Below are 72,089 nucleotides of genomic sequence, written 5' to 3' on the forward strand. Positions count from 1 at the left end.
TTTTTTTTTTTTTTATTGTTCTTTCTGTTGCTTTCTACTTTTATGGCATTATGATCAGAGAGAATGCTTTCTATTATTTCGATGTTTGGATTTTATTGATGGTTGCTTTGTGGCCTAAAATTCTGGAGAAGTGATCTATTCCGGAGAATGTTCTATGTGCATTGGAAAAAAATGTATACATTGCTATTGTTGGGTAGAGTGTTCTATATAGGTTTATGAGGTCAAGTTGAGGTTTTTTGGCCTCTAGATCTTCTGTATCTTTGTTGAGTTTCTTTCTAGATGTTCTGTCCATTACTGACAGTGGTGTGTTGAAGTCTCCTATTATTATTGTGGAGCTATCTTTTCAGTGCTGTTAGAGTTTGTTTTATGTATTTTGGAGCCCTGTTGTTGTTTGTGTAGCTATTTATTACGGTTATGTCTTGATGGATTGTCCCTTTAATCATTATATAATGTCTTTCCTTGCCTTTTATGGTTGATTTTGCCTTAAAGTCCGTTTTATCTGAGATTTGTATTGTCACTCTTGCTTTTTTCTTGGTTATTGTTTGCTTGATATATTTTTTCCATCCTTTGATTTTTAATATATTTATGATTTGTGTCTAAGCTGTGTCTCTTGTAGACAGCATATTGATGGGTCATTTTTTTTTTTTTAATCCATTCTGCAAATCTCTGTCTCTTTACAGGTGCATTTAAGCCATTTACATTCAGTGTGATTATCAATAGGTATGAGTTTACTGCTGTCATATTGTTGCATTGTGTGTGTGTGGTGTTGACCTTTTTTTGTTCTTCTTGCTTTCCTGTGCTGTTTCTTTTTTTTATGGATTTTCTTTTCTTTCCTTCATTATTATAGATTCTGTGTTTACTGAGGCTTTATGTTTTTCTTCTTTTTTATTCTGATGAGTATGTTTGTTAGCTTTCTTTATGGTTATCTTGAAATTTACCCTTATCTTCCTAAGTTTGAACAAGTCTTTTATTACTTGATATCACCTTGACTTCCTTTCCATTTGAAAGTTCTATACCTACATTGTCTAATCCCCTTTTCATTGTTTTGATGCTGTCGTCACTTACAGATTGACTTCTCCGTTGCCTTGTTTTAAGTCTTTTAGCTTTGTTTTATTATTGAGAGTTCTTTACCTAGGTTGGTATCTGGCTGATGCTGTCCTGTGTCCTAGGCTCTGGCTGTTGTGTGATGTTGTTGGTTCTCTCACTGAAGGGCTCTCTTTAATATTTGTTGTAAGTTTGGTTTGGTTTTTCACAAATTCCCTTAATTTCTGTTTATCTGGAAATGTCCTAATTTCACCATCAGAATATATTATTTTCAGTTGGCACTTTTTTTCTTTCAAGGTTTTATATACGTCATCCCATTGTCTTCTTGCCTCTATAGTTTCTGCCAAGTAATCAGAGCTTAGTCTTATTGCTTCCCCTTTTAAGTGACTTTTCATTTTTCTTGAGCTGCTTTCAGGATTTTTTCTTCATCTTTGGTTTTGGCAAGCGTGATTGTGACACATCTTGGTGACTTGCTTTTGGGGTCTATCCTATAAGGGGCTCCTGAATGGTCAGCTTTTTGTATTTCATGGTATTTGAGAAGTTTTCTGCCAGCAAATCTTAACAATCTTCTCTGTGTTTTCCATTTTCTCCCCCTGTTCTGGGACTCCAATCACGTGCAATTTTTTGCTCTTGATTGTGTCTCACATAATTCTTGGGTTTTCTTCATTCTTTCCTCTGATTTTTCCTCCAACAAAGCGGTGTTCATGGATTTGTCTTCAATCTCGCTAATTCTGTCTTCCATTGTCATATTTGCTCCTAAGACCTTCTATTGAGTTCCATTTGTGAAATTTTGCTGTTTATCTTTTGGATGCTAGTTGCTGCTTTTTTTGTGAGTTCTACTTGTTTATTTATTCTGACGTTTTGTTCTTGTATTATTTTCCTGAACTCCTCTATTGCTTTGTCTGTGTTTTTCTTGATTTTGGATATTTTTTTCTTGGTTTTGTCTGTGTTTTCCTTGCTCTCTTTCCTAATCTCTTGGGGGAACTCTAAGTATTAGTCTTTTGAATTCCACATCAGGTAGTTTCACTGCCTTTTCTTCTACTGAAAGGTCATTTCATTCTTTTTTTTTCAACCAAGGCAGCATGGTATGGCCCGGTGGGAAAAGGTAGAGGTGGGGTACAGGGCTACATGGGAAGAAGAAAGAAATTGAGGAAAGAGAAAAAAATGGTGTGGTGAGAGCCAGCAATTTGTGGTAGTGGTGGTGGGGGGAACATGGGCTGGCAGCAGGTAAATGGCTCTCTACCCACAGCAGTGCAACTTGGCTTGGCAGGAAGGGAGAGAGGTGGTGTATGGGGCTAGGTGGGAGGGAGAAAGAAAAGGAAGAAAGGGGGGAAAATGGCACAGCAGGAGCCAGCAGGTGGGGGCAGGGCAGACCCAGGGTGACGGAGGGCTGTGTCTCTCTAGCAGAGTAGTTCAGTGTGCCCTGTTGGAAAGGGGTGTGGGTGGCGTATGGGGTAGAAAGGTGAGGGGTAAGAATGCATGTTTCTCTGGTTACCTGGTGTTCTGCCTCCTGTTGGATGCTTCACAAAGTTGCCTTCATGCACTGCCTGTCCGAGGTCATTTTTGGCTGTGCTCCGAGATGGTGATGCTGTGCCGTGTTAGTTGAGAGAGTACCTCCACTTCATATCTCTCCTCTTTCTCTGTTTCCCTTCAGTTTCTTCTTCTATTGTGTGTTTGAGCTAGCTCTTTATCCCTTCACTTGATGCTTACGGTTCCAGGATAGACATTTTTATCTGTTTTACTTAGTTTTTCAGGTTTTTGCTGCAGAGGGATGACATAATGTGTCTGTCTGAGGTGCCATGTTGGCTCCACCTCCCTCATTAAGAACTTTTGAGGACAGGGTTTTCTTGTCCTCCTGAGCTAGGAAACAGCAATGCTTTCAACTCACTCTCTGTGCTTGGAAAATATCCTTTCCTCCTGGGCTTCAGTTTCTCCAGGTAGAAAACAGGTATTTGAAATAGTTGATACGTAAATCTCTTATTTTCCAGTTTCACCTGGCTGGAATTCTGTGCCATGCATAGTTAGCACATGGCATCTACTCAGTAAATCCCAGAAGGGTGGTTGAGGTTTGAGGACCAAGGTATGTCATTGCTGACATATTTCCAGCCATATTGAAGTCTAACGGAATAGACCGTGAGCTGAATCTGGTACTAGACAGTGATGAGCCCCCTCAGATAGATTTTTCTCCAGTCTCAAACTCCCTTCTGAGAGATAACACCTTGGACAGTTCCAAAATGTCTTCAGTGTCTATCGAAGGCTGCATCTGCTGGCAGAATCCTAGGAGATGCCTTTAATTAGGTAGGGAAATAATAAAGGAACATGCCACTGCTATTGAGTTCTTGTTGAAGAGTAGAGATGCAGATAAGAATTGTTACTGATTCAAGGTCAGCTCTCTGCCAGCAACTTTTTTATGAGTTACGTAAATTCTTCTATCTTGGTGAGATAAGCCAACACTCACTGGGGCTGGCTGATCAACTTTCCCAACCCTTCCACTAAGCTCTAACCCAAACTCACATACTCTGAGGTTCCATCCTCCACTTATCCTTGTCATATATTACACATTCTTCCTAAGAGATGCTGTCACGCTAGAGGGTTTATCTACCATCTATCTATAGAGAGCTCCAGAACCACTCTCTCTGGTCCACATCTCTCTCCTGTTTGCTCTTGTCCCACTTCCTTCTGGCCCCTGCATACCATCACTTGATGCTTCTTCCACAGGTGCTTCAAGTACATCTATTTTTTTTAATATAGTAGTTTCCTTTTTTTTATTATTTTTATTGTTATAACAATACAAAAAACACAACACTTGCCAATTCAACATTATTCATGCATTTGCTGTTGTTGGGTGCCACTGAGCCAATTCTGACTCATAGTGACCCCATGTAACAGAGTAGAGTTGCCCCATGGGTTTTCTTGGCTGTAATCTTTCCAGGAGTAGTTTGTGAGGTCTTTCTCCTGCAAAACTTCTCGGTGGGTTCATACCTCCATCCTTTCAGTTAGCAGCCAAACGCTTAACTGTTGTGCCTCTAGAGCCCCTTTATTCCTGTGGTCAGTTCAATAAAACTAATTACATCAATCATGTTGTACAACTATCACCAATATCCTTTGCAACATCTTCCATCACCATAAACAAAAACCTGATGCTACCTAAACTATAATTTCTTCCTTTTCCCATCCCTCCCACACCAGGTAACAAATATTAAACTCTAATCTCTATACCTCTGCCTATTCTAGGTACGTCATATTAGTGAAATCATAACACATTTGTCCTTTTGTGATTGACTAATTTCACTCTGTATAATGTTGTCAAGATTCCTTCATATTGTGGCATGTATCAGGACTTCATTTCTCTGTATGACAAAGTAGTATTCCATTGTATCAATGTACCTCATTATGTTTAGCCATTCTTCTGTTTTTGGACATTTGGGTTGTTTCCACCTTTTGGCTATTGTGAATAGTGCTGCAGTGAACATTGGTGTACATGTTTCTGTTTGTGTCATTGCCTTCAGGTTTGTTGGGTGGAACTGCTGGGTTATATGGTAGCTTTACATTTAACTTTTTGAGGAACATCCATACTGTTTTCCAGAGGGGCTATACCATTTTGCGTTTCCACCAACAATAATGGATGAGAATTCTGATCTCTCCATATCCTCACAAACACTTGTTATTTTCCATTTTTTAAATCTTAGCTATCCTAGTAGGATTGAAGTGGTATTTCACTGCGAATTTGATTCAACAGCAGTGGGCTTGGTTTTGGTTTGGTGAATGGCTAGTGACGTTAAGCATCTTTTCATGTGCTTGTTGGTCATTTGTATATGCTCCTCAATGAAAATGTCTGTTTAGGTTCTTTTCAAGCTCATTGTCTCATTCCCAGATCTGTTTCTACCTATAGGATTCCCTGTCTCAGTGGATGCTACTCCATCTCCCCAACTACCCTAAACAGAAAACTCAGGCATTATTCTTGCCCATCCTCTTACCAGTCACAAAGTCCATTGAATTGTGTCTTCCTTGTACCTCTAGAATCTCATCACTTCTCTCTGTCTCAGCTTCCACTGTCTTAGGTCAGGCCTCTGGTATTTCTCACCTGGATTAGGACGCCAAAACACTCCTAAATGGTCTTAAACAGAGATCAGATTGATCTCTCTAGAAAGCTAATCTTGATCAATTACCTCTCCTGCTAAAACTTCAATGGGTCCCTTGGGAAGTCTTTTGTTTTTATTTTAATGCCCTCAGAGATTTTCATCAGGAATCTTGGGGTGGAGCCAGGGAACTCTCTGGGTGACTCAGGAGCACATCCAGATTTAGCAGTCTGGGCTTATGTAGCCATAGCTTACTCTCTAGTTTCCAGCTTGGAGTTCCCAGGCCAGGCTGTCTAGTTCACAGACACAGAATCCCATAAGGCTTGGCTTCTCTGAGGATATCTGCGCCCCCATGCCTCAGGAACTTGTGCCTGCTGCTCTCAATGCCAGGGCACTCCCTCCCTCTTCTTTATTTCTAGACCTAGACCATGCCTCTCTTCTCTGGAGAAGACTTCCTGACCTCAAAGCTGGGCCCCTGCCTGTACCCTCAGCACTGCCTGTGATCCTCTTCAGAACGCTTAACACATGGCATTGTCTAGTTCCTTACCATGGCCCTGAGCTCCTTGTAGGTAAGGACTGTGTCTTTTGTTCTCTCTCTCTCTCTCTCTCCGAGCACCTAGCAAAGACTCAGACTGGAACAAGTATTCAGTAAATATTTGCTAAAAAATACAGCCTCTCCCAGCGTTCAGATTTTTAAGACCTTTTTATTGAAGTATAACATGCATACAGAAAGGTATACAAATCATAAGGGTATGGCTCTAGCCATTTTCACAAAGTAAACACACTGGTGGAACCAGGTCAAGAAACGACACCTTACCGGTAACGGCTAGCCCCCCTTTCCTCTCTGGCAGCCACTACCTTCCACAAAGATACCTGCTATTTTACTTCTAGAACTGTAGTTTGTTCCTATGTTTGACCCTTCTACAGATGGAATCATATAGTATGTACTCCTTTGTGCCTGTTCCTCCCGCCCAACCAATATTATATTTGTGTAATTCATCTATGTTGTGAGGTTCATCAGTGTTGTGGGTACCAATAGCAACAAATACCTTCAAATTTGTTAAAGCAAAATGGGGAAAACAAACTCCTTGCCTGGGGGGATCTTACAGTCCTGAGCTTTCTGTTCCCCACTTGGCAAGGGCCCACCCCTGTGACCACTGTAAGGTGAGCACACCCTCTCTCTGACCTCACCCCTGTGTCTGTGGGAGGGGGGCTATGAGGGAGCGCTTGGTTCTCCCCGGGCTCCAACCATGTCTGCCTTGAGCTCACCATGCTTTATGCCCAGCTCCCTCCCCGTGGAGATGACTTCATACCATGAGAATGCCAGGCTGGAGGCTGATTCGATTAAAGAGGAAAGACGAGGCTTGTGAAGCCACAGGGCAGGCGTGCCACCACACTGACCCCTCAGAGGCCAGCCATATAGGGTGGTGGTGCCGGGGTTGAGGCTGAGGCTGGCCTCAGAAAACCTGATTACAGGATCTCTGGCCTCGGCCTGCATGCGTCTCTCACAGACTGCAGGCTTTATTCCCCCAGGCAGATCCCTGGACAGGCAGGTTTAAATTGAATCAGGCCTTACTCACTGGCACAGAGTGGGCCATTCACTAGCCCTCCTGGTCCCCTAGCAAAACAGGCCTCCAGGTCACATGGTTGTGTGGGTAAATTGGGTGGAAGCATGGCTGGCAGCCAGGCTTTGCAGCAGCCTACACAGGCCAGCTTGGGAGAAAGGCCCTCTCCAGGGACCATGGTCCCAAGCTCGGTGTTATGGATTGATTCTTTTCCCCCCAAAAGATGTTGATGTTTTACCTCTAGTACCTGTGAACATGGCCTTGTTTGGAAATAGGGTCTTTGAAGATGCTATCAGTTAACAGGAGATCACACTCGAGCATGACCCATCTGAGTGGTAGCCAATAAAAGAGACACAGAGAGAGAAAGAGGAACAGTACCATGGGATGCTGCATCTACAAGCCTGGGGCTACCAGAAGCTGATAGAAACAAGGAAGGATCTTCCCCCACAGTCTTTCAGAGAACAAGGCCTTACCAACAGCCTGAATTTGGACTCCTAGCCTCCAAAACAGTGAGACAATAAATTTCTGTTCTTATAAGCCACCCAGTTGGTGGTATGTTGTTAAGCAGCCCTAGGAAGCTGATACACTGTTGCTCATCAGAGATAGCAGGCCTGAAGTCCACTGTGGACTGCCAAGCAGGGCCAACAGCAGGCTAGGAGGGAGGAGTCCTGGTTCTATAACCTGTTGGCCAACTTACAGCAGAATGTACTCTAAAACAGTAGAACTGCCCATATGGTTTCCATAATCTTTATGGAGGACGCCTGGTGGCACGCTGGTTAACAGCTTGGCTGCTAACCAAGAGGTCAGCAGTTCGAATCCACCAGCTGCTCCTTGGAAACCCTATGGGGCAGTTCTGCTCTGTCATATAGGGTTGCTATGAGCCAGAATCAACAGCAACGGGTTTGGGTTTGGTTTAATCTTTATGGGAGCAGACTGCCATATCTTTCTCCTTTGGAGCAGATGGTGAGTTCAAACTGCCAGTCTTTCGGTTAGCAACCAACCAATTAGCCACTGCACCACCAGGGCTCCTTCCCTGGATACTAGTCCCAGGCAAATCATGTCATATCAAGGGAACCTTGGAAAATTTCTCAGCCTCCCTACTCTCAGGCCTTATGTATGACATGGGCATAGTAATCCTCACCCTGATTGCCTTGCAGGGCTGCTGTGTGGATTACCTGAGGTGAGGAACATGGCTGAGAAGGACTGGGTCTCCAGAAGGGATCAATGTTAGCTGAGGGTTCCTCAGGACAGGAAAGGATCCTGAGGTCTGCCGCACAGGCACAAAGTTCCCTGGCAGAACCACCCAAGACGTGGTCCCTCCTCTTTGCCGGCCCTGGTGGGAGTCACCCTGACATATAGGCTGTCTGCATTGCTGGCCAAAGCCCTGCCAGATACCTGCTTCTGTGAGTCTGGTAGTCAGAGGAGGCAGGGCTGACGGGTCCTGACACCATTGATTTATGGGTGGAGAAACTAGCCCTCAGCGAGTTTAAGTGAGCTGCCATAGGCAGACGGGAGACTGGAATTTAGCTCTAACCCCAAATATAGCCAGCTTTTCCCTAATACTTATTTTAGAGATGAGGAACCTATGGCCAAGAGGGGACGTGACTCCCCTGAGATTGGCTGTGAGTCCCACATCTTAAGGCCTAACCCCAACTCTCGCCGCTTCGATCCAATGCACAGCAGCCTGGTTGTGGTTGAGGCGAGGCATTGAAGGCTCAGTAAAAATGCAAAACTAAATCCTTAAATATAGGCAGGCTTGGCTGCTGCAGCAAGTGGGCTGAACTCAGACATTGAGGCTCAAGCTCTCAGACATGCCCAGGTGCCTCTGGTCCTCGCCTCTCTCCCTACATGAGGTCTGGCTCCCTGCTCCACCTGCTTCCAGGTCTCTGCCCCTCAGGTGGAGCTGACTGAGGGTCCCACCAATGAGCACCCAGAAACATCAACTTCCTGCGCTTGGCTTCCCATCGGACCTGCTGCCCTACTCCTGTTGCCATGGAAACACTCCGGGACGCTGATCACGCTCACTCGAGGCTTTCATTAGCCTGAACGTTGGAATAAGTTTTGATTCAAATATGACACTTGTTAATGCAATGAAAAACTCATTTTGTGCAAAACCCCTTTACGTGGAACAGACATGCGGGTTGATGGCCAATTTAGTTAATAGAGCTTTGCAGCTGACATTGAATTAAATCTCTGGGAAGCAGCCTCCGTTTTCCTGAGAAAAGTCACCTGCAGACCTGCAGCGGCAGAGAAGCAGAAGAAGGCGGCTCCCTGCCCACGTCCTGCCCGTCCCACCCCACCCTACCACTCCCTGCTCCCTCAGAGCTGAGTGTGCAGAAACTCATTGCCCCCAAACCTCTCAGGGGTCTCTGTTGCTCAGAGATGAGGCCCCAGATCTCTAGCCTAGTTCTTGCCTCTTCCCTTAAGGGTCCTGGCCTTCCTTGCCACCCAGCCTCCCGTCACTCTGCCCTTCCTGCCCCTCACCCTTCACTTGACACTACTTGCTGTTCTTTGCATATACAGTGCTCCTTTACACCTCCCTGTGTTTGCAGGTGCTGAGTGCCAGTCCCCAATCTCACCTCCTAGTGAAATCCCCACTGACCACGAAGGATGCAGCACCCCGTCACTTTTTCTGTGGTGCTGCTTCCCATGATGCCTCTTTGAGCCTCCTTGGCACTCCCTTAAACTGGTTGCCATCGAGTCAATTCTGACTCATAGTAACCCCATGTGTTACAGAGTAGAATTGCTCCATAGTGTTGTCTTGGCTGTAGTCTTTACATAAACAGATCTCCAGGCCTTTCTTGTGTGGCACTGCTGGTGAGTTTGAACAAACAACCTTTAGGTTAGTTGTTGTTAGGTGCCATCAAGTTGGTTCCGACTCATAATGACCCTATGTACAATAGAACAAAATACTGCCTGGTCTTGCGCCATCCTCATAATTGTTGCTATATTGGAGCCCGCTGTTGGAGCCACTGTGTCAATCCATCTTGCAGAGGGTATAACTCTTTCGCTGACCCTCTACTTTACCAAACATGATGTCCTTCTCCAGGGACTGGTCCCCCTGGATAACATGTCCAAAGTAAGCAAGATGAAGTCTCACTGGCCTCGCTTCTATGGAGCATTCTGGCTGTACTTCTTCCAAGACATACTTGTTTGTTCTTCTGGAAGTCCATGGTTGTAGGGTAATGCTATTCAGCTATATGCATCCCTTCCCTAATGGAGTCAGCTTTGCTCTTCCTGAAGCATGCTGAGGATGAATTTGGGATGTGCTCAGGCTAAAGTACAACGCCAGGAGTGGCATGACTGGGCCAGTGGCCAAGGCCGAAGAATGCCTTAGCAACAAGTAGGACAACATCTGGGCCTGGATGTGAAGTCCCTGAGAACACTGACTGCCCAAGGATGTGGGACAAAACAAAGAATGGTCCCAGCTGGAATGGTATATAGGCTTGGGTCCCTTGCTAGGTGTTTGCAGAAAATACTCCAGTGTCAGTTCTTCAGATTATCTGCCAGGATGCACAGTGAGGGTCTTCCCTTGCTGGGGCTGTCCTCCCCCCACCACCACCACAATGGTATATTCAATAGTCTTCCTCAACACTATAATTCAAAGGCATCGATGCTTCTTTGATCTTCCTCATTCATTGTTCAGCTTTCACATGCATATGAGGCAATTGAAAATACAATGGCTTGGGTCAGGTGCACCTTAGTCCTCAACTTGACATCTTTGCTTTTTAATACTTTAGAGAGGTCTTTTGTAGCAGATTGCCCAATGTAATACATCATTTGATTTCTTGACTGCTGCTTCCTGGGGTGTTGATTGTGGACCCAAGTAAAATAATATTCTTAACAACTTCAATCTCGCTTATTGGTCCAGTTGTGAGGATTTCTGTTTTCTTTATGTTGAAGTGGAATCCATACCGAAGGCTGTGGTCTTTGATTATCAGTAAGTGCTTCAAGTCTTCTTAACTATCATCAAGGAAGGTTGTGTCATCTGCATATCATAGGTTGTTAATGAGTCTTCCTCCAACCTTGATGCCACGTTCTTTTTCATATAGTCCAGCTTCTCAGATTATCTGCTCAGCCTACAGATTGAATAAATATGGTGAAAGGATACAACCTTTATGCACACCTTTCCCGATTTTAAACCATGCAATATCCTCTTATTCTGTTCGAATGACTGCCTTTTCGTCTAGGTACAGGCTCCTCATGAGAACAATTAAGTGTTCTGGAATTCCCATTCTCGGCAATGTTATCCATAATTTGTTATGATCCACACAGTCAAATGCCTTTGCTCAGTCAATAAAGCACAGGTAAACATGTCTCTTTTATCCTCTGTTTTTAGCCAAGTTAGTAGTCAAGTGCAAACTGTTTGGACCACCCAGGGACCTTACCTTTCTCTATTGAAATGCTTTTCATATTATGCTAAATATCTGTGCATATATCTATCTCTTCATTTTTTACTTGTCTCAGAACATCACTAATTCTGTCTGAGCCTCAGTCTCCTTCTCTGTAAAGTGGGGGATAATAATACTATTGAAAAACTATCTAGACTGGGTTTAAGAGGCATGATACAGAACTCCACTATGTAACAGCAATTTCTTAATCTTTCTGTGTCTGCATGTTCTCATCTGTAAAGTGCAGGTAGAGAGCCCTGGCAGCACCACGGTTAAGTGCTCGGCTGCTAACCAAAAGGTTGGCAGTTGGAACCCACCAGCTGCTCCGAGGGATAAAGAAGTAGCAGTCTGCTTCCATAAAGATTACAGCCTTGGAAACCCTATGAGACAGTTCTACTCTGTTCTATTGGGTTGTTATGAGTTGGGATTGACTTGATGGCCGCAGAAAAAGTGCAGGTAACAGTACTACTGGCCTCACTGAGTTGCTGGGAGGACTACATGAGTTAATACATACAGCGTGCTTGGGGCAATCATTCCCCCGCTGTGAGCCCTTGATAGCTATTAACCATTTGCTACTTGGAATGGAGCCCTCACCCCATGCCCCTCATTCTTGATAACAAGAAGACCCTCCAAACTGTTGGCCAGAAGGCAGTGCCAGGGGCACACAGGACCTCCTGGCCTGAAGCAACTGCAGTGGCTTGGAGAAGAGTGTTCAGCATTCTTGGGAGGGGCACACCTGCACAAACCAGAGGCTCTCCCTCCCTGGTGGATGGCCTCAGGGCCAGTGGGAGAAGATGGGACCAGTCACCTCTGACCAGTGTTTCTCATAAGTGTCAGACCCAGGACCTAAGACCAGTTTCTTCAGGGAGACACCGTTCTCCGCCTGGGTGATGCTGGCATACTGGGTGATGCTGTGCACCCCAGCTCCCCTCTGCTCATGCCATGCTCTTCCGGGCCTCATCAAAGCACCTCACCATGCAATTAAAGGTCACTTGCGGTTTGTTATGGATTGAATTGTGTCCCCCCAAAACATGTGTTGTAAATCCCAACCTCTATGCCTGTAGTTATAATCCCATTTGGGAATGGGTTGTCTTTGTTATGTTAATGAGACAGGATGAGTGTAGGGTGTATCATAAGTCAATCTCTTCTAAGATGTAAAAGAGATTAAACAAGCGTGCAAAAAGCAGAGATGGGGAAGAGAAATGCCAAGCCATATGAAGACTGCTCAGGAGCAGAAGCTCAGAAGATTCAAGGACCTTCCTCCAGAGCCTGACAGAGAGAAAGAAAATCTTTTACTAGAGCCCGTGCCCTGAATTTGGACTTCTAGCCTCCTAAACTGTGAGAAAATAAATTTTTGTTTGTGATATTTCTGTTATAGCAGCACTACATAACTAAGACAGGTTACACAGCCAATTAATGTAATTGCCGTCAATAAGTTATACACCTGTAAAAAGCTGAATTGGCAAAAGGTGTGTGATAGATATATTTACAACAACAACAACAAAAAGAGTAGCTGCTGAGGCTACTTATGTACAACCAAGCACCTCATGGAATTCTGTTCCTTGGTTTGTAGATTTAGGGTTACAGTTTCATGGGATACTCCAGGTAATTTGTCTAGTAGCATGTTTAGTGCTTCTGTTCTACCTCCTAGTTCATTGCTTGTGCCTACGGTTTTAAAAACTTGCAGGTGGCAAGCGGCCCTCCAAGGCACAACAATTGGTCTCTATTCACCTGGAGCTACAAAGGAAAAGGAGAGTCAGGATAGGAGGAGGAAATGGAATGTGTGGCTAATTGCCTCCATCAACAGCTGCCTCCTTTGCTGTGAGACCAGAAGAACTGGATGGTGCCCGCTACTATTACTGAACATTTTGAGCAAAGATTCTATAAAAGAATCCTGATCAAAAGGGGGAAATTGTAGAACAAAATTTATAATTCTTCTGGAATCCAACCATTCTGGAGCCATGGAGGCTGGATGAACACCTGAAACTATTGCCTAAGATAATCTTTAAACCTTAAAACAAAAATATCTCCTGAGGTCTTCTTAAAACCAAACAGTAGTTTAGCTTAACTAGTAAAGAATGTCTCTTGAGCATTATGCTCTTTGAAGATCTATCTATACAGGATCAAATGAACAAATTGAAAATACCAACTTGAAAGATTAGATAGGAACCTTAGGGGCCAGTGAGTTAATATTAATGGAAGAGCAACAACTCAGAAAAGGAGGGTGAAAATTATTGCACAACTCAAAGAATGTAATAATGTCACTGAATTGTACTTATAGAAGCTTGAATTGGTGTATGTTTTGCTGTGTATATTCTCAACAACAGCAAAAAAAAAATCATAAATAAACAATTGTTTAGCTTAACTAGTAAAGAATGTCTGCTTTGAGCATTCTGCTCTTTTAATATGTATCTATAACCTGTCAGTTTGTCATACTGTGGGGGCTTGTGTGTTGCTGTGATGCTGGAAGCTATACCAGCAGGGTCACCCATGGTAAACAGGTTTCAGCTGAACTTCCAGACTAAGACTAGGATGAAGGACCTGGTGGTCTGCTTCTGAAAAGAATTAGCCAGTGAAAATCTTCTGAATAGCACCGGAACATTGTCTGATGAGCCCCTCAGGTTGGAAGACGCTGAAAATACGACTGGGGAACAGCTGCCTCCTAAAAGCAGAGTCAACCTTAATGACGTGGATGGAGTGAAGTTTTTGGGACCTTCATTTGCTGATGTGGCACAACTCAAAATGAGAAGAAGCTGCAGACATCCATTAATAATAGAACATGGAATATAGGAAGTATGAGTCTAGGAAAACTGGAAATCATCAAAAATGAAATGGAACACATAAACGTTGATATCCTAGGCATGAGTGAGCTGAAATGGACTGGTATTAGCCATTTTGAATCAGATAATCGTATGTCTACTCTGCTGGGAATGACAACTTGAGTAGGAACAGCTGCGTTCACTGTCAAAAGGAACATTTCAAGATCTATCCTGAAGTACAACACTGTCAGTGATAAAATAACATCCATAGGCCTACAAGGAAGACCAGTTAATAGGACTATTATTCAAATTTATGCACAAACTACTGAGGCCAAAGTTGAAGAAATTGAAGATTTTTACCAACTTCTGCAGTCTGAAATTAATTGAACATGCAATCAGGATGCATTGATAATTACTGGTGATTGGAATGAGAAAGTTGGAAACAAAGAAGGATTGGTAGTTGGAAAATACAGCCTTGGTGATAGAAACAGTGCCAGAGATTGCGTGATAGAATTCTGCAAGACCAATGACTTCTTCATTGCAAATACTTTTTCTCACCAACATAAATGGCGACTATATGCATGGCCCTTGCCAGATGGACTACACAGGAATAAGATTGACTACATCTGTGGAAAGAGACAACGGAACAGCTCAATATCATCAGTCAGAACAAGGCCAGGGGCCCACTGCAGAACAGAATATCAATTGCTCATATGCAAGTTCAAGGTGAAACTGAAGAAAATTAGAACAAGTCCCTGAGAGCCAAAGTACAACCTTAAGTATATCCCACTTGTATTTAGAAACCATCTCAAAAGTAGATTTGATGCTTTGAACACTAATGATGAAGACCACACGAATTGTGGAATGACATCAAGGACAACATACATGAAGAAAGCAAGAGGTCATCAAGAAAAGACCAAAATGGATGTCAGAAGAGACTCTGAAACTTGCTTTTGAACGTCGAGTAGCTAAGGCAAATGGAAAAAATGATGAAGTAAAAGAGCTGAACAGATTCCAATGGGCAGCTCGAGAAGACACAGTGAAGTATTATAATGACATGTTCGAAGACCTTGAGTTAGAAAACCAAAAGGGAAGAACGTTAGGCATTTCTCAAGATGAAAGAAGTGAAGAAAAAATTCAAGCCTCAAGTTGCAATACTGAAGGATTCTACAGGGAAAATACTAAACAATGGTGGAAGCATCAAAAGAAGATAGAAGGAATACACAGAGTCACTATATCAAAAAGAATTGGCCAACGTCCAACCATTTCAGGAGGTAGCATATGCTCAGGAACCGACAGTACTGAAGCAAGAGGTCCAATCTGCACTGAAGGCATTGGCGAAAAACAAGGTTCCAGGAATTAATGGAATACCAATTGAGATGTTTCAACAAACAGATACAGCACTGGAAGTGCTCACTCATCCATGCTAAGAAATTTGGAAGACAGCTCCCTGGCCAACCGACTAGATGAGATCTGTATTTATGCCTATTCCCAAAAAAGGTGATCCAACCAAATGCAGAAATTATCCGATAATATCATTAATGCCACATGCAAGTAAAATTTTGCTGAAGATCATTCAAAAGTGCCTGCAGCAGTATATTGACAGGGAACTGGCAGAAGTTCAAGCTGGATTTAGCGAGGACATGGAACAAGGAATATCATTGCTGATGTCAGATGGATCCTGGCTGAAAGCAGAGAATACCAGCAAGATATTTACCTGTGTTTTATTGACTATGCAAAAGCATTTGACTGTGTGGATCATAACAAATTACGGATAACATTGCCAAGAATGGGAATTCCAGAACACTTAATTGTGCTCATGAGGAACTGTACACAGATCAAAAGGCAGTTGTTTGACTAGAACAAGGGGATACTGCGTGGTTTAAAGTCAGGAAAAGTGTGAATCAGGGTTATATTCTTTCACCATACTTATCCAATCTATATGCTGAGCAAATAATCTGAGAAACTGAACTATATGAAGAAGAATGGGACATCAGGGTTGGAGGAAGACTCATTAACAGCCTGCGTTGCGCAGATGACACAACCCTTCTTACAGAAAGTGAAGAGGACTTGAAGCACTTACTGATGAAGATCAAAGACCACAGCCTTCAGTATGAATTACGGTTCAACATAAAGAAAACAAAAATCCTCACAACTGGACCAATAAGCAACATCATGATAAATGGGGAAGAGATTGAAGTTGTCAAGGGTTTCATATTACTTGGATCCACAATCAACACCCATGGAAGCAGCAGTCAAAAAATCAAAAGACACATTGCATTGGTCAAATCTGCTACAAAAGGCCTCTTTAAAGTGTTGAAAAGCATGATGTCACCTTGAAGACTAAGGTGCGCCTGACCCAAGTCATGGTGTTTTCAATCACCTTATATGCATGTGAAAGCTGAATGATGAATAAGGAAGACCAAAGAATTGACGCATTTGAATTGTGGTGTTGGCAAAGAATACTGCACGTACTATGGACTGTCAAAAGAATCAACAAATCTGTCTTGGAAGAAGTACAACCAGAATGCTCCTTGGAAGCAAGGATGGGGAGACTTCATCTCACATACTTTGGACGTGTTATCAAGAGGGACCATTTCCTGGAGAAGGACATCATGCTCGATAAAGTAGAGGGTCAGTGAAAAAGAGGTTGTATCCTTTCACCATACTTATTCAATCTATATACTGAGTAAATAATCCGAGAAACTGAACTCAACGAGATGGATTGACACAGTGGCTGCAACAAGGGGCCTAAGCATAAGGATTGTGAGAATGGAGCAGAACCAGGCAGTATTTCGTTCTGTTGTACATAGTGTCACTACGAGTAGGAATCCACCTGATGGCACCTAACAACAACAGAAACATATAGGATCAAATTAAAAACAGTAGTTTTAAAGACTAAACAGGAAACTTAGGGGGCAGTGAGTTTATGTTAATGGGGGGAAAACAACTCAGAAAAGGAGTGTGAAAATGGTTGCACAACTTGAAGAATGTAATCAAGGTCACTAAGTTGTACATGTAGAAATTGTTGAATTGGTACATGTTTTTGCTGAACAGAGAGAATCTCTGGGGGCGCAGTGATTAAGTGCTTGGCTGCTAACCGAAAGGTCGGTGGTTCAAACCCACCAGGCGCTCTGTGGGGTAAGATGTGGCAGTCTGCTTCTGCAAAGATTACAGCTTTGGAAACCCTTTGGGGCAGTTCTACTCTGTCTTATAGTGTCGTTATGAATCAGAATCGATTCGACGCTAACGGATTTTGCTATGTATATTCTCGACAACAAAAATAAACTAAATTATATTTAAAAAAAATAGATCACTGGGTTGTTGGTCTGGGTTCTTTCACCAATTTTTAGTGCAACTTCAGACAAGGCATTTCTCCTTTTTCAGCCTCAGTTTTTCCTCTTATAAAATTTTAGCCAGGAGGGAGACTGGGAATAGATCCAGAGGACTTACTTTAAACTTTAGCATGCATTGAAATCCCCCTGGTCATTGGTAGAGATTCCCGGACCCCACCACAGAGGTTTATGATACAAAAGACCTATAGTCCACACTGTGAGAACCATGAACTGAGTGATGACCTGAGTCCCTGAAGGGGGTGCTATGGGTGGTTTGTCCCCAGAGCCCCCTTCAGACCTGGACTACTCATACCCTAGTGGCCAAGAGTGTTGAGGTCTGGTAGCTTGCCACTGACTTCCTAACCATGGCCTCTGCCCAAGGTCACATCCCCTTCCCAGCACAGTCTTCATCCAATGACTGGTCAGTGGAGGGGTGGTGAACAAGGCCAGCCTGTCACCCCAGTTCAGAGCAGCTCTGCAGGGCCATCTCAACTCCAAACTCCCTGAGGGATGGGCTGAGGCCCTTATTGTTATTATATTTCTGCTCATACTTCTTCCACTGCCCAACCTTGGGACCATAGTGTTGGTCCCAAGAGCAGTCCTTAGGATATCTGCCGCCGTGTCAGCTTCCAGAAATCTGACTTGCAACCGTGCCTTTCCAGATCTCACACAGTATTCCTTGGGTTTAGTTGGTGCCTACAACAGAGAGGGCACGTGGCTGGTGCTGGGGATGGAGGGATGCTTGAAAAATGCTCATTCCAGGAGGATGCAGTCAACCAACCAGTGACTGCAGGACAGGGAGTCAAGGGCTCTGAGAGCTGTTTGGACAAATGCAATGGGAGCACATAAGATAGAAACTCTGACCCTGCTGGGTGCAGGCAACCTCAGTTTCCAGAAGAGGAGGCAGCCAGAGTCTGGCTTTGAAGGGTAATCAGGACTTTGCAGGTGTGTAAGGGGAAGGGGCAAGGGAGTAGTTAAAGCAGAGTCATGCTTCATTCACCCTGGAGAAGTTATGGAGAAACCAAAGGCCCAGGAAGGCAGGAGGGAGACGTAGAGTACAGAGACAGGTACCCTGTCAGCAAGGGAGTTTTTGTTACGTTTCAGCCAAGCTAAGCAAGTAGAATAGAAAATGGAGCGGTGGCAGCCAGCCAGCCCAGGCAGGAGAAGCACGCCAGATGGGCCTCACAGCATGCTTCTCCAGTGCAGCCTGGACAATAATTATCTGACAATTACCCTGCTACAAAACACTCTGGATCCAGAGGCAGTTACAGCGACAGCGTGTCTGGAAGCCCCGGGCACCACCTCACAGTAGCCAGTGGCAGATCTCACTGGGGGAGGTATCAGCCCAGCCCATGGAACCACCCACTCTCCCCTGGACCCCTGCTGTGCCCAGAGGCAGGTGCATCCCCAGCCAGCAGCCTTATGTGCAATGGTGTCCCCTGGGAGAGTCCTGCCTCTCCAAGCTGACTGAAAGCTGCTCAAGGGTAAGGACAGTAGTGTGTGCAATCAGCATTAATTAAAACTATCTCAGTACTACCATTGCTTAATGCTGTCTATCCTGGGCCAAGCTGTGTGCTAGGTCTGACAGATACAGAAGTGAGTGACTTTCCCTGAAATGGACCACGGTCTGGTGGGAGACGGAAGTGATTAGCAACAAACAGTGAAAAGCGCACTGATATTCTCAACAAAAACAGAATAAATTACATTGTTATTAAAAAAAAAAAAAAGTGTATTATGGACTTACCACAGAGATCCTAGCACATCATTGCAGCAAAAAAGAGAGGCCACCAAACCCAGGAACTGCAAGTGTTGAGGGTGAGTTGTCAGAGGAAATGGCTCAAGAGCTGAATCTTGAAGGCAGAGTAGCAGTTAGCAGGTAAAGGGAAGAGAGTCAGAGGGAGAGGAAGAGCATATGCAAAGGCCAGGAGGTGTAAGAATACCTGTTGAACGTGCAGTGAATCCAGGGCCCTAAAGAGACAGCAGAATCCAGGCAGCCAGAGCCCGTGGGTGCCAGTTTGAGGTGATTGGTCTTTATCAAGGAACTCTAGAAGTTTTGTTTGTTTGTTTTATTCTCCACAAGGGATACCATTTATTGATATATATGTGTGTGTGTGTGTGTGTGCATATATATATATTGTGCTTTAAGCGAAAGTTTACAGTTCAAGTTAGTCTCTCATACAAAAATTCATACACACATTGTTATGTGAACCTAGTTGCTCTCCCTATAATGTGATAGCACATTTCCTCCTTTCCACCCCAGATTTCCCGTGTCCATTCAACCAGCTCCTGTCCCTCTCTGCCTTCTCATCTCACCTCCAGACAGGAGCTGCCCATTTAGTCTCATTTTTTCTTATCTACTTGAGCTAAGAAGCACGCTCTTCACAAGTATCATTCTATGTCTTACAGTTCAGTCTAATCTTTGTCCAAAGAGTTTGCTTCGGGAATGGTTTTAGTTTTGGGCTAACAGAGAGACCGGGGCCATGTTTTCCAGGGTCCCTCCAGTCTCAGTCAGATCATTAAGTCTGGTCTTTGTACTAGAATTTGAGGTCTGCATCCCACTTTTCTTCTGCTCCATCAGGGATTCTCTGTTGTGTTCCCCGTCAGGACAGTCATTGGTAGTAGCTGGGCACCATATAGTTCTTCTGGTCTCAGGCTGATGGAGTCTCTGATTGATACGGCCCTTTCTGTCTCCTGGACTAATATTTTCCTTGTGTCTCTGGTCTTCTTCATTCTTCTTTGCTCCAGGTGGACTGGGACAAATGGACACATTTTAGATAGCTGCTTGCTAGCTTTTAAGACCCCAGATGTCACTCAGCAAAGAGGAATTTTCTTAATAAACTTTGTTATGCCAATTGACCTAGATGTCCCCTGAAATCATGATCCCCAGACCCCCACCCCTGCTACTCTGTCCCTTGAAGTGTTTGATTGTACTCAGGAACCTTCTTAGCTTTTTGTTTAGTCTAGTTGTGTTGACTTCCCCTGTATCGTGTGTTGTCCTTCCTTTCACCTAAGATAATTCTTGTCTACTATTTTTTTTTTTACTATCTACTTAGTGAATACCTCTCTCCCTCCCCCCTCCCCACCCTCGTAATCATCAAAGAATGTTTTCTTCTGTGTTTCAACCTTTTCTTGAGTTCTTATAACACTGGTCTCAGACAACGTTTGTCCTTTTGCGACTAATTTCACTTAGCACAATGCCTTCCAGATTCATCCATGTTATGAGATGATTCTCAGATTCATTGTTGCTCTTTATTGTTGCACAGTATTCCATTCTGCGAATATACCATAATTTCTTTATCTTAGGGGCACCTAGGTTATTTCCATCTTTTTCTATTGTGAACAGTGCTGCAGTGAACCTGGTTGTGCATATATCTATTCATGTGATGGTTCTTATTCCTCTAGGATGTATTACAAGGAGTGGGATTGCTGGATCGTATGGTACTTTTTAAGGAAGCACCATATCGATTTCCAAAGTGGCTATACCATTTTATATTCTCACCAGCAGTGTGTAAGTGTTCCAGTCTCTCCACAACCTCTCCAATATATATTATTTTGTATTTTTTTGGATTAATGCTAGCCTTTTTGGGGTGAGATGGTATCTCATTGTAGTTTTGACTTGCATGTCTCTAATGGCATTTCCTCATGTATCTGTTAGCTGCCTGAATGTCTTCTTTGGTGAAGTGCCTCTTCATATCCTTTGCTCATTTTTCAGTTGGGTTATTTTTTTTTATTGTTGAAGTTTTGCAGTATCTTGTAGATTTTAAGAGATTAGACCCTGATCAGATTTGTCGTAGCCAAAATTTTTTTCCCGTTCTATAGTTGTCTTTTTACTCTTTTGGTGCAGTCTTTGGATGAGAGTGTTTGTTTTAAGCAAGGAATAAAAATGCATTTTCATGAAGATCAGTTGGGCATCTATAGTGAAAATGGCTTCCAATCCCTGAAGCCCAACTGACAAGCTTAGATTAGTACTTAAAAGAACAAGAAATGATTCTTGATTCACCTAATGCCATATTCATGCTAAACCACAGACCTCTCTCCCCTTCAGTTGGCCTTTCCCACAGTACATGGTTGGTCAGCTACTGGGAGAGTCTGAGAAACCAGGCTCAGAAAAGTCCCTGAGGGGACCCACCATGAGTCCTCTTCTACCAGGGGAGGACTGAGAGGGAAGGGACTGCTCTGTCCGGGAGAGCATGGCATTTGATGCTCATCTGGGTTCCAGAAGGTCTTGGTGGACTCTACCAAGTGCAGCTGTGATACAGTGTCCTAATGCCAGAAGTAAGCTTCCCCTTCGTTGTCATTATCTCCTGTTAGAAGCAGGAAAAAATTCCAGAGTGGCATTCCTTGTGACGTTAGTTAGAAGTCATCAAGCTCTTCAAAAGTGGTTTATCCTTTCTCTGACCGGATGAGTAGAGCCGAAACGAGAGGTGGGTGGCGAGTGCAAGAATAATAGGATATTTATTTCTCTTAAAAGAAAATCAAGTTTGGTTCTAAACTCCTGAAGCTAACCAGGTAAGGTCTCCGCCTTTGAGAAATCCTCCTAAGACATTTCTAGGAGCTGAATGGGGGCATTTCAGGTTGGGCTGTGACACACTGCATGAGTCAGGGTCCAGTGAGGAGACAGAAACCATACCAATTGTTTGAACACAGAGAATTTAATACGAACAGTTGTTAACTAGGTATACTTAGATGCCTGAGAGGATAAAAAGAGAAAACTAAGGTATGGAATTAACAATACAGGAAGCAGCCTACCACTCACGGGGCTGAGGGAACAGAAGGCAGAGTTTGGGATACTTAAAACTTTGACCTTTAGAAGAAGGGTCTCCCAGAGATGAACCACCCCAGACCTCTGAGGAGGGGTTCTGTCCAGCTCAGAGGAGTGGCCCTGAGGGACTTGGACCTAGACCTGGAGGGGGAATTCTTTGCCTGGTGCTGGAGTTTCTGAGCTGGAGGGGGAGCGCTATGGAGCTGACACTCAGACCTCCGAGATGGGGGCAATGTTTGGCTGGTGTTGGGGTCCCTGAAGGGGAGGGCAAAACGAGGCTGGTTCTGCAAGACGGAAAACAGTATTCGGTTGCTGCAATGGGAAGGGACTGCCACTGCCAGGGTGAAGAAGCACAGCTGGCTGACAGTCACAGGAAGCGCAAGGCCCTTCAGCCTTCCTGGCTCCCTCTGTTGTTGTTGTTAACTGCCATCCAGTTGACCCCTGACTCACGGTGATCCACGCACACCTGAACAAAATGCTGACCAGTCCTGCACCATCCTAATGATCAGTTGTGATCTATTGGGTTTTCATTGGCTGATTTTTGTAAGTAGATCACCAGGCCTTTCTTCCTAGTCTGTCTTAGTCTGGAAGCTCTACTGAAACCTGTTCAGCATCAGAACAACATGCAAGACTCCACTGACAAATAGGTGGTGGCTATTTTTTTTTTTTTTTTTTTTATGCATGAGGTGGAAACCCTGGTGGCACAGTGGTTAAGTGCTATGGCTGCTATCCAAGAGGTCGGCAGTTCGAATCCACCAGGCACTCCTTGGAAACTCTATGGTGCAGTTCTACTCTGTCCTATAGGGTCACTATAGGGTCGGTACTCAACGGCAGTGGTTTTTGGCTTTATGCATGAGGTGCACTGGCAAGGAATCCTACCCAAGTTTCTCACATGAAAGGAGAAAATTCTACTACTGAACCACCAATGCCCCAAGGCTCCGTCTAATGCCCCCTATTGACAGAACCTAATAGGGAGTAAGCTGGAGAAGCAGAAATGTGAATTTGCAAAGCCCCAACTCCAGCATCACAGATTTGATTCCAGAAGTGAGTCTGGAACTGAGAGAAAATATGGATATTGTTGTTTTAGCTTAACACACAAGCCCAAGCTTTCTTTGTGTGGCAGAGGGCAGGCAAAGCTTGTGTGGGGAGGAAGATTGTTAATGAGTCTCAATATGGAAAATACAGGGAAAAAAAAAATCACTCATATTCCTTCTCCCCAAGATGACTTCTGTTAACATTTTGGCTTATTGCTTTCCAGCCGTATTCTTAAGACATGGATATCATCTTATATACAGTTTCGCATCCTAATTTTTTTAGATATAACATCACAGTTGTCGTGGATTGAATTATGTCCCCCCAAAATGTGTGTATAAATTGGGCTGGGCCATAATTCCTGGTATCGTGTGATTTTTCCTATATGTTGTAAATCCTGCCTCTATGATGTTGATGAGGGAGGATAGGCGGCAGTTGTGTTAGCGAGGCAGGATTCCATCTACAAGATTGGAGTGTGTCTTGAGGCAATCTCTCGAGATATAAAACAGAGAAGCTAGCAGAGAGACAGGGGGACCTCGTACCACAAAGAAAGCAGGGCCAGGAGCAGAGCGCGTCCTTTAGTCCCTGGGTTGAGAAGCTCCTAGTCCAGAGAAAGATTAATCAGAAGGCTGACAGAGAGAGAAAGGCTTCCCCTGGAGCTGACACTCTGAATTTGGACTGTTAGCCTACTTTACTGTGAGAAAATAAACTTCTCTTTGTTAAAGCCACTCACTTGTGGTATTTCTGCTATAGCAGCACTAGATAACTAAGACAACAGCATATCCATTATTGTAAATCTTCCTAAATAGAATTTCTATGATACATAATACTCCACGAAGCAGAGATAGCCTTATTTACCCTATTCTGGACATTGTTTGGCTGCTGCTGTACATAGCATTTTGATGATCATATTTGTTCATCATCATCTTGTCTTCTCATTTTGGATTATTTCCTTCTGATAGATTTCTTGAAGTAGCATTATTAGCTCAAGGATTTATACATTTTGAACATTTCTAACAAAACAATTTTTACCAATTATAAAGATAACGTAGCTATTGCAGATAATTTGAAAATAAAGGAAAGAATGAATATGAAAAATTAAATCACACCCGCGTGAGGTGTCCTTTACAATTTTAATTATTTTCTTGCAATTATTCTTCAGGCTCTTGATACTTACCACCAAATTGCTTTCCATAAAATTATGACAGCCAACAGTATACGAGAAAATCTTAGCGCATCTTCACCAGCGGTATTAATCCCTTTTAAAAATCTTTGAGAATTTGGTTGGTGAAAATGGCATCTTGTGGTTTTAATTTGCATTATTTCCTAGGAGACTGGATATTTTTAAATGCTTTTTAGCCATTTGTTTGCATTGTCCAGGTTTTTTTTAATTTTTGTAGTCAGAGTCTTAGTGTTTTTCTTATGTATTAGTATAATCTTCTTATATATTAGATACTAGCACTGGTTACAGGTTTTTTCTTTTTCTTTTAATATTAACCCAGAAACCCAGTGCCGTTGGTCATTTAAAATCACATTTCATGTGTTGAAATCTACTGATCTGTCCTTTTGTGGTTTCTTCCACTGCATTTAACTTTAGATGGTTCTCCTCATTCAGAATGCCAAATTACTTACATGTTCTTCTACATACCTTATGACTTTGTGTTTTTACATTTAGTTCTTTAGTCTATCTGTTATTTACTTCAGAGAATGAGTATGGAAAGTTGTTTTGCTTCATTTTTCTAATGGCTTCCAATTTGTTCCAGCAAAATCCATTGAAGACTCTTCTCCTTTGTGATGGCCACTTCAGCACATATTCAATTCTTACGTTTTCTAGTGCTACTTCTGGTTGAACTCTTACGTTTCCTTTATGCATATGTTCACATTTATGCTAGTGCCTTACCTCCTAGCATTATGTTTTGAAGACAGATAGACCTAGCTTTGCATTATTTCTGTCTAACCCTGTATCTCTGTGTCTATCTTTCTCTTCCCCTCTCAAGGGGAAAGAAGAGAGCACTGGTAGCGCAATGGTTAAGAGCTCAGCTATTAACCGAAAGGTTTGCAGTTCAAAACCCACCAGTGACTCTACAGGAGTAAAGACTCCCTGTAAAGATTACAGCCTAGGAAAGCCTATGGGGCAGTTCTACTCTATCCTATAGGGTCACTGTGAGTTGGAATCAGCTCAACAGCACATCACACATATACATATATATACACACTAGCTAGTCACATCGGTTTGTCTTCCAAGTGATGTTGGGATGATAGTGGCTTCTCTTTGAGTCTGTGTCTTCCCTTGAACCTCTGTCTCCCAAGGCAGAGTTAGTTTCTCTTCCTGTGTTTCTGACACCCCTAGAACCAGCCAAAAAGAGCAGAAGCACCAAGATTGTGAACACTGTCCCCTTGCTGGTTTCAGAAATGGAGACCTCTGAGTCACTGCAGCTTGGAAAACACTGCAATGCAAAGGGAGGGGCAGGACAAAATGCATGACTCCCCCACCATTCAGGACTGATTAGGGCACATGCCCACTGCAAAGGGCGGGCAGCATTTCCCAAGCCTGCTTGATGACAAGAATCACTGGGGTGCTTGTCTCCATTCCTGGGTCCAATCAGAATCTCCAAGGGAGGGGTCTGGGAATCTGTGTTTTTAACAGGTGCCCTCCGTGATTCTTAACAACAGACAAAGTTGAAAAATGCAGGACTAAGAGAAGAAGGCAGAGCAAAGACTAAAACCAAGAAGCCATCCTGAACTACCCTAACAACAAAATTGGCCACCATGAACCCAACAGAGAGAAATCCCTGGAATGCCTAAAAGGGGAGGGAGTTCAGGGAGCTGAAGATCTCAGAGATAGGGTAAGATGGAAGAAATGGTAACCTTCATGGCAAAAGGAGTACATAGGGTTTGTCAGCCCTGTTTGGAGTGAAGCAAAAGGAACATGTCAGGAAGAGAGAAGGATTCCAAACATCTCCAGCAAACATTTACAAAGCCTTCTGCTGAGTACAGGAAACTCAGAAACAAATAAGGTGTTGGCCTTCAAGGGGCTCAAAGACAGGTAAATAGCAGACTACGATAGAATGTACTAAATGCCCTGATAGGCAGAAATACAGCTTTCTTTGGGAAGCATACAGGAAGTAGAAATCCATTCTGCACAGAGCTGTCTAGAGAGACTGCAGGAAAAAGATGACCTTGAGTTGGGCTAGAAGGATGAGTAGTAGATGGTTAGGCAATGGTTGAGTGGGGTGGCCAGGTATAGGAAGAAATTTGGAAGAGTTCTAGGAAGCAGACACAGACTAAGAAAAGCTGGGCAGCAAGAACATTCCTGGTGTTTTGGTTCAGTCCGAGTAGTGCCTAGTGGGCTTGCGCAGAACCTAGGCTAGCTCTGAGTGCAGCAGGGAGCCGTACCAGGACCAGCTGCTGCAGAGTCGATTCCGACTCATGGCAATCCCACGTGTGTCCAGAGTCCAACTGTGCTCCACAGGGTTTTCACTGCCTGTGACCTTTCGGAAGCAGATCCCTAGGCCTTTCCTCTGAGGCACCTCTGAATGGACTCCAATCTCCAATCTTTCAGTTAGCAGTCAGCCCTAGAGGCACCACCCAGGGACCGCTAGGGAACCATGTTGTTATTGCTAGCTTCCACTAAGACACGCCAACTCATGGTGACCCCATGCACAATAAGATCAGATTGTTGTGATCCTCTGGGTTTTCACTGTCTGATTTTCAGAAGTAGATCACCAGGCCTTTCTTTCTAGTCTGTCTTATTCTGGAAGCTCCGCTGAAACTTGTTTAGCATCATGGCAGCATGCAAGCTTCCACTGACAGGCAAGTGGTAGCTGGGTTTGAGGAGCACGTAATGCAGTGAGGTAACCAGATTTGCATTTTAAAGAGATTACTCTGGCAGCTATGGCTAGATCAAATTGAAGAGGGATAAAATAAGAAATAGAAAGACTGTTTATAGCTGTTGTTGTGTGCCAGTCGATTCTGACTCTTAGCAACCCCATGTGACAGAGTAGAACTGCCCCATGGAGTCCTCTTGGCTGCTATCTTTATGGAGGCAGATAGACAAATCTTCCTCCCATGGAACAGCCGAATGGGTTAGAATCAACAACCTTTCAGTTAGCATCCAAGGCTTAACCATTGCACCACCAGGGCTCCTAGGAAGATTGTTTAGGAGGCTACAATAAGAATCCAGGCATGAAGTAAGAAAATGGGAATGGGCAGGGTGTGTAGGGATGAGTGAGAGCAAATTAGAATAGTCTGTGCCCTCACACTGGGACTTTTCTTACCAATTGCTCCTCTGTGGGATTTCTAGCTTTAGAGGTGCCCGCGCACGCTATTGCAGGTTGGAGTGACTGCCCCTTTGTTGTTGTTAGTTGCCGTTGAGTCAGTTCCCATTCGTGGTGACCCCATATGTGCAGAGTAGAACTGCTCGATAGGGTTCTCAAGGCTGTGACTTTTCAGAAGCAGATTGCCAGGCCTGTCTTCTGAGGTGCCTTTGGGTGGGTTCAAATTGCCAACCTTTCGGTTAGTAGTTGAGCGCTTAAGTGTTTGCACCACCAGATGGAGCCTCCAGTGGGCCTAGCATGGTATCTTACCTCCCCGCCAAACATGAAAGCATAAATACTCCGCTGATGACTCCATCTGGTATGCTCTAAAAATGGGACTGAACCAACATTTATTAAACCTTGTCCTGGGAGCCTCCATTTTCTTAGCACTCAAAGCAACTCTATAAAGCAGATAATTTTGTTGCCATTTTACAGATAAGAAAACTGACCCAGAGAGGCTAAAATGTTTCTCAAGATATGTAGAAAGACAATTTTTGTATAGAAACACAGATTGATCTTGTATTCTACAAAACTCACTTAATAGTTCTAGTAGCGCTTCTGTAGATTTCGCTGTTTTTTATGCGTTATCTGCAAATAAAGACAGTTTTACTATTTCCTTTCCAATTCGAATGCCTTTTTTTTTGCCTTGCCTGGTTGCACTTGCTTATAAACTTCAACATACAATGCTGAGTAGAAGTGATATGAGTGGACACTTTTTTCTTGTTTCTGATTTTAGGGGGAAAGCACTCAGGTTGTCACCATTAAGTATGATGTTAGCAATAGGGTTTTTTGTAGATGTTGTTTGTCAGGTTGAGAAAGTTCCCTTCTACTTCATTTACTGAAAGCACAGCTAAGAAGGGGCAGATGAAGGATTTGAACTCAATCTTTCTGACAATAAAGCCTGGGCTTTCAGCCCTTCCAGCAGCAAAGAATGACTGCCCTTTCTCCATATATTGCCACCTCATTTCATAAAAAGCCACTTCCTCCACCCCTGAAAATATTATTTTTTAACTAGGCGATGGGGAGGGACAGGTTTCCCAGAGGCTGTTTCATCAGAAGCTTGATGAACATTCAGTATCGCTCTAATATACAAGTTCTTATTTCTCATCAGTTAGACTCTTCATTAATTTCATCTAAGTGGCGTAATTAAAGTAACTGTTAATTGGTGTATTACTAAGGTGCCGTTACGGTATGTGACAAGCCTTAATTAGCACGTGGTCTGGCACTCAATGTTCTCAACGAATCACTCGGAAACAGGGATCGTTCTCTCAAGAGCCGCACTTGAGAGGAACAGAGAGGGAGTGCAATTTTAAGCCAATGCAAAAAAAGAGAAAAACAACCTCTGGTGTTTTTCTCAACTTGTTTCTCATGAAGTGGGACTCTCTTCTCCCCCATACAGCAGCGCCTCCATAGTAGAATGGACAGGACTAGAGACCCTGTGTTTGGCTGTACTGGATTGCAGAATGATATACAAACAACCAGCTCCCATTGTCTCACTAACCACAGACATCTATTTAATTAACCAATGTGGCTGCGAGATACAGTAGGTGACCTCACTGCTTTCTCTGCCTGGAATGCCCTAGGAAATTACCCACATCAAAATGCAGGAGTCACCTTGCTGGTTCCTTCTTGTACTCAATATAGCTGTCTTTGCACCCAATAAATATTTTTGGAGCACTCACTGAGTGCCTAAGGCTCTAAAGAGATAAGAAAAGGAATGTGACCTGGCTCTGTGCTTGAGAAGCTCACACTGACTCCTGCCCCAGCCATTGCTCCGTCAGCTGTGTTCACACAGCAGCTGCTCTTACTTCCACCAGGCACGTATCACCAGGTATACTGGCTGGCTTCTAACCTCAGTATCCCTCCTGGGATTCTGTACTCCTTAAGGGATGTCTTATTCTATTTTGACCCCAACCCTAAGGAGCCCTGGTGGCTCAACGGTTTAGCACTTGGCTGCTAACCAGAGGTTGGCAGTTGAAACTCATCTAGCGGCTCCACAGGAGAAAGACCTGGCAGATCTGCTTCCATAATAATTACAGCGTAGGAAACCCTATGAGGCAGTTCTTCTCTTGTCACATGGGGTCACTATTAGTTGAAATCCAAGTGACAGCACCCAATAACACCCCTGACCCTCAAACACCTAGTACAATATCTGAAATATTAATTAACAGGGTTGTTAATATAAATCATCCCATTTTCAATATAGTATTAAAATAGTAGAGTATAGTCAAAGAATACTACAGTCTTAGATTTTGGATACTTGCCAACTGGGTTGTTGTTATTCGTTGCTGCCATCGAAAGCAGACAGCCAGGCCTATCTTCTGAGGCACCTTTGGGTGGATTTGAACTGCCAACCTTTTGGCTAGTATTAATCATTTGTACCACCCGGGGCTCCTGGGTATATCTCCACAAATCACTTATCTTTATGAGCCTCAGTTTTTCTTAACTTCAAAATGGGGATGAAAACAAGTTACACAGTATTGAATTGATGTGAGACTCATATGGTATACTTTATGTGATGATACGCATTAAACGGAAATGTGCCATTCCAATTAGTTATTAATAAATTATTTTATTAGTTATTAATAAGATACCCTAATACCATTTAAGATAATACCCAAAACACTCAAAGAACATCATTGCCTCTCCTGTTCTGGACGTTTTCCAAAGAAGTCTATCTCCACAATTCAGATAACTCTTTCAATGTCTAACAACTTTGTGGGTCAGAAAGGAGATCATTAAGATAAAGCTTCAATTAATTTCCTAGGGCTTTCTACTAATTGCAAACTCATAGGTTGTGTTTGTTTAGTTGTCTTAGTGAACCCAGATTGAATACGTTATTCAGCATTTTGATTCAATGCACATTCATTTAGTGTTTCTACTGCAAAACCAATACAAAGAAACCACAACCTGTTTAATTACCTTGCTTACCGAATTTCAATTTTAATTCAGTTAAAAAAAATAAATAACCGAGCTTGTGTCAAGCATTGTGTTAGGTGCTCGGGATACACTAGTAAAAGAGACACGTCTGGTTTGTAAATATAATTTGGTTTGAAAACATAACTCACATATTAAATAATAAGAAACCCTGGTGACATAGTAGTTAAATGTTCGGCTGCTAACCAGAACGTCGGCAGTTGGAATCTACCAGGCGCTCCTTGGAAATCCTATGAGGCAGTTCTACTCTTTTCTGTAGGATTGCTCTGAGTCCGCATCGACTCAACGGCAAAGGGTATTAAATAGCAAAATGATTGACAGTGGCCAATAGTCAATTATAGTAAAATATTGGAAACTACCAGAAACTTAAAGGTAACTAAAAACTAGAGATGTGTCTTCCAGGGAGGACACAGTCTAGAAGATTCTTTTTCACACTTTAAACCATAGGTAATCACATAATAGAGGTAATGATGAAAAGTTCAACTATTCTTTTGCAATCCTAGCAAATCTTGGGGTGCTTACAATATCCAAAGCCAAAGAATAGGAAACAAGATTTGCTATGCCCCATTGATTGGGTAAAACACATCTTCTCTTTAAAGATTGATTTGCGAACATTTGCAAATGGGTAGTCTGAGAGCTCCCCATGTAGAGCCTGTCAGCACTAAAACTGGAAAACTCTTGGTCAGATAATGAGGAAAAAGTAGTGTCCAGAGAGAGATGACCCCCAGGGCAGCCAATTTGCACAACTCAGTTGAGCACCATTCACATTATAGGCTCCAGGGCCACCGTTCGTGTAGACAGTAATCTGACACAGTCATTCTGAATCTGGATAAGGACTTCACCGAGGCCTAATTCTGAGGGTTGGCTGTCAAAAATGGAGTAACTTTGTAGGTGTACAGATATGTTACTGCATTTGTAAGTTTTTTTTTTTTATATAGACAGATATAGTTAAGAAAATTATTAGCAAACCTGTTCATAGCTCAGTCTGTAGAAAAGCACAAATTAAACAAACCCTACAAATATCATCAAAGACAGAAACCTAAAACGGATAGACATGATCATTGAGTTGGTGAAACCATACTTGGGTCAACCAAGGTTTACCCTGTGAAACGACCAGAAAAGCAATTACAATATCCTTCCATGTAATTCATAAACACTAGTGAATTTATAAATTAAGACAGTGTATATTAGAATGCTTGACGCTTTGTCCAGTAGCTTAAAAAAAACAAGCATATAATTATGATCAAAGGGTTAATCCCTAAGAGTTTTATCCTGATACCAAATTATTCTGAAGCAAGACGAGAGAACACTATAAATAAATTTTGTTATGGCAGCCTCTCTCTGACTCTTTTAGAAACTTCTCACAATGAATGCCATTATCAAGACTGTAATTGTTAAACTGTGCATGTACAGATAATGGCTGCTCGTTCATTGTATAACTCCTGGTGAGGAAACGGTCTCAATTTCTCTTTTAAAAATCTCAACAGGCAAGAAGAAAAAGTGATTGAAGATGATAGCTTTTTAGGTTTTTCTAAAGGAGTGTGATTTTTTTCTGAAGCATCTTCCTTAGCTCTGTGAGAATCCAATGTTGCTTCTGCCCAGGTGATTCTTTCAAATTCTTTTCATTAGGCAGGTATTCCAGCATTTTATTTTGGCTATCAACTGACAAAGTTCATGCGCATATCCTCAAAATAAAATTTCAGGTTAGCTTCTATTATTCACTGAGAAAGGAAGGATTGGACTTTATCCATTCACTTAAAGAAATAGTTATTCAGTTCTCATTAGGTGCCAGACAGTGTTCTAGGTGCTGCGGTTATAGCTCTGAACAAAGAGACAAAGCTTCTGCATTTATGAAATTTATATTCTCGTAGGCAAGACAGAATTAACAAGCGAATCTATTTTAATGTGTCAGTTGATGAAAGGCCACCAGGAAAACAGAGCAGGATGAGATGATAGTGAATATTTTTTTAAAGCACATTCAGTATTTTTCAAAATGCAAGACGTGGAGAAAATATTTGCCGGTAGATATATCTAACAAAGATCTCATATCCATAATATGTAAAGAGCATAAAAACTCAATAAGAAGGCAAGCAACCTAATTTAAAAACAGGCAAAAAGTTGAATGGTAACTTTAAAAAAAAGGCGTACCGATAGCAAATAAGAAATAAAAAGATACTCAACATTTTTAATCATGGGGAAATCCAAATTAAAACTACAATGAGATACTACTATAAACCCACCAAAAACACAAACCCAATGCCATTGAGTCAGTTCTGATTCATACCGACCCTAAAGGACAGAGTAGAACTGCCCCACAGGGTTTCCAAGGAGCAGCTGGTGGATTTGAACTGCTGGCTTTTTGGTTAGCAGCCAAATGCTTAACCACTGCACCACCAAGGCTCCATAAACCCACTAAAACTAAAAAAACAAACCCATTGTCATCAAGTTGATTCCGAATCATAGTGACCCTATAATAGAAAGGGTAAAATTGTTAAAAAGATTTATAATACCAAATGTTGAAAACAGTGTGGAACAGCAAAGTTTCAATATTGCTAGTGAGTGTGTAAAATGGGGGCAGACACTTTGGGAAATAGTTTGGCTTTTTCTTGTAACGTTAATCATAAACTTACCCTATGATCTTGCAATTCCATTCCTGGGTAACTATCCAAAAGATATAAAAAGATATGACCACAAAAAAGATTGGTGCAAAATATTCAAAGGTTTATTCATAATAATAAACTAACAGAAAGCAACAGCAACATACTCACTAAGATGGCTATTATCAGAAAAATGAAAAATAACAAGTATTGGTAAAGATATGGAGAAATTGGAACCCCGGTGAATTGCTAGTGGGAATGTAAAATGGTATAGTCACTGTGGAAAACAGGTACTTCCTCAAAAATCAAACATAGAATTATCATGTGATGTAGCAAGTCCACACCTAGGTATACACCCACAAGGTTGAAAGCAGGGATTCAAACAGATATCTGTATACCAATATTCATTGCAGCATTATTCACAATAGTCAAAAGGTAGAAACAACCCAAGTGTCCATCAACAGGTGAATGGATAAACAAAATGTGGTATATCATACAATAGAATATTATTCAGCCACAGAGAGAAATAAAGTTTTGATACATGCCGCTACATGGATGAACCTTGCAAACATTATGCTGAAATGAAATAAACCAGACACAAAAGGAGAAATAGTGTATGATCCCACTTCTACGAAAATATCTAGAACAGGCAAATACATACAGACCAAAGGTGCGGGGATTGGGAGTGGCAAGTTACTGCTTATGTGGTACTGAGTTTGTATTTGGCTTGATGAAAAGCTTTTGTAAATGGATAGGGGTGATGGTGCCCAACATGGTGAATGTAATTAATGTCACTGAATTGTACACTTAAAAATGATTAAAATGGCAATTTTTTGGTTACATATAGTTTACCATAATAAATTTTTTTTAAAAAGCAAATACTCATCAATAAGTAAATGGATAAACAAATTGTGGTATATTTATACATTGAAAAGAATGATTAGTGATACAACAATGTGGATGAATCTCAAAGAAAGAAATCAGACCAAAAAATATTCATACTATATATTCCCATTTATATAAAGTTCTAGAGTAGAAAAACTAATATATAGTGATGGAAACTAGATGAGTGTAGCCTGGGAAGTGGGGTGGGGTTGGTATTGACTACAAACAGAAATGAGGGAAACTTTTGAGGTGATGGATATACTCTATATTGTATATTGATTGGGATGATGGTTACATGGTGCATACATTTGTCAAAACTCACCAAACTGTTCACTTAAAATGTATACATTTTACTGTTTGTAAATTATATTTGAATAAAATTAAGAGCATTTTTAAAAGAGAGTTAAAATTGAAGTTAAACACTTACTAAATATGCTTAAATAGACGTTAAAACCAGTAGGAAAAATTGGTAAATTGGAATATAAAGAAATGTTACACAGTGCAGCACATGGACAAAGAAAGAAAGGTTAAGAGACATAAAGAACAGAGTGAGAAGGACTAACATACTTCAAATTGGAGTTTCATTGAAAAAGATTGAGAAAATGCCCCAACTGATGTCACAAGCAGCAGAGATGAGCTGTCCTCACTGAGCCTTGTTCAAACTACAGACATATGAAGAAAATAACATGTTAAGTCTGAGGCTCTTGTTTTAAGCCACTAAGTTTGAGGTCATTTTTTTATGCAGCAGTAGGTAACTGGAACAGATTTTGCTACCAGAAATAAGGTGTTGCTGTAAAAAAAAAAAAAAAGATATATATGTATATAGCATTGGCTTTGGGACAAGATGGTGGGTGGAAACAAAAGGGTCTTTAGAAGGGTGTCAATGAGGACTTTAAGAGAGAAAGGTATTACTGGAAGCTAGAAGAAAAGAGGCCCTTATTATGGTACACAGAGTTTAACAATAGAATTGCCAGTGGTTACGTGTAAAACAGAAAATGTACCTAATGAACTGATTATCTTTCTACGGAAATTTCTAGGCAGGGTGTTGAAAGTGTTGCCTGGTTTCTTCAGCTGCTTGCAATTAAACAAGAGAACAAAGAGTTAAAGTATAAGTGACCATTTAAATATAAAGGAGCCAGGACTTACTGTTTGAGGATAAGAATGTTTCTCACTCCCAGTCTCTCTATATGGTAAATGATTCTCAAATTAAGAAACAGCTTTTTTTTTTTTTTTTTTTTCCAGGCAAAGATCAAATCCAGGGCACTGTTACGTAAATATGGTCTAAAGATGAAATCGATACCTCATATGGATTTAAGGTGGTGCCCTATGAATTCTTTCAAACACACCAAAGGCCTTCTAAGGTCCTTCACAGTGTGCTTTGCAAACTTTATCTGTTGAGTTTCTAAAAATCTTGTGATAAGCCCAAGGCTTCTATATCCAAGAAACTATGCCTCAGGGATTGGGGGAGGGGAGAATGGGAATTTATTGCCGAAGGGGTACTGAGTTTCAGCTTGGGGTGATGCAAAACCCTTGAAAATTAATAGTGGTGATGGTCGCGCAACATGGTGAAAATATTTAATGTTATTGAGTTGTACACTTAAAAATGGTTCAAGTGGCAAATTTTGTGTTATATATCTTTTACTACAATAAAATTTAAAAGGAAAAAAAAATGAAAACCTACACTTAAGGACCTTCATTTGTACCTGGACCTGATTTCGATGATGAGGATTTCAAACTGATGCAACAATGGGATTAGACTTGGGGACTTATGGGGGAGGGAATGAATATATTTTGCATATGAGAAGACAGTGAATTGTTGTGGCCAGCAGGAATAATGTGGCATATTGTATTCCCAAAGATGGTCTTGTCATTTCCCATCTCACATCCTCTTCTTACAATACAACCTTGCCACTTCCCGTTTAAGAGATGGGTCTCTGTCTCATCCCCTTGAACCTGGTGGACGTCTGTGACCACCTTAACCAATGGAGTACAGTAGAGGTGGCATTATGTGTCTTTGGAGTTTTGTTCTAAAAGGTGATACAAATTCCACCTGGCTTTCTCTGTTGGAATTTTCACTCTTAGGACCCAGCCACATTGCCAAGAGGAGGCTGAAGCAGCCTGTGGAGAGGAAGTATGGAGCAGAAACTGACGTTCTTAACCATTACCCACAGCTACCTCCAAACCAACAGCCAATGTCTCTTTGCCAGTCATGTGAGACAGCAATCTTGAAAGCGATTTCTTGAGTTGCCCGTTTGACACCACATGGAGCAGAGACAAGTTGTCGCCTCTGGAGCTTAAGCAAACTGTATATGTGTGTGAAAAATAAATGACTGTTATTGTTTTAAGTTACTAAATTTGGGGTAGTTTTTTATGCAATCCATGTTTGGAGTGGCTATTCTGCTCTTTTATAAGACACCATTTAGACGTGATTAGGCTTCAGCCTACTCTGTTATAGTCTCGTTAACATAACACAAGAAACAGGGTATATCTATAAGCACAGGGGTTACAACTTCCATTTTTTTTGTTGGGGGGAGCACAATTCAGTGAGTTACAGAGGGAAAATGAAATTGGCATCTGACCTCACAACAGCAACAATGAAAGCCAAAAAACAGAGGAATACAACTGTCAATGTACTAAGAAAGTTATAGTTGTAAATGAAAAAGGCAAAAACTACATTTTTAGAAAATGATATATGTGAATATCTTCATAGCTCAGGTATAGAGAAAGATTTATTAAGGAGGTTAAAAAAGTGCTATCTGTAAAAAAAGATAAAAATGATAAGTTTGAATATATTAAAATTAAAACACTTTTATTCAAAAGACATCATTAAATACAACCATAACAACAACCAAAAATGAAAGTGGTGGTGAGCTGCAGGTGCTGGTACTAATTAGATATAATCAATCACCTCATTGGATTAGTTCTCTTGGTTAGGGTTTTAGGGCTGTGGTCTCTTGGTACGATCCAGTCAATTGGCATAATACAGTTCTTAAAGTTTACGTTCTACCTCCCAGAACAACGAGTAGTGTCTGGGGTCTTAAAAGCTTATGAGCAGCCATCTAAGATATAACTGTTGGTCTTTACTCATCTGGAACAAAAAAGAATGAGGAAAACTCAAGAATCAGAGAAGCAACTGGACTATAGGACTAATTGTCTACATGAACCACTGCCTCCTCCTCCACCCTGAGACCAGAAGAACTAGACGGTGTCCACCTACCACTACGGAACACCCTGATCAGGAACATAATAGAGAAATCTTGATACAAAGGGAGAAAAATGTGGGAAAAAAACTTCAAACCTTTAAAGAATCCAGAGTGACTGGACCTATTGATTCTGAAGGAATCCTCCAGAATATGGCCTGAGTTGATCTTCAAATCTTGAATTGAAATGATCCCCTGAAGTCACCTTTAAACTAAGTAATAGTTTAGCCCAAAGAGTAAAGATTGTCCCCTTGAGAATTGTATTTTTTGTTTGTTTTGCTTTGCTTTTTTAAAAAATGTATATATGTATATGTATAAGACCAAAGAGTCCGCAGCTATTTTAAAGAATAGATGAGAAGGCTTCCCTAAATTAAGTAAATGGAAGTGAAAAACTAGAACAGAAATAACAAGAATGTTGACACAGTGTGAAGCATTTAACCAATGTCACTGATCATTATGTCTAGAAACTGGAATAGGAGTGGGTTTTGATCTGTATATTTTTACCAAAAATAAATTAAAAAAAAAAACAAAACATTAAGAATATAAAAAAAAAATAAGCCAAGGGATGAGAGAAGATTGGCAACATACATAACCAGTAAAAAGCTTTTATAAAAAATTAAAAAAAGAACTTCGACACATGAATAAGAATGTGCTAGACAACCCAACTGAAAAATAGGCAAAAGACTACAACAGATACTTCACAGAAGTAAAAACACAAACGTAGGAAGAGATTTTCAATCTCATTCATTATCAAGAAAACACAATCATGTTGAGATACCACTACTTTGGCAAAAATAAATAATAAAGTCTATCAAGAACAAGTATTAGAAAGAGCATATAGCAATAGGAACCCCCACACACTGCTGGCAGGAATGGAAATTCATATAATCACTTTGGAAGACAATTTAGCATTATCAATGACTATTGCAATTGATACCCTATGTACGGCCCTGCAATCATACTCTACATAAACGCACATGCACACACACACACACACACAAGACAGTGTAAGAATGTTCATATCACCATTGTTCATAATCAAAATATAAACCCCAGAACAACAAAACTATTCATAAACAATAGAATGGATAAATAATACATAGTATATTCATACAATGCAATACTATGGCACAATGAAAATTAATAAAATCAAGCTAAATGCAATAGCACAAACGAATCTTAAAAGCACATTGGGTTAGTGACACAATGTGAAAAACCAGGGTGGATTACCCAATAAGCAAGGCAAGCGTGGATTTACCTGGACTCACTTACTAATCTGTAGTGAACAATTTCACATGCGTTTCACCACATCATGAAACCCAGGTGTCATGGACTGAATTGTCTCCCCACCTTCCCCCCACCCAAAAAAATGTGTCAACATGGCTGGGTCATGATTCCCAGTACTGTTTGGTTGTCCTCCATTTTGTGATTGATGTAATTTTCCTATCTGTTGTAAATTCTAATCTCTGCCTACGGTTAATGAGGCAAGAATAAAAATAGATTATGTTAAAGACGATTAGGGTGTGGTGTAACACCCTTACTCAGGTCACATCACTGATCCAACATAAAGGGAGTTTCCCTGGGGTGTGGCCTATATCACCTTTTATCTTACAAGAGATGAAAGGGAAGGGAGCAGAGAGCGGGAGACCTCATATCACCAAGAAAGCATGGCGGGGAGCAGAGGGTGTCCTTTAGACCTGGCATTCCTGTGCAGAGAAGCTTCTAGACCAGAGGAAGATTGATGACAAGGACCTTCTTCCAGAACCAACAGAGAGAGAAAGCTTTCCCCTGGAGCCGACGCCCTGAATTTGGACTTCTAGCCTGCTAGACTATGAGAGAATCCATCCACTTCTGGTATTTCTGTTATAGCAGCACTAGATAATCAAGACACCATGTGAAATTGCTGACTACAGATTAGCAAGTAAACCCAAGTAAATCCCTGCTTACCTTGCTTACTGAGTAATCCATCCCTGTCAGGAATTTTAAATTTGAAGAGGCTTTGATCCTGTAGAAAGGTGCTGTGGGGTTGGGAGAGAGACAGATACCAGCCACACCTAGAAGCAGAATCTTTGATGATGTGATGAAAAAATGTGAAATTGTTCACTACAGATGATCTCATATGCAAGGTAAGCGCTGTGCTTACCTTGTCTACTGGATAACCCACCCCTGGTGAAGAATGTAACCAATGTCATTGAACCATACATCTAGAAATTGTTGAATGTGTGTATGATCTGCTGTGTATATTTTCACCAAAAATAAAATAAACATTTTAAAAAAGAAAATACAAAACCACATTGAGTGGAAGAAGACTCAAAGTGATTGTACAATATGATTCCATTAATATAATCTTCAAAACCAGGCAAAACTAAGCTACGTTGTTTACAGATACATATATAGGTGGGAGAACTATAAAGCAGCAAGGAACTGTTTACTATGAAATTCAGGATTGTGGTTATTTTTAGGGGATACAGGCAAGGAGGTATGACCAGGGAAGGAACACTCAGGGAGCTTCTGGTGTTGGCTAGTTCTTGACCTTGGTGCTGAGTACACAAATGTTCACTCTAAATGTATTTATTTTGCTATACATTGAAAAATTTTGTTATATTCCACAGTTTAAACAAAAGTCGAAAAAAAAAGTTGAAGTTGTTTTCTCAAAGAGTTTGTTTCTGACAGAATCAGGATTCATTTAAGACAGTTTCTCGCCTGAACCTTGTAACCTCTGTGCTACACTCTCAACTAATCCCTGTGCTGTTCTACCTAAAACTCTTCATCATCCTCCTGCCCCGGTGACCTTCATCCAGATGTCCGTCCCTTTATTATCTTTCCAACTTCCTTTAAAATAAGAAAAAGAACTTCACTTTTGATTTGCAAGAGCCTAGTTTGTAATGGAGGAGGAGCCCTGGTGGTGCAGTGGTTAAGTGTTCAGCTGCTAACAGAAAGGTTGGTGGCTGACACCCACCAGCAGCTCTATGGGAGAGAAGACCTGCTGATCTGTTCCCGTAGAGATTACAGCCTAGGACACCCTATGGGGCAGTTTTACACAGCCCTATAAGGTCAGTATGCGTCAGAATTGACTCAATGGCATACAACAATGATAACAACAAGTTTGTAATGAATGATAGTAATAATAATAGGAACAAAAATGGTTTCTTTCTCTTTGTATTATTGCTGTTACAACCCTGGTCTCCTGGAGGGATTTGGATGCCTCTGCCTACTAGGAGAAGCCAGATAATAGCAAGAAAGGATAGCTCAAAGATCAGCATTTCAAGATTTTCTCTAACCATATATGTTTTTGCCCAGTGAAGGGATCCGTTTCAGCTTGAACTCCAATATGGAAGTGGCTTTCCCAGCCAATAGGAGCTGGAGTTTAGCAAAATGAGCCCATAATCAGAATATAAGCAGGACACAGAGGCAACCAGGTGAGTCACGCAGCCAGGTAAGTCACTCCTCACACTGGAGGGAAATAGGACTAAAGAGCAAAACGACACAGAAAACCAGAAGAGAAGCCATTCTCGGCTGATAAAAAGCTGGCACCAGACGTAGTATGTAGAGAGAACAGAGCCTTCTCAGCTGTAGGATGGGTGGAGTTCCAAATTTACAGTTAGTTCCCTGTAGGGGAGGGGAGATAAGGTTCTTTATGCAAAAAAAGAACCACCTCCCAGCCTAGATGGCCTGAGGCCTTGGGTAAACGGAAATGAAGAGGAATCCTTACAGGACAACTCTATTCATTCAACGAATGCCCACTAAGTTCCTGTTATGTGGCAGGGAACTCAGCGGTGAGCAGGGGAGCATGGACTTCCAGTTCCTTCTATTAGCTTCACTTACTTAAAGATTTCTAGCAAAATCCAGAGTGGGATTAGAAATTACTAACAGAATCAGAGTCTAACTTGATCTCATCCAACGGCATAGTTAAGCCACTCTCGGTCATTTTTATAAAGTTCTGAAAGATCCCCTTTAGGCAGTGGCAGACACCGTGAAACTAGTGAAGCTTAAGCTTCAGGGTCTCTCACTGGTCAAGCCTCTTCTAAGGTCCTGGAAAGGTTTCCAGGAAAATGCTGACATGCTCATGTGTTTTGGTAACATTACCAAAAGAAAGATACTTTAACCCCAATCAGTTAAGACTGTTGTCTTTTTCAGGCCAGCTCTGCCTCCATCAGATTTTCCTTGTGTTAGATGGTATTGGGATGAGTGGGGGTGAACAGAAGTTCAGCTGAGGATTGTTGTGTCACTATATGCTGTTGAGTGACTGACTCATGACAGCCCCATGTACAACAGAACGAAACTTTGCCCCTTTCTTTGCCATCTTCACCATTGTTGGTATGCACGAGTACATTGCTGTGGCCACTGTGAAATTTGAGTGCCTTCAACCTAGGGGACTCATCTTCCAGCACTAACTATATTGGGCAATGCTTTGTTGTAATCTCTAGTGTTTTCCTTGGCTAATTTTCAGAAGTAAATCACCAAGCATTTCTTTCTAGTCTGTTCTAGTCTGGAAGCTCTGCTGAAACCTATCCACCATGCGTGAGCCTGCTGGTATTTGAAATACTAGTGGCATATCTCCCAGCATTACTGCAACACAAAATTGAACAAGTCACAATGTACAAATCACAGCCACTGTACAACAAACTGACAGATGAGGGGTGGGAAGTGAAGATACATATGTGGTTTGGAATCACTTCTGGGTATATGTCATTGAATTGTGTCCTACCAAAATATGTGTTGTAAATTCCAACATCTATGCCAGAGGTAAAGGAGCCCTGGTGGTGCAGTGGTTAAAGCAATCGACTGCTAATTGAAAGACTGGTGCTTTGATCCTATGGGGTCACTATGAATGGACTTGACAGCAGTGGGTTTGGTGTTTGGTGTATGCCATTCGTTATAATCCCATTTGGGAAATGGATTGTGTTTGTTCTGTTAACAAGGCAGAATTAGTGTAGGGTGTATCTCGAGTCAATCTGTTTTGAGATATAAAGACATTAACTAAGCAAATGAGAAGCAGAGGTGGGGAAAGAGGGATGTCAAGCCACATGAAGATCACCCAGAACCAGAAGTTCAAGAGACAAGGACCATCTTCCAGAGTTGGTAGGGAGAGAAATCCCTCCCCTAGAGTCAGCACCCTGAATTTGGACTTCTGGCCTCCTAAACTGGGAGAAAATAAATTTCTATTTGTTGAAGCCATCCTCTTGTGGTATTTCGTTATAGCAGCACTAGATAACTAAGACAGTATAGTATTTTATTGTGAGCTATCCTGATATAGGCATGCTGCCAGGAACCATCATTATTGCTCTCTGTGTCAACTCATCATGTGTATGACATCAAAAGTGCCAGAGGTTGTATGTAATATCTACATCCAGCAATAGAAGTATGTTGATAATGGGATGGAACAAGGTTTGAAATATACAGAAACAGGAACTAGTCTGTAAGAAATTCTGCCAATTAGCACATGTGTAAAATTGCCCAGTCGAAAATGGAATTTTTCCCATCAGAAATAGTCTAGGTAATGCAGCATATACAACTATAAACATACCATATACTTTGTTTGCTTTGATAGAAATTACTTGGGATGAAATTCATCAAAATTCTTCTGTTTATAGGGCACGAATCTATAGTAGCACCACCAATAGTAAGTCTACAATAGTTCATGCATGAAAGAAACTAAACACGTTTTCCAAAACTTGACTGTAATCCTAAAAATTTACATGACTTCCATAATTAAGTTGTGAAGCTGAAAGAAATCTTTCTAAACCAGCAATAATACAACCCAAATTTTGATAAATTATATTTTAGGAAAAACTGAAATATTTTTGTATTCTCTCTATAGAAAATATTACATCATTGATATATGAAGAGACAATCAAAGAGGACACAGGCAAAGAATATGAGAAAAGGTTGTGCCCAATTAATAAAAATTTTTTTCTGAATTTTATTATGTTTGTTGTATTTTTAAGTTTTTTTTAAGACATAATTTGCTGTGATCTTTTCTCATTCAGAAGATTCACTTTTGTACCTAATTTTTTATTATTTTCCTTAAAAAAGACCCCAAATTGCATAAGCTTCAGATCCCACAAAAATTGACATATCTCTGTCTCCAGATATTTAAATTTTTGGGCCAAGTGGACCCCTAGACAATTTCAATTAAGATTCTAGTAACCAAGAGGGCCAAGGTAGCCAAGCCATTCATCTTCCAGAACGCTGGATGCTCAGCGGTATTTCAGGCCACAAATGCTTTATGCAACACACATACAATGATCCTTCTCCATATTCACTTCACCCTTCCCCATACGAGTCAGAATCGACTCAACAGCAAGGGGTTTGGTTTTTGGTTTTCCCCATACCGATCAATACACCTGATTCATTTTCTCCTAGGTGACCCCAAAAAATCCCAAACCCTTTGCCATCAAGTTGATTGCAACTCATAGTGACCCTATAGGACAGAGCAGAACTGTCCCATAGAGTTTCCAAGGAGAGCCTGGTGGATTCATACTGCTGATCTTCTGGTTAGCAGCCATAGCTCTTAACCAGTACGTCACCAGGGTTTCCAAATAGACTATTTATCCTTTGGAATCACCCAAGGTGCATAATTCCTCCTGGTCTGAGTCATTTACCTTTTTCAAAGTTTGTCACTGGCTTCCTAAGTCCAACTCTCCTCTTTCCCTCCTGGGAGCCCCTGGGGGTGGGAGGCTGGATGCCAGGAGATTGAGCAGCTTTAGAAAGAGCACAATATGCCCATGGGCTTTGCTGATAAGAACTGAGAGAATGATTCAAGGATGGTGAAAACCCGAGCAATGGAGAGTCCATTTAAAGGATAAAAGAAAAGAAAAAGAAAGAAAACCTGTTGCTTATTTAGTTGATTCTAACTCATATAGGGTCACTATGAGTTGCTATGAGTGATTTCAAGGATATTTCAGGCATAAAGCAACAAGGCAGGGACTGGTAAAATCCCAGCAGGAGTTGGAAAGGCCAAGAGTAGGAGGCAGAGTTGGAGACATTTTCTGAGACACTCACTTAGCTGCAGACACTTTAGGCACCTTCTCCTTTAGTTAGGCGGAATCAAATGCCACCAGAATAAAGCTCAAATCTGAAAACCTCACATTCAAGTATCTCAAAATTTTATCCTAATGTTTCCTTCTAGCTTCATCTGTCAGCTTCATGTCCCTTATATACATATCCTCAGACAATTTACCGTCTCTTGGTTCCATCACCAAAACATTCTCCCCACTTTCCTTTCCCTCAGTTCTTTAATCACCACTTACCAAGTGGTATGGACGGCCATCTAGTGCACACCAGGCCCTGCGCTAGGCGTTTGACATTTCTTCCTGCAGAAAGGTGGGCAGAATTGTCCCGTTTTTCATTAGGGAAATTGCAGTGCAGAGACTGTTGTTAGCTGTCATGGAGTCAGCCCCTGACTCATGGCAATCACGTGCACAACAAAACAAAATGCTACCCAGTCCTGGCCATCCCCATAATCATTTGGGGATCATATCATCAGGAACTTAATCTCAAAGGTTTGTTGGCTGATTTTTGGAAGTAGATCACCTTTGCCGAAATCTGTTCAGCAGCATAGCAACACACTAGCCTTCACTGACAGATGGGTGGCAGTGGCTGTACATGAGGTACACTGGCATGGGATGCATTGGTGGGGAATTGAACTCGGGTCTCCTGCATGGAAGATGAAAATTCCATCACTGAACCATCACTGCCCTATGCAGAGAGTTGTGGTGTTATCGTGTGTCGTCAAGTCAATTCAGATTCACAGAGACCCTATAGGACAGAGTGTGAATGCCCCATAAGGTTTTCTAGGCTGTAATCTTTATATGAATAGATCACCAGGTCTTTTCTCCCATGGAGCCGCTGGTGGATTCAAACAGCTGACCTTTTGGTTAGCAGCCAAGTGCTTAATCATTGCACCACCAAGGCTCCTTCATGCAGAGAGTAGGAGATTAGAAATCATATGCCCATGGTCACAGAGGCCTGAAGGGGAAGATCCAGGTTTTGAATCCAGGTCCTTCAAACTCCCAACCCATCATTCTTTCCCCGGGCCCCAGCTGCCTCCTTACTCTGAGTTGTCCCAGGACTGACTGGGATACTGTGTGAGATGTGAGCACCATGATGTCTACAAAGGGCTCTGCAGGAAAGCACAAAGGCCGTCTGCTCACCAGCGGGGACAACGGTCTAAGTGCCTGGTGATGAGTGATGGAGACCACAGGCTGCTGGGCAAGGTTGGAAGTACCTCAAGAGCAACCGGAAGTTGGGGAGCAAAGTTAACTTTCCCAAGTAATCCAATTTTCCTGGTACCAAAATTTCTGCCTTCACAGCTCAGTGCACATGGAAGCACTCCTGGCATACTGTCTCAGTGAGGTAAGCACGTGTGTGTAATCAGAATAAAAAACACATGTATGCAAAGGCGTTCATGGCAGCAATGAAACTAGGAAATGTTAAAGGGAAAGACCTGTAGAACAGGAACGTAAAAATTCCCTAAGTTTGCACAGTATCTGGTGAAGCCCTCGGTGTCAATTCACTCATGCAAGAGCTTTACAATAATATCAGTAACTGCTTGCTAACCCCCTGAAATTAAAACCAAATTATAATATAACTTGAAGTTTGAAAAGTGTTCTCATGTCTCTTCTCTCACACTCCCACGACAACCCTGTGGTGTCCTGGGAAGAACGGGACTGTCATTCCATTTCATTGATAGACCACAGGCCCCAAAAGAAATTAAAGTACCTTGGAGCCCTGGTGGTGCAGTGGTTAAGGGCTCAGGCTGCAACCAAAAGGTCAGCAGTTCAAATCCACCGGCCACTCCTTGGAAATCCTACGGAGCAGCTCTACTCTGTCCTATAGGGGCAAACTATAGGGTCCTGTAGAGCAGAACTGCCCCATGGATTTTCCAAGGAGCGGCTGGTGGATTCGAAATACAGATTTTTTGGTTAGGAGCTGAACGCTTAACCACTGTGCCACCAGGGCTCCAATCATTTACCAAATACCTATTAATTATGTAAGATACCTTATGCATATCATCTGATTAAATCCTCATGGCACCCTAAAATGTAGAAATTACCTTCATTTTAGAGTAATGTTTGATTCTAAAATGTAGATGGGAAAGCAAAGGATCAAAAATATCTCAGAGAGGCCTGATGATGAAGAACAAATTGAAGGAAGTGGCAAACCTTACCAAATATGAAAAACTCTTTTAAAGCCATGATAACTAAGACAACGAGGGGGTAGTCATATTGACCAATAGGCAGAGCAGAGAGCCCAGAAACAGACCCACACATATATGGAACTTGATTTATGACAGCACTGGCACTGCAAGTCAGAAGGGAACAGATGGACTTTTCAATAAATGGTGTTGGGACAATTGGTCATCTATATGAGAAAATATTGTATTATATCCTCTACCTCACACCATACAAAAAAATCAATCCCAAATGGATTAAAGATGTAAATAAGAAAAAGACTATGAAATACATAGGATACAGTATAAGAGAATGTATTTTTGATCTCAGGGAAAGAATTTCTTGAACAAGTCACAAAACATACAAATCATAAAGAAAAAGATAAATAAATGTGACTACATTAAAATGCAAAATTCCTACTCAAAGGACACCATAAAGAGAATGAAGAGACTTTCACAAACTGGGAATAAAACTCCCACAAACTTGGAGAATTCATTTATAATACATATAATAGACAAAGCATTAATTTTTACCCACAGAATAAAATAAACCCCATAAAAAATTTGACAAAAGACTTGAAGAGGCACTTTACCTAATAAGAATCCTTTGTGACCAATAAACATATGAAAAGATGTTCAATTTAAATGCTAATTAGGAAAATGCAATTCAAATCATAATGAAATGCCATTTCACGCCCATCAGCGCTGCAAAAAGTAAAAAGTCTGAAAATATCAAATGTCGGTGAGGTTGGATCAGCCAGAATATTTGCGTACTCTTGGTGGGAGTATGAACTGGTAAAATCACTTTGGAAAATAATTTGGCACCATAATAAATATCTGCATAGATTCTAACAGTTCTGCTCTTTAAAGAATACTCTAAAAAAACTCTTCTGCCATGCAGGAGGAGATTTTTAAAAGAAGGTCCAAAGTAGCACTATTTGTGATAGCAAAACTAGAAACAATCCAAAAGTCCTCCACCAATGGGTAATTAAATTTATGACATATTGGTACAACAGAACAGCATACGGAAGTTAAAATGAGTGAATTACAGCTACATGAAGCATCATAGATACATCTTGAGAACTTAATCTCAATCTCAAGAAAATCTCATAAAAGAAGCAAACCATAGAGGAATATATAGAAAGTGATTCCACTTGGCATAAAATTCAAGATCATACAAAATTGTTTAAGGACACAGACCTACGTGGTGAAACTCCAAAGGAAAACAAAAGAACGATTAAGCCAAAATTTAGAGTAGTGGATAACTCTGAGGTTGGAAGGAAGGGAATGGAATTGGCAAGGGACATACAGGGGACTTCAAAAACAATGATGCAGGTGTGATATGGATAATACTATTTATTACCGTATTATCTGTAATAGCAAAAGAAGGCATATAACCTAAATGGTCTTCAATTGGGAAGTGATTCAATAAAATATACCCCTAAAATGAAATAGTATTCATCCATGAAAAAGAATGAAGGAGCATGTAATGAACAAATATGGGAAAATCTCTGATATATTATTGATGGAAAAAAGAAATGTTCAGAAAAGTGTTTATAATATACCACCATTTAAGTAAAAAAAAAAAAAAGTACGGAGCAAAGGCAGCATACACATATCTACATGCATGAAATATCCTAGATGGAATATGTAAGAGCCAGAAACACTGGCTGCTTCCAAGAAGGAAACTAGGTAGGTGAAAAGTTTCACTTTAAACAATGTGGATGAATTATCTGATTCTATAATTAAAAATTTTAAGTGTTAAATCATTTATGTAAAATTATATGGTGTCTAAAACTTGCTTTAAAACACTCCAGCAAGTTAAAAAAATGCCTGGATAGATGAAAGAAGATTGGCAAAATACTGATGGTTGTTTAAACTAGGTTATAGGTGGTGAGATGTCTGTGTGAGAAGCTTTCCATAATAAAAAGTTATAAAGAAACATGCAGAGGTCTGGATTAAGACTCAGGCTGAGTGCAGGTCTCCATCTCAAGACCCGATTAAAATAACATAACATACATTTTAAAGCTGTATTCCACAATAATAGCTTGTTATTTAAAATTACAACAACAAAAAAACAGAATAACAGGATAAAAGATAAACTTAGAAAAATCAGTTGGATTCCTATACACCAATAAGAGAACTACAAAAAGGGAATCAGGAAAGCAATACCACTTACAATAGCCCCTAAAAAAAAAAAAAAAAAAAAGTAAAATACTTAGAAATAAATCTAACCAGGAATGTAAGAGATCTGTACAAAGAAGACTATAAAAAACTACTGCAAGAAATCAAAAGAGACCTATATAAATGGAAAAACATACCATGCTGATGAATAGGTAGACTCAACATTGTGAAAATGTCAATTCTACCCAAAGCAATCTACAAATACAATGCAACTGCGATCCAAATACCAACAGTATTCTTGTAACAAAATGAAAAAATTGATCTTTAGCTTTATATGGAGAGAAAAGAGGCCCTGGATAAGTAAAGCACTATTGAAGAAGAATAAAGTAGGAGGACTCCCACTACCTGACCTCAGAACCTACTATACAACTACGATAGTCAAAACAGCTAGTACTGGTACAATAACAGACATTGACTAATGGAACAGAATTGAGAACCCAGATGTAAATCCAACCACCTATGGTTACCTGATATTTGACAAAGGCCCAAAGTCAATTAAATGGTGAAAAGACAAGTCTTTTTAACAAATGGTGCTGACAAAAGTGGGCGTCCATCTGTAAAAAATGAAGCAGGACCCATGCCTCACACCATGCACAAAAACTAATTCAAAATGGATCAAAGACTAAATGTAAAATCAAAAATTACAAAAGAAGAAAAAATAGGGTCAACACTACAGACCCTAATACATGGCATGAATAGGGTAAAAACCATAACTAACAATATACAAACACCAGATGATAAGCTAGATAACTGGGATCTTCTAAAAATTAAACACCTATGCTCATCAAAAGACTTCGCCAAAAGAATAAGAGAACCTGCAGACTGGGAAAAAACATTTTTGGCTATGACAAATCTGACCAAGGTCTAATCTCTAAAATCTACAGGGAAGCTTAACACCTCTACAACAAAAGGACAAATAGTCCAACTAAAAAAATGGGCAAAGGATATGAACAGGCACTTCACCAAAGAAGACATTCAGGTGGTTAACAGACACATAAGGAAATGCTCGAAATCACGAGCCATTAGGAAATGCAAATCAAAACTACAATGAGATACCATCTCATCCTGACATTGCTGGCTTGAATCACAAAAACAGAAAATAACAAATGTCAGACAGGCTGCGGGGAGATTGGAATTCTTATGCACTGCTGGTGGGAATGCAAAATCATACAACCATTTTGGAAAACAATATGGCACTTCCTTAAAAAGCTATAAATAGAAATACCATACAATTCAACAATCCCACTACTAGGAAAATACACTAGAAAAATAAGAGCGGTCACTTGAATATACATATGCATACCCATATTCATTGCAGCATCATTCACAATAGCAAAAAGATGGAAACAACCGATGTGCCCATCAACAGATGAATGGATAAACAAACTATGGTAAATGCACACAATGGAACAGAACAACTATGAATCTTCAAAACACGTCACAACATGGATGAATCTGAGCGAAATAAGTCAATCACAAAAGGACAAATACTGTATGAGACCACTATTATAAAAACTCATGAAAAGGTTTACACACAGAAACAATCTTTGATGTTTACAAGGGAGAGGAGGGGTGGGGAGGGAAAAACACTAACTTTTTTTTTTTTTTTTTAGACAATAGATAAGTGGTAACTTTGGTGAAGGGTAAGACAGTACACAATTCTGCAGAAACCAGCACAACTTGACCAAGGCAAGGTCATAGAAGCTTCATAGACACATCCAAGCTCCCTGAGGGACCAAATTACTGGCCTGATGGCTGGGAACCATGGTCTTGGGGGACATCTAGCTCAATTGGCATAACATAGTTTATAAAGAAAATGTTCTACATCCTACTTTGGTGAGTAGGGTCTGGGGTCTTAAAAGCTTGTGAGTGGTCATCTAAGATACACAACTGGTCCCACCCTATCTGGAGCCAGGGAGAATGAAGAAAACCAAAGACACAAGGAAAAGATTAGTCCAAAGGACTAATGGACCACAACTACCACAGCTTCCACCAGACAAAGTCGAGCACAACTAGATGGTGCCTGGCTACCACCACCTGCTGCTCTGACAGGGATCACAACAGAGGGTCCCCGACAGAGCTGGGGAAAAATGTAGAACAAAACTCTAACTCATAAAAAATGACCAGATTTACTGATCTGACAGAGGCTGGAGAAACCCCGAGAGTATGGCCCCCGGACATGGTTTTAACTCAGTATTGAAGTCACTCCTGAGGTTTACCCTTCAGCCAAAGTTTAGACAGGCCCTTAAAGCAAAATGAGACTAAATGGGCACATCAGTCCAGAGGCAAGGACGAGAAGGCAGGAGGGGACAGGAAAGCTGGTAATGGGGAACCTAAGGTTGAGAAGGGAGAGTGTTGAAACATCACAGGGTTGGTAACCAATGTCACAAAACAATCCGTATGTTCATCAACAGGGAAATAATTGAATAATTGAATAAACTACAGCATATCCACTTAATGGATATGATGTAATGAAAAAAGCAAAATGGACAAAATTGTGCAGTGTCATCATTTGCCTGGGAGGAGGGGTATATATACATATATATAAAAATTTCTTATATATATAAATTTGTGTGTGTGTGTATATATATAGTTATATGGAATAACTAGAAACTAATAAAAATGGTTGTCTACTGGGGTGAGAGAAAGCAAGTTGGGGGCAGAGCTAGAAGGCAGACTTCTCTGCACTTGTCTCATTTTGTAGATCTGACTTTGGAATCATGTAAATATTTCACGTAAGTTAACTAAACTAAAAAAAAAAATCTCTGGAAGAAGGCAATTCAATTTCTAAAAATCCATGCAACAGCATAAGTACAAGGATATTTACTTATAGTATCATCTACAGCAAAAGACAAAAATGACTGCATGTTCATGAGGGGCAGATTAAATAAATTATGTTATATAAATAGATTGTTGAATAATGTATCCACTAAAAATGGAGGTTTGTAAATTTTTATGTGAGACTGTCTCCAAAAATCAAAGTGTACATTGGCGTGTGTCATAGGCTGTTGTGGATTGAATTGTGTCCCCCCAAAAGCTATGTTGAAATCCCAACCTCTCGGTACCTGTGAATGTGACCTTGTTTGGAAACAGGGTCTTTGAAGATGTTATCAGATGACTTAAGGTGAGGTCACACTGGATTAGGGTGAGTCCTAACCTAATATGAGTGTTGTCCTTATAAAAAGAGATAAAGAGGCTCAGAGGGATGACGGCCATGTGAAGACAAAGGCAGAGATTGAAGCAACACTTCCATAAACCCAGGGACGCCAAATATTGCCAGGAACCACCAGAAGCTAGGAAGAAGCAAGGAAGGCTCTACTGATATAGTGTTCAGAGAGTGTGTGGCTTTGTAAACACCTTGAATTTGGACTTCTAGCCTCCAGAACTGCAAAGGAATAAACCTCTATTGTTTTAAGCCACCCACTTTGCGGGAAACGAATACATGTGTCAATAAAAAGAATATTATATGTATACATCAAGGGTTGGAAAACTTTTTCTGTAAAGGCCCAAATAGTAAACATTTCAGACTTTGTGGGCCATATGATCTGTCACAAGTACTTATCTCTGCTGTTGTAGCATGGAAGCAGTAAGAGGTGACATGTAGATGAACGGGTGTGTTCCAATAAAACTATGTTCCAATAAAACTTTATTTATAGACACTAACATTTTCAATTTCATGTAATGTTCACATGTCAGGAAATATAATTCTTCCTTTGACTTTTTTTCAACCATTTCAAAATGGAGGAAAAAAAAGCATTCTTAGCTCTTGGGTCATATAAAAACAGGTGGAGGGATGAATTTAGCCCATGGGCAGTAGTAGCTTGCTGATCCCTGGTATAGATACAAATGCTTGCACATGCTTAGAATATCTCCAGAAAGTGATGAACAAGAAGTTGTTACGAATGGGGCCCTTGGTGGTCAGGGAGAGGACTTGGGTACTGAGGAAAGGAGGAGAAGTTGCTTATTGTATCCCCTTTTTGGGTCTTTGATTTTTACCAAGTGTTTGTATATCCTGGGGCATGTCCAAGTGGATGGGTCTAAAACAGCTGGTTCAGAGTCAGAGTGAGGTGTGCGTCAGGAGTGGAAAAGTAGAGGAGAGGAAGGTGGCCCTAGAGAAAGCCCATGACTGGGATGTAGGTGTCTATGAAGTCACTTTATCTGCTTCCACTGTTAACTCACACGTTTGGGTTAAAAGGGCTGGGAAACACCCACGGGAGCTCCATTAACCCAGAGCACAGGTGACTCTGTGGAAATCTGTCATGATCAGGAGACTGAGCTCAGATGAACTAGAGGACCATAACACAAAGGATCTGTGTGGAATCACTTTTCAGCAAGATCTGAAGTGACAGCAATTTGAGATTAAAGGCTCCAGTGAGGGCATAAAGGGTAAGAATTCTGTTGTCAACAAAAAGAGATCCTCCAGTTTGAGGTACCAGGGAGTGAAAGCATTGGGCACAGTAAAAAAGACCCTATGTTTTGGATCCTGGCTCAGGAGCGCTCCAACAACATGACCTCGATTAAGTCAGCTCCTCTCTGAGGTTTATTCTCTTCATCTGTTCAGAGGGATGAATAATGCCTATTTTTCAGAGTTGCTGTGAGGATTAAATGAGATACTGGATTCTGAAATGCACTGGAAACTGTAGTGGGGTGAATGGTGGCCCCAGTGGTAATCTCTATGTCAAACCGCTGAAACTTTTCTGACCTTATTTGGAAAAAGGTTCTTTGCAGGTGTAATTAGGTTAAGGATCTTAGGATAAGGAGCTCAATCTGTGTTATCTGAGTGTGCCTTAAATCCAACGACAAGTGTCCTTGTAAGAGACATGCTGAGGAGAGACAGACAGATAGAACAGGAAGTGATGTGAAGACAGAGGTTAAAGAGATTAAAGTGATGGGGCCACAAACCAGGGAATGCCGGCAGCCACCAGAAGCTGGGATAGACAAGGAAGGGTTCTTCTCCACAGCCTCTGGAGGAAGTGCTGCCCCATTGATATCTTGATTTTTGTCCTTCCGGACCCCAGAACTGTGAGAGAATAAATTTCTGTTGTTTTACGGTACCAAGTTTGTGGTAATTTGTTATGGCAGCCATAAGATACTAACACAGGAACTATAGTATGAAAGATTATTATTATTCTGGCACATTCGATGACTGCCTCTAAGGCTGAGAAGGGGGTCTTCAGGGCCATAAACACGATTCTAGACCCCTGAGCTAAGTCCTCCTCTATCCATGCATCTTGCACTTTCCTGTCTTCTTGCTCCAGCCCTGTGGGTGAGGGCTGAGGTTTCCTAAGGCTGGTGAGAACTCTAGAACTCAGGCGATAGTCCCCTCTTCTCCTCACTGTGCCCCCTTGCTGTGCCCAGGCAGCTCTGAGGCAGGCATAGAATGATCCCCAGGTACTTTCAGCACAGTGGGCAAAAGTCAGTCCATACCAGCCCCATAACTAATGTCTGCACAACACTGGCAGTTGGCAAAACACTTCACATCCATTATGTCATTTAACGGTTGTAGTGAGGACTACAAACCACGGAGGTAGACGGCAGAGGCACAATCACCCCATTTTACGGAGAGAAAACAGGTTCAGAAAGAAGAGGGCAACCCAAAGGCACCCAGTTGGTAAGTAGCAGGTACCTACAACAATTAGCATACTGTTCATTTATAGGAAGTTGTTGTTAGTTGCCGTCGATTCCAACTCATGGTAACCCCAGGTGTGCAGAGTAGAAAAGCTCCATAGGGTTTTTAAGGCTGTGACCTTCTGAAGCAGATCTCCAGCCTTGTCTTCCAAGGCGCCTCTGGGTGTGTTCCAATATCCAAGCTTTTGGCTAGTATCATGACCATAAAAAGGTGAAATCTGTGTTACCAGCTGTCTGGTAAAAGGAGAATAAATCACTGACCCATGTTCTATTTTCTCTGAAAAATAAAGTACAAAAAATGCCTTTTTTTTTTTTTTTTAAACCAAGGATCCATTATCTTCCTGTGTTTTGCTAAGGAACCTAGACCCACATGAAATAACTATTTCACCTTTAAGTTGCAGAAGTCGGAGTGGAGTATTCTATAATTTCACCTTTTATTCAGCACCTGGTACCCCCTGAGAGCATTATAAATAATAAATTCACCAAAGCTGTTCTGCTGTTTGGGAATTTTAAATTGTTCTGCCGCGGAACATTTTTGTCAGTTTCTCATTCTCTTTCGGAAGTTCGAAACAGATCTTTTTTGTGTGTGTGTGTAGAAGACATGGATGTGCTCAGACAATTTCAGACTTTCTTGTTTATTTTTAACATTCCTATTTTGCTCAGGGCCATAATAACACACTGCAGGTAGCAGGAGAGATGTGAGAGAGTGCCAGCAAGGGTAAAAAGCAGAGGGCGCGCGTGCATGGAAAGGACCCTCCAAGCCCTGGGCAGAGATGGCCCTGGGCTTGAAAAGACCACTGAAGAGCACAGTTTAGAAGTCTGGAAGCCACAGTTCCTTTTATAGCTGGTCTATTTCATCCCTGGGCTTTTATCGGGCTGATGTCCCCATGCCCTGTGCCACAAAGGCAAATGCCTGTGCTCCAAAGCACCACCCACCCTTGTTCTTCCCCCACCCACCCATTGCTCTTATCTTTTCTTCTGCCCTGATCTCGTCTTTGACACCCCATTGCTTCTTCAGGTCCATCTTCAGAACCCTCCTTTTCATCCACTCTGCCTCATAGTGGCCCCCAGGTTCTGCTCCTGGCTTCTCAGACCTCTACTCTTTGTGATTTGGCTTTGCAGATTCCCTTGGTTGTGGCTTTCCTCATTGCCTTGATAACAGCTGTAGCTCCTGGTTCCCCAAACTCCTACACCCAGTGGGGCCAATCCCCAGATAGGTGCCTGTCTCTTGCCAGCCTGTCTTCTGTGCTGCACTAAAGATGAAACCAATCTGGTTCCTTGGACCATTGTAGCTGCTAGAATCTGAGTATAACCGGTATTCACACAATTAAGCAGAGTTAGAAAACTGCATCAGATCACTAGGCAGTGTGGCTTCTAAGACCTCCCAAGACGCCAAGTCAGGGGGCTTTTTACAGCTGAATTGGCTGCCTTAGGGAAGAGGGCACCATCGGTTAACTGCCACCTCAGAGGGAGGAGTTCAGGAAGGTCAGAGTGGATTAGGGGTTGCCCTGGTGGTGCAGTGGAGCCCTGGTGGCACAGTGGTTAAGAGGCTGGCTGCCAAGCAAAAGGTCAGCAGTTTGAATCTACCAGCCACTCCTTGGAAGCCCTACGGGGCAGTTCTACTCTGTCCTACAGGGGCGCTATAAATTGGAATGGGTTTGGGCCTTAGTCAACTAGAACGCAGGAAGTGAGTGAGTGTCTGTGTGTTTGTGTGAGAGAGAGAGAAGAAGAGAAAGACAGAGAAAGGTTATTCAAAAGCCATCTTTGCCTCTTCCCCATCAAGAGGAGAGAAAGGGGCTGAGGGTCCATGTTGTGGCAGGGACTGCATTTCCCAGCCCCCTTGCCTCTAGATAGGACCATGTGCCTGTGACTGGTACTCACAAATGAAAGGTGCTTGTAAGTGATGTGGGTCACCTCTGGCCCAAGGGGACTAAAAGGCAAGCGTGCCTTCTCGCTCTTGTTCTCCTTCCACTGGCTTGATGTGGATGAGCATATGGAAAGCTGTGTGTTAAAGATGCCAGGGCCACAGAACGCAAAGAGCCTGGGTCTTAAGGATAGTCACCAGGAACGTCCATTTGGGGCTGTCATGGGTTAAACTGTATCCCCCAGGATTATCTGTCAACTTGGCTAGGTTATGATGCCCTTGTATGACTGTATGATTGTCTACCATTTTGTCTTCTGGTGTGATTTCTCTATGTGTTGTGAATCCTATCACTATGATGTAATGAGATGGATTGGCAGTAATTATACTGATGAGGTCTACAAGATTGGGTAGTGTCTTGGGCCAATCTCTTTTGAGATGTGAAAGAGAGAGGTGAGCAGAGAGAATTGGGACCTCATACCAACAAGAAAGCAGAGCCAGGAGCAGAGTACCTCCTTTGGACCTGAGGCTCCTGCGCTGAGATGCTCTCAGACCAAGGGAAGACTGATGCATCACAAGGACCTTCCTCCACAATCGACAGAGAGCCGGTGCCTTGAATTTGGCTTCTAGCCTACAGGACTGTGAGAGAATAAACTTCTCTTTGTTAAAGCCATCCACTTGTGGTATTTCTGTTATACCAGCATTAGATGACTAAGACAGGGACTTTAAATGAATAAGAAAAAAAAAAAAGCTTCTATTGTATTTGAGCCATTGCACTTTTTATTTTTTTTTCCTTGGTTTATTTGTTACGGAAGCTATCTTTACCCAAACTAATACACACACATTTTTCCATATCAACACATTCATAACATTGACCACAAAAGAAAAGAGTGGGTTTTCCCTAATGAGTCCCTTTATCCACCAGCACCAGACGATGAGCCCAGGTCTTGATGGTGAGGATCGACCTTTCCTTCCAACTTCTAATTTTACCCTCCTGAGAGCCATGGGAGCCAGGCAGGGCAGCTTTCATTGTTTCCATACCACAGAGGACAAAACTGAAGCTCACATGTGCCGGTTGCTTGTCTACGATCTTCTCACTTAACGAGAGTAGCAGAAACACAGTTGTGCTAATTCTGATGTGTTCACAGGAGCCTTGCACTCAGCAAGCGCCCTCTTGAAATCACACTTGGTGAGAAAGTGAGGCTGACTGTCCGGACAGAACTTCATCATGATTTGATTTGGGGATTGACCTGGAATAGCTCCATTATCAACAGGCACAGAGGAAGCCACTTGGGAGACAGCAGGGTGCCTGTGAGAGGAAATCACAGAAGCCTCCCGGAGCAAAATGCCCATTTTCACACCAGCTGCAAAGTGCAAAATGATATTAAATTGTCAACATCTTTCTCCTTGGTCTAAAGAATCTGAAATTCTATCTATGTGTGTCTGTCATCAGATCTGCTGTGTGGCTGTGGGGCCCTAAGACCACAGAAGGTTACACGCTTGGAGCGGGTGTCATTGTTTTCTGTCTCTGGGAGCTAGGGCAGGCCTCCTTGCCTTGCTCCACACTTCAGTCTTCTCAAGTGAAAGTTGAGATTTCAGGGCCGGGATGTTTATAATGATGATATAAAAATAATCATATGTGAAAGGATTAATGAATGTTATCTCATTAATGGAGATCAAATACGTAAAATATCTACCCAGGACCTATTATATAAATAGGTGATCACCTAAAGTAGCTCTCACTTGCCCTCTGTTATACCTACTACTAAATTATGCTAGTGGGCTTGCAGTTAGCAATAATAGGCTTTTTACAGAATAAAGGATTTGGCAATTGGGGTGGGCACTTGGTGGCCATTAGTATGGTTGTTCAGAGGCTCCTCCTATTTACCTACTCTTGACTGGTATTCTGTGTGTGTGTGTGTGTGTGTGTGTATGTGTGTGTATGAGAGAGAGAGTGAACAAGAGAGAAAGAGCAATAGCCACAAACTGGCCTCTACCCAGTAACTAAGAGCCTAATATTACATGATGTGAAGTGTGGAAGAGTATTGGTCCCTAGGTGGCACAAACAGTTTGCACTGTACTATTAACCAAAAAAAGTTGATGGTTCAAGTCTACCCAGCAGCACCACTAAAGAAAGGTCTGGCAATCTGCTTCTGTAAAAATTGATGTTGTGTGCTGTCGAGTTGATTTTGACTTGTATCAACCCTCTATGACAGAGTAGAGCTGCTCTATAGGGTTTCCTAAGCTGTAATTTTTACAGGAGCAGATGGCCAGGTCTTTTCTCCCACCAAGCAGCTGGTGGATTTGATCCACCAATCTTTTGGTTAGCAGCCAAGGGCTTAACTGTTGTGCCATCAAGGCTCCTTGTGCTGCCACCAGGGGTCCTTTCTGTATAGATTACAGCCAAGAAAACTCTACGGAGCGGTTCTACTCTGTAACACATGGGGTCACCATGAGTCAGAATCGATTCAAGGGCAACGGGTTTGGTTTTGATTTCTCATTTTTCATTATTTTTATTTATTATCTCCTTGTGGTCAATTGTATTTTCCAAAAATGGCCACAGTAATATTTTCATACCACATGGTCTTCCAGAATCTTGCTACTCCTTATCAAGAGGTAGAATTTATTTCCCCTCTCCTTGAATGTGGGTGGAACTTTGTGACAGCCTTGGCAAATAGAATGTGGCAGAAGTAAAGGTAAATGGTCTCTAAAGCTAGTTCATAAAAGGCCATATAGTTTCCACTAGGATCTCTCAGGATGCTTGTCTTTGAAATGCAGCCACCATCCTGTAAGGGAGCCCAAACTATAGCCATGTGGACAGTCCACGTGAGAGGAAGCCTTGTGGAGAGGAACTAAGGCCCTCCAGCCGATAGCATCAACCGTCAGACTTGGAAGTGAACAAGTCTTTAGATGATCCTAATCCCCAAACTTTGAGTCTCCCAGTTGAGGCCCCAGATGCTGTGGAACAGAGACAAGCTGTCCCCATTGTGCCTGGTTAAAATTCCCAACCCATGGGATGGGTGAGCTAAAAAAACAGTTGCTTTACACAGCTAAGTTCTGATGTATTTGATGCAGCAGAAGTAACTGGAACACTGCCACCCCCACCACCCCACACACACACACACTAGACCATAAACTTCTTGAGGTGAGAGGCTGCCTTATTTGTCACATAGCGATTAAGAGTTTGGCTGCTAATCAAAAGGTTAGCAGTTTGAATCTGCCAGTCACTCCTTCAAAACCCTGTGGGGCAGTTCTAGTCTTTCCTACAGGGACACTATGAGTCAGAATCAAAGGCAGTAGGTTTGGTTTTTTTTGGGCAAGCTGAGCAGAGACAAAAGTAGTAAATGGTGGTGGCAGTCTTCCTTAGGGACATTCAACATCCCTTTCAGTCATCGGGGAAACCTGGTAGTGTAATGGTTAAGAGCTATGGTTGCTAACCAGAAGGTTGGCAGTTTGAACTCACCAGGCGCTCCTTGGAAACCTTAAGGGGCAGTTCTACTCTGTCCTATAGGGTCACTGTGAGTTGGAATCAACTCGATGGCAACGGGTTTGTTTTGTTTGTTTCAGTCATTGGAAGACCAAGGAAGAATCGACATATTTGAATTATGGTGTTGACAAAAAATATTGAATAAACTATGGACTGTCATCGGGAGCCCTGGTGACACAGTGGCTAACCAAAAGTTCAAATCCACGAGTGGCTCCAGGGAGAAAGATGTGGCAGTCTGCTTTCATAAAGATTACAGCCTTGGAAACTGTACGGGGCAGCCCTACTCTGTTCTATAGAGTCACTACATGTCAGAATCTACTTGACGGCACACAACAGCAACATGGACTGCCAGAAGAACGAGCAAATCTGTCGTGGAAGAAATATAACCTGAATGATCCTCAGAAGCAAGGATGGACAGACTTTGTCTCACTTTGGATTCGTTATCAGGAGGGACCAGTCCCTGGACAAGGACATCATGGTTGGTAAAGTAGAGGGTCAGTGAAAAAGAGGAAGACCCTCAGCAGGATGGATTGACATAGTGGTTGCAACAACGGGCTCAAACACAGCGACAACAGTTGTGAGGATGGCACAGGACTGAGCGACAATATGGTCACTATGAGCCAAAGCCGACTTGATGGCACCTAACAACTGTGCTATGTGAAGCCAGAACTTCTGAGATGTGAGGTGTTTTTTAGTCATTCTGTCAAAAAATGTTTATTGAATGCCTAATGAATGGTAAGAGGGGCTGTACTAGATGCTGGGGATAAGACAGTAAATGAAACAGACATGGCTGCCGTCCTCGGGGAGCTTACAGTTTATTTATGTGGGGGGTAGTTTTCCAATATATATATATATATGTATATATATATATATACACACACAAAATTATTCCAAAATATGATAAATACTCTTAAGGAAATCCACAGGTGAAGATGGAAAATAACAGTGGAGGCCTGCTTGGGAAAGATGGTTAGCAAAGGCCTCTCTGAAGAAGTGACATTCAAGTTGAGAGATGAACAAGCCTTGGGAGGGGGCAGGGGTTGAGGTGAAGAACATTCTAGGTGGACAGAAAGAGCCTGGAATGTTTGGGGGAAAAATGAAAGAAGACAAGTGTAGTGGGGGCATAGTAGCCTAGAGAGAGGCGGGCAGGGCTGGAAGCTACGGAGTGTGAAGGGCCAGGCAGTGGAGCCTGGGAGGCCATGGAAAGCCACAGGAAGCCATTTGGATTTTCTTCCAGAGGCAATGAGAGCCATTGGAGAGTTTTAAGCACTTTAGTATAATTTTCGACAGTTTGTCTAATACCTCCTCGGTCTCACTTTCCAGTACCAGCTGTGCCAGAGACAGCAGACCAGTGAGGGAGAGCTTGTGTTAACACTTACGTTCCCACAGGTCCTTAGGAGGAGTTAGAAAATAAACCCTCTGAAAATGCTAAAGTCTCTGTAAAGGACAGCTCTCACCTGTGAAATAAATATAAACATTAGGCAGGTTTGCCAACATAGGTAATATTATGCTTTTAGTTACTGGGTAACAGAGGCCAATTTGTGGCTATCGCACTTGCTCTCTTCTCTCTCTCTCTCACACACACATACACACACACAGAATACCAGACAAGAGTAGGTAAATAGGAGGAGCCTCTGAACAACCAATGCAATGGCCACCAAGTGCCCACCCCCAATTGCCAAATCCTTTATTCTTTAAAAAGCCTCTCATCGTTCAGCGCTAGCCCACTAACTCTTACTTTACACCAGTTCTGGCACCCTAGGTATCTGATTTCAAAGTTGTTAGCAGCAGTAAGCTAGAAGGAGGTCAGTCGGGGAAGACCCACTGATGGAGCCAGGAGCAGTGTTGGCTGACAGCCTGATGCTAGGGAGGAGGAGGAGGCAAAAACCACAAGGAGACACCCAAGAACTTCAGAGCCGGGTGTGCAAGCAACCCCAATACCTCTGTGCCCCAGCTTCTTCTAGCAACAGTGTATGTTCTTGCTTTCATTATGCTCAGGGTCCCTGCAGTAAGAAAGCAGGGCATTTAGAGCACGTAGTAGAATTATTTCTATTCAAAATGGATAAAATAAAAGTTTTGGTGTTTAAAGGTGTAACAGCAACAACAACCAGCATTTGTGTTTATGTGCTTGTCCACTGTGTGCCAGGCACTGGATTCACCTGTCTAACCCTCACAATGGGCCCTGAGTTTTCCGGAAATGTCAGCTATCTGACAATCTGTGCTTCGGCTCCCCTCCCGCAGAGCCCACACACTCAAACACGCACATGCACACGTTCGAGTAAGGGTTCTCATGGACGTACTCAGGTGCTTCCCTCCTATTCATTATGAAATAAAAGCCACATTCCGCACGTGGCCCAGGCCAGCACTGCCCACCTCTGATCAGGGCCTGTGTGGAATGTCGGGAGCAGTAACCACACAGAACCAAAAGCCAGGGTATCTGCCTCATTGCTCATGGTGGTGGCTTGGGCTGGTGGGAGCGGGGCTTGGGCTCTGCCTTCGTTGGCTGTACGGCAGGTCCCTCGGCTCATCTCAGTGTGGTCCCATTCCCAGCTGTTGCTGCTGGAATTGTGTTTTCCCACGCCCAGGCCTGCCCAAGCTGTCACCAGCTGTGACCAGCTGTCAGCCAGTTGTTAGCACTCTGTTCCTCTCCCTGCCACGTGACAACTCCCCTCGGCAGCCAGAACCCAGAAGAGCTTTCTGACAGGCTGACTAATGGGCAGACAGCATTCAAGGCCTGAGCTCCATGTAGCTGGGACAAGACACAGGGAGACAGATAGATACCCAGAGAAACAAAAATGGAGTCAGAGAGACAGAATCAGAGAAAAAGGAGAGGTCATCAAGAGAGAAGCAGAGGGACAGACGGAAAGAAAGCAGGGACACACACACACACATACAGTGACAGGCAGAGAGGGAGGGGAGGCCATCCCGACCTAACAAGGTCGCAAAGAATCACTTTCCCTCAAACAGGAGTCAGAGCACCAGGGGTGTCACTAGGGGCCTCCACAGCCCTACTCTTCAAAGTGTAGTCCTCAGACCAGCAGCAGCATACCCTAGGAGCTTGTGAGAGGCCCACCCCAGAACTACAGAATCAGAATCTGCATTTCTGTGAGATCCCTAGAAGACTCACAGGTACATGAAAGCACTAGAAGTCTGCTTTAGATTGCTGCGCTGGCCTCTCAGGGACCTGGCCTCTCAGCGACCGGAAGATGGAAATGCAATGCGTTAAGTGTAGAGGTAGTCCCAGGCTTACGACATATTCCAGTTATGACAAACGGCACTTACCACTGCCCTTAGTAATAGGCACTGCAGACAGTGTCGCAGCACGTGATTTGCTGATGTTATCGTTCTCATGCCAACACCCAAAGACAAAGATTGAATTTATAAAGATACTGACAATAAAGGCAATAATAATGAAAACTAAAAAAAAAATGAGGTATTTGACTTACATTGGAACAGAACCGACTTACGAGGGAGTCCTCAGAACAGAACCCTGTCCTAAGTTGGGGACTTCATGTATACACTCTCATTCATTTCTCAGTGAACTTCAAGGGGTCAAGAGGAGCAATAGGGGAACCCGGCAGTGAGCACGAAGACCTGTACTCACCACACTCCCATGCCCTCCGCCACCCCGCAGTCACTTTGCATTCTGCTTTTGCCCTTCCTCCTCTCTCAGCCTCCCTTCCTAGTTCCAGGTGCCTGGCATGCTCCCCTCCTCAACCCCATCCAAATGGTCCCATACTTCCTGCAAGACAGAGTCTTAGAATCACTGATGCGGGAGGCTACTTTTGAGTAGACCCAGAATGCAGTGCTCTCCTCTCCTCTCCCTCACTAACCACCACCAACTGCCATAAGTCAATTCCAACTCATGGCGACCCCATGTGTGTCAGAGTAGAACTGTGCTCCATAGGGTTTTCAACGGCTGGTGTTTCAGAAGTAGGTCACCAGGCCTTTCTTTCAAGGCACCTCTGGATGAACCTCCAACCTACTGGTTAGCAGCTAAGTGCATTAACCATTTGTACCAGGAGCTCACCCCCTCCCCAACCAAAGACAAGTTCATAGAAGCTTCCAACCCCCTGGAGATTCTCTATGCTCCCAGCCTGCTTTACTGATTCCTTTGAATCACAGGTTTAAGTAATATTATTAGCCCCATTTCACAGATAAAAATGCTGAGGCTTAGAGGAGAGAACTGTCCTTTATTCAAGTATTTAGGATACCAAGTAAGTTCTAGGCTGGGGGACCAGTACCTATCTGAGATTTGCCCCTGGAGGCCTCTGCGCTGAATGGCAGGGCGGATGGTGCGGTGTGGCAAGCCAAGCCCAGAGGTGGGGCCAGGAGACCAAGAAATCTCAGCTGCAGGGTAAGAAGAGATAAGGGTGCTTTGTTCTATGGGCTATTTCCTGTGCTGAGGAATTCCTTTCGGGCAGCTCGCTCCCTCCTCTGCTGGCGCAATCCGCTCTCAAACGTCAAGAATGACAGTTATTATTTATTAATGAACTCGGCATCTGCTGGGTTCCACAAACAGAGGTCCCACTCGCCAGCTCTCAGTCTCTAGCCCTAAAGGGTTGCCTCTGCCCCTAGCCTGTCACAGCCGGGCACGGGGTATGGGAAGGGCCATGGGGTGGAGAGGTGCGGCACTTGGGCGACCCTGGACTGGGGGATGGGTAAGGAGGGGCCACCTGGGGCCCACAAACCAGTTGTGGAAAAAGGAGAGACCATTTTATCACTTATCAGCTTTGTCTCCTGGGGCAACTGACCTCACCTCTCTGGAACTCAGTTTCTCCAGCGGTAAAAAGGGACAGTGGTCCCAGCACGGCCTATCTAGAGGGCTGTGGGAGAATCTGAAGAATGCAAAAGCTTCATAAAGTGCTCAACAGATGGCCAGAGGGTTGCCCTTCCACCGGCCTTAACAGCCCCCTCATAGGAAACCACTTCAAGTTTTTATCTTGCAGATTATATTTTACGCCATGGATTAGGAAACACAATTTGCATTACAGTGACCACAATTTCAATTTTTAAAATCTCCTTGCTTGTAGAACTTTGAACTTTCCTGTTAGGAAGAACAAGTAAGCAATAAAGGTAGAAGGTGGTGATAGCAAAATGAAGGCCCTGCTTGTAAGTGAGCAGGAAGGGTAATGGAACACTGGAATGACCTTTGCACAGGGTTTGAGAGCTATAAATTTATGGTTGTGGAAAGACTTTTATTACTGACATTTTCTGTGAGAAAAATAACTTTATTTTTGCTTGTCTGAAACTCTCTAAACCTCAACCTGCTTTTTCTTGTGAAAATAATTGTTTTGATAACATGATTTCTGGATTATATATTAATATAACGCTCCTGTTGTGTATGCTAAGCCCTTCTATATTGTTTAATCTCCTCTCAAAAGCCCCCATGAGATGGTACTAGTCCATTTTCCAGACAAGAAGACTGAGGCCCAGAGAGGAAAAATAACTTAGCCAAGGTTACATAGTAGGCAAAACCCACGGCCATTGAGTCCATTCTGACTCATAGCGACTCTGAAGGACAGAGTAGAACTGGCCCATAGGGTTTCCAAGGCTGTAATTTTTAAGAAAGCAGAGTGCCACATCTTTCTCCTGCAGAGTGGCTGGTGGGTTCGAACTGCTGACTGTTCGGCTAACAGTGGAGCACCACTGCGCCACCATGGCTCCTTCACAGCAGGCAAGGGAGAGGGAATTTGAAGGCAGGACTATAGGATTCTAAAGACCTATTTAATACTCAGACCATCCTTCTGCGTACAAAAGACCCTGATGTTGCTCCATCCCAAACCAAAAAAAAACAAACCCAGTGCCCAATCGATTCGGACTCACAGCGACCCTATGGGACAGAGTAGAACTGCTCCACCCCAGTAAATAGCAAATGACATGAACTAGCAGAGGTGAGGAAACCCTGGTGGCATAGTGGTTAAGTGCTATGGCTGCTAACCAAAGGGTCGGCAGTTTGAATCTGCCAGGCGCTCCTTGGAAACTCTATGGGGCAATTCTACTCTGTCTTATAGGGTTGCTATGAATCGGAATTGACTTGATGGCACTGGGTTTGGTTTTTTATTTTAGCAGGGGTGAGAGCATTCTGTAAACTGTGAATTCCTCCCCATGGTCAGAATTTTTTATATGAAAGCTCTAATTTATTACAAGTAATTTAGAGCTTGTTATTTCCTCCACCAAAGGGTTCTTGCTTTTACAGAAGGAATCACCGCAGGGTTCCTTGAATAATGAACATTTAAAATATTACTCAATGCAACTTTTCAGGAACACAGTCTGCTGGAGGGAGGTGAGGGGCACTTTGGGCTGGGAGGTGAGATCTCTGACTTTAGAATTTTAGAATTCTGCACATGCAAGAGAAATCCAGCTGAGCCCTCCTAGTGAGGACAAATGCTTGGGGTCACCCCCACCTGTTTACAGCCCTGGAGCAACCAAATCATTTTTTAAACCTACATTGTTATTTATCATCACTCTCCATATAATGGAGCCCTGGTGGCGCAGTGGTTAAGAGCTTGGCTGCTAACCAAAAGGTTGGCAGTTTGAATTCACCAGCCACTCAGTGTAAATCCTATGGGACAGTTCTACTCTGTCCTGTAAGGCCGCTGTAAGTCAAAATTGACTTGATGGCAATGAGTTTGGCTTTTTGGTTCTCCATATAGTAGCTTACATTTATAGTAGAACCTAACAGAGTTGTACTTCAATGACACTCAGAGAGGTTTAGTAACTTGCCCAAGGCCATACATACAAGCAACACTTAATAGTCAATATATGACCTAATTAACAGAAATGATGATTACCATTTACTGAGGACCTACTAAGTGCCAGGTACTTAATTCTCAAAACAATCTTGCAAGGTATTTATTACCCTCCCAATTTTATAGATGAGGAAACGGAGGTTCAGAGGGGTTAATTGACTGCCCCAAGGTCATAAAGCCAGTAATGAAGCAAAGATTTGAACCAAGATCTTATTGACAAATCTCTCTCTACTTCAGTGGGCTGCCTCCTCCCAATGCCTTAGCCTTCCTCTGCACAGCCTTTGATAAAGGATCTTGTTTCTTTTACAGCAAGCAATCAGTGAAAGGCATATTTAGCCTTGGATCGTTAGTTAGGAGCTGACTCTGGCATGCGTCCAGTGTGGGCAGGTTTAGTTCCTCGCTGCCCTGCCCTTCAGCTTCCCCATCAGGCAAAGAGAAGGCAGAATCAGTGGCTGGCCTCCAAGGGCATGTCCGAGTCCTGCATTCCAACACTCCAATATCACATAGCCTCTCAAACAGAACTGCCTTTAAAAAGAAGCCAAATTCTTAGGCCGACCATAGGTCCCGGTTTGCCCCAGACCGTCCCAGTTCCTGCCTGTTACCTAGTGTAATGGCAATTGTGCCCTCTTGAACTTTTGAAAGCACCCTGGTTTGAGTGACATGCTTACCCTCCAGATTTACCAACTATGCTTTGTTTTGGCAACAGCTGACTTCAGACCTCACGGTCAGAGCTGTGTCTTGCAAATTCTTTATTACTATTTGGTTTGAACCTACAAGGTAACCCCATCCAAAGACTGTCACAATTGATATTACAAGCTTTGTTTTGAAATCACTCAATGGGGACAGTCATATGTATCTTTGCTAAAAATTTGCAAGCCAAGATCCCTAATGATTTGTTTGTTTTTGGCTTCAAAGCTTTTAAAATCTCTTTTATCTATTGTCTGATATGAATTACTCTATAATTAAGAAAAGGAAAAAAAAACTCAGTTCAATAATTTGCTTTTTAAATCTGTGACCCAGTGCACGCAAAATGGTCGGCCTGGTAGGATGGGTAAAAAACAATGACTATCCCAGGGTGTTTATGAGTTGGTATTTAAAGAATCATACATTTATATAAGTGGAATGAGAAAAAGATTGCCCTGCTACCTTCTTTGGTAGTTTGTTGTCACTCTGAGAAGTCTTTAAACATTTTTGTATGATCAAGAAGTAATGCATGTCCATTCTTGAAAATATAGAAAAATACAAAATCATAATAATCCCATTATCTAAGGTATCTATGGGGCAGGGATGGTTCCACGGTAGAACCATCTCCCTTTCCGTGTGGGAGACCAGGACTCAACTCCTGGCCAATGCACCTCGAGCACAGCCACCATCTGTCTGTCAGTGGAGGCTCCTGTGTTGCTATGATGCTAAACAGATTTCAGCATAGCTTTGAGACTAAGGCAGACTAGGAAGAAAGGCCTGTGACCTACTCGTGAAAATCAGCCAAGGAAAGCTCTGTGAATCACAATGGTCCAGTCCATTGTGCATGAGGTTGTCATGAGTCAGGGGCCAACTTGATGCCAGTTAATGACAACACAGACAACTACTATTAAATTTTGATATATACTACTAGTTATCTTTATATTAATGTATACACTATTGGTCCCAAAATAGGATCACGTGTTACATCCTCTTCTATAACCTACATTTTTCATTTACACAGTAGACTTTGTTTTTCTACTTCACTGAATACATTCTACAAGATCATTTTAACACCTATGTGGTAGTCTATCATATCGACATACCAAAATTTACATAACTATTTCTCTACTGCTGGATATTCCTTTCCAAGTTTTTTGCTTATAAAAACAAAAAGGACTGAGATGATCATCGCTTTAGCTAAAATTTGGTGCATCTCCCAGGTTAAAGGATGTACAATTTTAAGGTTCTTGACATGTATTGCCAACACAGTCGCTGTGAAAATTCTGAAACTTCCAAAATGAACATAAAGTAAGAGAAATTGAGGGCTGATCTTATAGTTATAGATTTCCCTCCCGTGATCCACTTTGCATCTCATCATGAAAACTTCCAAACCCAAACAGGCTGCCTGTTCTGATACCAACAGTCTTCTGAGGCAGGGAAGCTGCAGAGGGGAAGAACACAGGGCAAAGGGACTGGAAATCTGGCTTTTAATTCAGGCTCAGCTCTCACCACTTCTGATCATAAGCAAGATCTCTGGTCTTCTAGACCCAAGTTCCTTAATTTGTGAAACTAGGAGGTCAGTCAGATAATTACCAGAGGCCCTTCCTGCTCTTACATTGGAAATAAGATTGATGGAATGTAGGTAAAATATTAACATGGTACATCTGAGTTTAGCTCCCTCTGCTTTCTTTCCCCTCCTTTGAACCTTCCCACGCCCATACATCTTCCCCCTGAGCTTGGTACCTTCCCTTATTTCACTCCAAAATTCATCCTTGGACAGCCTTCAGCTGGTCACCAACAATTACTAAGTCTTTTTTAGTCATACAGGGTCGCTTCGAGGCAATGGGATGGGTTTTTTTTCCTCCTATATGCTCCTTTGCAGTTTATCTGGAGTCTTTGAAATGCAAATCACTCCAACCTGCTGGTAGGGAAACTGACCTTCCCAGCTCACTCCAAGCCCCAAGCAGAAGGACTCAGTGGCCTGCTTCCGGAGATCAAAGGGGCATTGTTCATCTAAAGTTCATCACCAGAAAATCTAGATTAGCAAATAGTTCCACCCTCGTCAACCTTTAATATCAAACCTCTGTCAACATGGGCAGGACACAGGGGTTCTGGGGACTCCTTGGCTGAGCAGCTCAGGAAGAGATGTTCCTTTGACAGCTCCAAAGAGGGACAAGGCACCAGACAAAGTTGTTTCTGATCTCTCTCAATATAGAGTAAATCAAAATGGTTAAGAGTGGGTGCTCTAGAATCAGTTTACCTGGATTACTTTCTTGGATCTTGCACAGTAGAGGTGACAACACAGGCTTTTGGAATAAACTAGATAAATTCAAACAGCTATGTCAAGGTGACATTTGTTCCAACTGCCTCAGTGGTACAGTTACTGCAAATCTGCAGTCTCTGCCTTGCTCTTCTTTGACCTAGTGCTTACGGGGTTTCTTAGTCATCTAGTGCTGCCGTAACAGAAATACCATAAGTGGATGGCTTTAACAAAGAGAAAGTTATTCTCTCAGTTTGGTAGGTTACAAGTCCAAATTCAGGGCAACAGTTCCAGGGGAAGGCTTTCTCTCCCTGTGGGCTCTAGAGGAAGGTTCTTGTGCTCAATCTTCCCCTGGCCAAGGAGGTGTTCAGGTGCAGGGACCCCGTGTCCAAAGGATGTGCTCTGCTCCTGGTGCTACTTTCTTGGTGGTATGAGCTCCCATTCTCTGCTTGCTTCCCTTTCCTCTTATCTCTTGAGAGATGCAGGCCACACCCAAGGGTAACTCCTTTACACTGGATCAGGGATATGACCTGGGTAAGGGTGGTGTTACAATCCAACCCTAATCCTTTTAAACATAAAATTACAATCACAAAAGGGAGGACAACCACAGGATGCTGGAAACCATGGCCCAGCCAAACTGATACATACATTTTTTGGGGGGGGACACAATTCAGTCCATGACATTGGTCAGTGGAGGTCAGCAAGCTCTGGCCAACAGGGATGAATTCTGAGCCACAGGTTTCTGTTCCCTGACATACTACCCAGTTTGGTTGTCTGGGTTCCTGCCTTGTCTTTCCAGTCAATACTTCAGGCCTGTATGGACACAAACATTATCTCCATTCCTTCCTGGAATTCCTCTAAAAATGATAGTAAAAGAATGCAAAGGGCAAAAACCACAAGGACAAAGAGAGCAAGAGAAGAGACAAGACCAAACAAGGGATATCTACACAATTCCAGAAGCTGGAAACCAGGTGGATCAATGGTAATTGATTAAGCAGACAGAAGTATAACCTAACTTTCTTCATTAAGTTGAGTAAACTAGTGAGGGACAACAAACAAGAGATGCCAACAAAGTTTTAAAAACAAGAAAACAGATGGATTAATGTTATCTGACTTAAAAGAAAGGGCAAAAAGTAAATCTAACTTCCTTCAGTAAAACCAACTAGAAATAAGTTGACGAGTCCCAGAAGTATAGAAAGGCTCAGAGTCAGAGGCTCCAGGTTTCTCAAGAGGAAAGGAGTATGGGGCTGAAAACTAAAGTATTAGCTAAAAGTCTTCATAAGAAGCAGTTAGACCTCCAGACGCCAACCCACATATCTTATGTGCCCATTTTGGCAAAATGCTGATGGTTTACTCTCTAAAAAAGCTGAACTGCAGAGGATGTTGTCTTGGAGACACCAGGCACAGATGAAAGGTAAAAGGCAGGAAGATCTGTGATCTTGAGAGTAGGGGGGCAAAGTAAAAGTACCTTCACCTGGACTTCTGGCCAAAACAATGACTTAGTCAGATACATCACAAAGTCCCTCTATAGCAAAGACCCAAAAAATCAAATGAAACAGATACAGAGGACACCCTGGAACCCTGTGCCTCAAATGAAAGGATAAAGAACTAGATCAAACACTGACTGGAAGAAGAAAATGACTGAAAACAGCAAACGAGAAGAGACAAAGTGGAGGACCCTTGCCACCCAGCCCCATGGCCATCTTGAGACAAAGACAGCAGCAATCAAGGGTGAGGAACACAGAATTCCCAAGAGGATACAGAGTACCTGTGTAGACATACCTAAAATGAAATAAGGTGCTGATTGCTGGCCACAGCCAATAGAAAGAACCAAGGCACTCTTGCCAAAGAAGCACGCTCCCCTCCCCACAACCTTCTGGTAATTATAAGCACACATACCCCCATCTCTGCAGCCTCCACCATGGGGGAACAAGGTACAAGACCTCTGCTTTCCTTCTTCCCAGCCCTGACCACAACTACCCCTGCCTGACGGCCCTGCCAAAAGGTGGCAGGCTGCCTCAGTGCAGCACTGGCCTCTCACCCCACCCCTCCCAGCTGCCAACTCAAACCAGCAGCAGCAGGTTGCTCCAGTGCTGTGCCGGCCACCTGCCCCACCCCTCCTGCCCACCGACCCAGTCAAGCTCCCTCCCAGTGAGAGGCAGAGGTGGCCCTACCCATGCATACCCCACCCACCACTCCCCCTGACCTGGCAAGGGGCGGCAACCACATATGCACACACTTGTCTGCCCATGGCCTGCATCCCACCTGACCTGGCAAGAGGCAGTGGCAGTGTGTTTGTGCATGCCGCACGTACTATTCCCTCCCCCTTTCACCTACTCACCACCCGCCCCACCACCAAAACCACCTGGCAAGGGGCAGTGAGCACGCAATAGACAGCAGCCAACACCTGCCCAACCTGCCCTCAATCATCCTGCACACCAGTGAACAGAAACCCAGGCTCACACACCCAGCTGCTAGAGACAGGTGGCAAGTGCTCCAGTGTGGCCAGACTAGTGACGAGAACAGCATGCCTATCCCACCTACCCAGACACATCAAAGTAGAACATATTGCAAAAATCAGGATAGAGCAAAAAACCATACAATTAATAAACAGAATAACACCTTAAAGCCTCAGAAACAACAGACAATATAAAATCACCTAAAGAAGCAGGAGAAGATGGTGCCAGCAAGTGAAAAAAGTAAAGAACCAGGAAACCTCCCTGAGGAAGAAATCGTAATGGAACAACTGATAAGGAACTCAAAAAACTTATATATAGGGCTCTCCAAGAAATCAAGGAAGATATAAATGAAAACACAGGCAAAATCAAGGAAAACATAGAAAAAAAGCTCTAAAAGAATTCAAGAAGACAATACAAGAACAAAATGACAAAATATACAGAAAATTAGAAATCTTACAAAAACAGCAACTAGAAATCCAGGAGATTAACACTAAAATTTCAGAAATAGATAACACATTGGAAAGACAAAGGAGTACAATTGAAGCAATGGAAGACAGAATCAGCAAAATGGAAGACAAATTCCTTGATACAAATATGTCAGAGGGATGATCAGAAAAAAGAATGAAGAAAAATGAAGAAAGGCTTAGAGGTATGTGGGATACTATCAAGAGGAAAATTTATGCATGATAAGAATTCC

Source organism: Elephas maximus, chromosome 12 (assembly GCF_024166365.1).
Source record: "Elephas maximus indicus isolate mEleMax1 chromosome 12, mEleMax1 primary haplotype, whole genome shotgun sequence".
In the NCBI taxonomy this organism is placed as follows: Eukaryota; Metazoa; Chordata; class Mammalia; order Proboscidea; family Elephantidae; genus Elephas; species Elephas maximus.